The sequence below is a fragment of the Bufo gargarizans genome, chromosome 4 (assembly GCF_014858855.1).
Source record: "Bufo gargarizans isolate SCDJY-AF-19 chromosome 4, ASM1485885v1, whole genome shotgun sequence".
NCBI classification, from domain to species: domain Eukaryota; kingdom Metazoa; phylum Chordata; class Amphibia; order Anura; family Bufonidae; genus Bufo; species Bufo gargarizans.
The window spans coordinates 315,776,227-315,837,174 of record NC_058083.1 but is presented as its reverse complement, the minus strand read 5'-3'; the positions used below and the strand labels follow the sequence as shown (position 1 = coordinate 315,837,174).

The 60,948-nt window shown below is 41.7% G+C and overlaps 1 protein-coding gene and 1 long non-coding RNA gene across 3 annotated transcripts; one reads left to right on the top strand and one right to left on the bottom strand.

The window, feature by feature from the left end:
- The first annotated feature begins 1,346 nt into the window (after positions 1–1,346).
- On the top strand, positions 1,347–40,150 carry LOC122933764. 2 transcript variants are annotated; one of them, XR_006388553.1, is made up of 5 exons: positions 1,347–1,381; positions 1,469–1,536; positions 1,646–1,704; positions 1,795–1,865; positions 40,043–40,150. It is a non-coding gene; the product is annotated as an uncharacterized LOC122933764 (long non-coding RNA). The 2 variants fall into 2 exon arrangements; XR_006388552.1 differs by lacking the exon at positions 40,043–40,150 and adding an exon at positions 1,976–2,138.
- Positions 19,850–46,249, bottom strand: ARG1 (arginase 1). The gene is made up of 8 exons (XM_044288752.1): positions 46,079–46,249; positions 44,217–44,289; positions 40,085–40,259; positions 38,675–38,834; positions 36,695–36,789; positions 25,430–25,534; positions 24,066–24,202; positions 19,850–20,802 (listed from the first exon to the last, which is right to left on the bottom strand). The coding sequence occupies exons 1-8, from the start codon at positions 46,136–46,138 to the stop codon at positions 20,636–20,638; spliced, it is 972 nt and encodes a 323-aa protein (XP_044144687.1). The 5' UTR covers positions 46,139–46,249; the 3' UTR covers positions 19,850–20,635.
- Positions 46,250–60,948: the final 14,699 nt, after the last annotated feature.

The following is a 60,948-nucleotide window of genomic DNA, read 5'->3' as shown; positions in this document are numbered from 1 at the left end:
CTGTACACAGAAAAAATTATTGATTTTGAAGTAGTGCATCGAAGCCAGTGCAGTTCTTCAGTTGCTATGTAGAAGTTTGGTTTCAAAACTGTAATGGAAAGAGTAATTAACAACAGCTTTGACGTATGTGTCTTTTTGTCTCTGATCGACATGTCAGTATACAAAAGTTGATGCGCGAGTTGTACAATGAAAAATCATCAGTTTAACATTTGGCATTACTCAAAGTTTATTAAAAAGAATTGTTAAAGGCAAGTAACGGAATTGCTGGACAGGAACTGAGACCCTGGAATGATAAGATAGTGAACCACTTCTGGTGGAGTGTAAAAACATGTGACCACGATGAGGTTTTCTTCAGGGAACATTGGAATTCTGTTCTCTATCACAGACATGCACGAGTGGGAAAATGGAGAACACTGCAAAAAATGTTCCCATGAAGAATTAAATTAAAACCCTTCAGTATTATGGCTCAAAAAAGAGAGTACTGCTTTTCCTAGACTGGAGGAGATCATCCAAAATAAACAAATCGGCAGCGATGTTCCACACTTGATCAGAAATTGCCACACCGGACAGTTGAAGCCTTCCACAGTTTAGTATTAAAGTTTCGTACAAATAGAATACATTTTGGAATTGATGTCATGGAAGCCAGAACTATCAAGTTTAGCGCATAATAATCTGGGAAGACAACAAGCAGTTGTTCAAGTACCAACATCTGTCTTAGCACCCATAGGTACAAGACAAACAAAATTAATACTTCCAAAGGGAAAAAAACGCTGGATGGTGAAAAACGTTTATGAACCAATGAGCGTCGAACATGTTGAAAATTTTTTAGCCGAATGTTTGAAAATAGCTTTAGGAGAGATCACATCAGAATTAAATAGTCGGACACCGGATCTTTCACCAAACATTGCAAATGTTGAGCGGCCCAAAAAAAGAAGACGTTCTACGTCAACATTGGTCTCTGTTTGGCAAGTAATAATTATTGACAGGTTATTTATCCAAAAAAACAACAATTTAAGTTTTCAGTTCCATCCAAAATCTATTGTTTCTAAGCCGTTGCTTTCTTGTTTTTGATTGTTTGCTGGTTTTTATTTTTGTGAAAAATAGCTTTTTGTAAAGTGATTATCTGTTTGCAGATTGAAAGTTTTATATTTCCTGAGTGGAGGAGTACATCTCTGTAGCCGTGGCGTGCTATTGTTCAAAGAAACTCTACGGTAGGTTTAATGCCAATAGAAAATGTTTTTGAGCTAGAGTGTTTGTTTTTCTCTCCCCAGCCAGTGTTTTCACATACTTTCACTGACTAACAATTAACTTTGTACTCAGGCAGAGAACATGGATACCCCCTGGCTTGCCTTGACAGGACATAACAAAAATTGTACAACAGGTGAGAAAAGAGTAACGTGAATACAACCAAGCTTTCTGATTCAAAAGCGGTTGTATCATTTTCCCACCCTTTTTATTATTTTAACAGGTGGATTGACTGAGTGGAGGGGTGCATCTCTCTAGCCGTGGCGTGCGATTGTTCATATAAACTCTACGGTAGGTTTAATGCCAATAGAAAATGTTTTTGAGCTAGAGTGTTTGTTTTTCTTTCCACTGCCAGTGTTTTCACATACTTTCACTGACTAACAATTACCTTTGTACACAGGCGGAGAAAATGGATACCCCCTGGCTTGCCTTGAGGGGACAAAGCAAATTTTACAACAGGTGAGAAAAGAGTAACATGAACATAACCAAGCTTTCTGATTAAAAAGCTGTCGTATCAATTTTTCCACCCCTTTTTATTTTTTTTAACAGGTGGATTGATTGAGCGGAGGAGATCATCTCTTTAGCCTTGGCGTGCTTTTGTTTTTCACTGCGACTCTGCGGTAGGTGCATGCCAATAGAAAATGTTTTTGAGCTAGAGTGTTTATCTTTTTCTTTCTACAGCCAGTGTTTTCCTATACTTTTGCTGACTAACAATTACCTTTGTACACAGGCCGAGAACATGGAAACCCCCTGGCTTGCCTAGACAGGACAGAACACAGCGATGTATATAGCTGTTTATCAGAGAGCACGGCGCTTATAACCAACTCAACCCAATATAAAAATTGTATTAAGATTATGTTCAGAGTTGACATAAGTCATTCCCTTTTTATATTTTTGTCACGACTGTGACTGATCCAGACAGGTCTGGGAGGAGAAGGTCGCAGCGACTTGCTACTCGCGATAGCTTGTGAGTTTGCTCCGTGGTTCAGGGTATGTCATCCGGGTTTTGCCTTGTGAACCTTTTTGTCCTGACTGGGAGTTTGTAGGGATCCTTCTCAGGTGAGTCCTGTCTGCCACTCCCAGCTACTATATTAGTTTCAGTTTCACTTGCAGTGATTGCCAGATATAGTCCTTACTTCCAGTGCTATTCTGACCTTTGAAGGAGATCGTTTGACGGTATTGCTGTGGCGCTCTTGTCTGGCGTGGACTGTCGTTATTGAGATCACCTTCTCTGCTGGTGACTGGATAAGTCTATCTATGTTATAGATTGTTTGTTTGTTTGTTGCTGTCTTCCCCTGTTGTTCTCCTAGACATGAGTGATGGTGACTAGTGTTCCCATCTGCCTTTCCCCAGTCTAGTCTTGTTAGGGTGACTGAGGGTTTAGGCATCCTGCTCGCCGCACGGGTTCACACCCCGTCTAGGTGCCAGCTTAGGGTTAGTCAGGGGTGACTGTTCTATTTCCCATCCGTAGATAAGGGTCCCCCTTCCCCTCCGTCTGGTGCGACACGACTGCTGCTGGGATAGCGGTCGTGACAATTTTAAGTGACAAATCCTTAACTCTTGTTATATTTTTCAAAATGAAGTTTTATTTTTATTTTTTTTCCAAGAAAATTTTATTTTCCAAAGAAAGGACATACATAAAGTACAATTCCAAAGCATTGCATGTTTGTTACAGATCATTTTCAGGAAACATATATTGATGTCTATGTATACAGTAAAGACTCAAGACAATTTGCCCTCTACTTTAATTATTCTCAAAACCCTTCAATTAAAGGCCCCCCCCTCCCTAGATCTGAGAAAACCCAGTCACCCCTCCCCCCAACCCCAAAGCAAAACTAACCGTCGTCCTGCCAGAACATTCACCATACCTTTCGACAGACATGGGCTAGAAGTATGACCTCAACATACTAGTAACATCACAGGCTGTTATAAGAAGCCTGTTATTGTGCCAAGCGGCCTAGCGTCCCTTTCAACTGCTCCTCCAGATACCACTTTGTTAATGTGAAGGGTCTCATGACATGCTCAATTTCGGAGTCAGAGAAAAACTGTGTCAGAAAGCCTCTCCATTTCTTTAGAAATTTGCCTCCCTTCCCTTCCTTATGCTTTATAACATCCCCTCGCTCCAAAGTCAGTAACTCTTTAAGAGAAGCTAAAATGTCATCCCTAGAGGGAACCGAGGGCCGGAGCCAGTGTTGTAAAATGCTCCTTTTAGCTACCATACAGAGTGCATGGAAGAGGGTCGGTAGCCTACGTTCCAGAGGGACCCCATCCTTCAACTCCTCCCAATAATGAAAAAGAAAGGTCACAGGGCTTAGCGGGGCTGTCAGATTCCAACTATCCTTTGCTATCTGGGCCACCTGGTTCCATAGATCTTGTATTTGTGGGCAGGACCATAGACCATGGAATAGGTCAGTGTGCATTTCCTTACATTTTGGGCAGCTAGTGATCCTGTCCGGCTTATTGGGACCTGCCGGGAGATTAAAAGCATAAATGGCATTATGCATTATCCTGAAATGAGTGTCCCTCCAGGTTTCATTTATGACTGAGTTCCTCATTGCCCACCAGCCCTTTAAAATCTTCTCTCCTGCCTCACTGTCCTCTAATACACGGGCCCACGGGTGAAAAGCCAGGTGTGGCAGGCCGTCCCCCAAAATCTCCCGTAATTGGGAGTATAATAAAGAGATGGATTGTGGTCCTGTACCCCTCATTACTATCTTGTCAAATTCATTTGTCGTCCTTTCCTTGGAGACATCCCTCAACCTATCAGTTAAGAATTTATTAACCTGGGAGTATTGAATAGTTTGAAAAGGACTCAGGTGATAAACGTCCCTAACCTCTTGACATGATAGCCATCTATTCTCAGTCTTATGCAACAATTGCTGGGCCGTCAGTATTCCTTTCTGCTTCCATTCCTTAAACAGAGCATTCCTCCTTCCCTGCTCAAATTCCGGATGCCCCCACAAAGGTAAAAATTTTGAGACTTTCTGACAGAGTTGCAGATTCTTCCTAATAATTCTCCACGCTGCCCATGTGTGGCGGAAAATAATCGAGTTCCTCAGATGCATGGGTAGGGCTCTCAAGGCCGTGTGCAACAGAGTGCAAGGATCCCAAGGTGCGCAAAGTTCCCTCTCTAAAGTATAATCAGAGTGGAAACTTGTGTGACGCAGCCAATCAATAATGTGTCTGAGAAGACAATCATGGTTATACATCCTGACGTCTGGCATATTCATCCCCCCTTTCAGTTTAAGGGCCATCAGCTTCCTCAGACCTATTCGTGGTCTCTTTCCCTTCCAGATAAAGCATGTCACCTCACCATGAAACCTGCTGACGTCCACATGCTTAATCAGCAAGGGTAATGTCTGGAGAGGATAAAGAAGTCTGAATTCTGCCTAACAGGGGTAGGGGTAGGTTCTGCCACCTACGCAGCTCACTAGTCACCTTGCGTAATAAGGGGGTATAGTTCAGACCATACAGGGATTCTGCCCTAGGACCTATCTTGATTCCTAAGTATGTAATGTGGTCTTTAGCCACCGGTATCCCCTCTATAGTACTCCCAGGCCTCATTCTTGTTTCCCCCCTCCCTAGTTGTAGAAGAGCACACTTGGCTGTATTTATCGTAAATCCTGAGAACTGACCAAATTTTGCAATGCTGCTCAATACTGCCTGTAGCTCTGACATGGGGTTATCCATAAATAAGAGTATGTCATCTGCAAAAAAAATGGCTTTCAGTTCAGAGTTCCCTATTCTTATACCCTCAAAAATCCCACCCGAGTTTAGTAGACGAACCAGTGGCTCCACCGCCAGGTCAAACAATAAAGGGGATAAGGGACACCCCTGCCTGGTTCCCCTATGCAAGCTAAAAGGGTCAGAAAGAAAACCCTGCATGCCAATCCTGGCCATAGGTGTTGTGTAGAGCTGAGAAAGGTACTCCCTGAAAGATCCTCTCACCCCAAATTTGTCCAGCACCCTCCACAGCCACTCCCAGTGGACTTTATCGAAAGCTTTCTCAGCGTCCAGAGTGACTATGGAGGCCCCCGAACCCTCTCCCTCTCTCCGACCCACCTCATCTAAGACCGCCAATACTCGACGGATGTTGATGACCGCTGACCGGTTCCTAATGAAACCAACCTGTGATGGGCTGATCAGGCTCGGGAGGATGCATGCTAATCTATTGGCCATAAGCTTCGAGAGGATTTTAACATCCTGATTGATGAGGGATATAGGTCTGTATGACGCGGGGTCCTCTGCTGGCTTACCCTCCTCAGGGAGCATGCGTATGTGTGCCATGTTCATTTGAGCAGATAGCCTCCCCCCCTGCAAAAGAACATTTCCCAATTTAGATAGTACCGGCGACACTTGTACTTTAAGGGCTTTGTAGAAGTCACCCGAATAGCCATCTGGTCCCGGCGCCTTATTCCCAGGTAACTGTGCTATCGTCCTCAAAATTTCCTCTTCCATGATGGGCCTGTTAAGCTGATCCAGGTCCTCCTGTGCTACCACTCAGAGATTTAAGCCTTCCAATAAACTGGGGTCTAACACTACATTGTCAGGAGGTCTACTATACAGGTCAGAGTAGTAACTTCTAAAGATTTTCAATATGTCGGGGGGTTGGGACCTCAACTTTCCTGCAGAGTCGCGTAAATGGGTGATTGGGGCTGTTTGCCTACGCCCCATAGCCAAATTTGCCAGGAGCTTACTTGCCTTGTTACCGAACTTGTGCAGCTCCAATTCCCACCTAGCTGTGTGGAAGCTCTCCTTTCTCCTTGCCCAGAGCTCAAACTCCCCCCTAGCTGCAACCCATTTGTCTTTGTTCTCAGACGAAGGAGATTGCACAAAAGTCTTGTAACAACACTGGACTGCCTGACTACACTTAACAAATTGTGTCTTCGTAGCTTTCTTGAGACCTGTTATGTATGCTATCAGTCTGCCTCGTAGAACTGACTTGCCTGCTTCCCAAAAAAGAAGAGGGTCAGATTCATGTTCCTGGTTGGTAGTACTGTATTACAGCCACCAACCCTGAAGTAATTCTACAAAAGTCTCATCCTCAGCTAGGAAAGATGGAATTTCCAGATATATTCTGCCTCTCTCGGTTCCATATCCGCCAAAGTCAAAACCACTGGCGAATGGTCTGAGATCACCAGATTTTCGATAGCTACCTCGCTAACTCTCGGATAGAAGTTCTGACTTAGCAAACCAGTAGTCTATACGAGACCACGAGTTTTGCGCATGGGAGAAGTGGGTAAAGTCTTTCATCCGGATGTGACATCCGCCAGGTATCCACCATAGCAGTGTCCTCTGCAAGAGAAGACAAAACCCCACTCCTCCCATGGACTCTACTCTTCACCGACCCTGACTGCTTACGATCCTCGCTTTCCACCATTGTGGCATTAAAATCCCCTCCCACCAAGATGCTACCCACCTGATCTGCCAGTATCTTATCTCTCAGGCAGGCAAAAAAAAAGATCTTGCAATACATTGGGTGCATATACATTATATATGTTGAGATTTCTGCTCCCATCTTTCAATGTTAGTATCAACACCCTGCCCTCATCATCAGCAGCGTAGCCTTGTACCCTATGCAGTAAATTCCTGTGCACCAGAGTGATTACACCCACCTTGCCCTGTATAGCCGGAGATCCATAGACTTTGCCCACCCACAGCCTTGACATTCTTATAAAATCCGCCTCTAGGAGATGTGTTTCCTGCAGAACCGCAATATCGGCCCTCAAACGCTTGAGATGGCGCAGCACCATTATGCGTTTCTGCGGGGAGCGCAGGCCCTTGACGTTCCACGTTACAATCTTAATCATCATCCCACATTTTTAGAAGGTTCTTCCCCCCGCTGTCATTTGTATGAGACATAAAGATTGGCAGGACAAAACTAACCTAACTAAAACATGAAAAAAGAACATAGAAAAACATCCCTGAGTAGCCTGTAAAGGCAAGTGAACCAAACATTACATCCTGGGCCTTACTTTTTTCTGGTACCATCTTACAATCCCACACATTTCCCCCTGGTTAGCTTACAATGGAGGATTGAAAACACCAGATCCTTCAGCCCCCTCATTGACTTCTTGCATCCCCTTTTATGGCGGTGTATAGGTATAGAGCATAGCACCCCTCATTTTCGCTGCTTCCGCTGATTGCCAGACGAGAAGTGCAAGCCCTCATCCTTCCTTTGCGACTTGTCTCTGGAAGTCCCTTGCGATCCAGATTGTGGACTCTGTGATCCTCTTCTCCCCTTTTCCACCGGATCCTCAGCTTCTGTGAGATATGGGCCTTGTGAAAAAAAAGCTACAGCATCTGAGGCGTTATTAAAGTTCCTGTAGACTCCATCAGCGCACTTCACTTTTAAAACTGCCGGATACAGTAGCTGAAAACGGATCTTCCTCTGGAACAGTGACGTGCATATTTCACTGAAACCTCTCCTTTTCTTTGTGATCACTGCCGAGTAATCATTGAAAAGCATGATCTTTTGCCCCCTATAAGTTAGAGGCTCTTTTCGCGCCCTGAAAGCGCGTATAATGTCCTCCTTGTCAGAGAAATCAAGGTATTTTATTATAACCTGTCTGCCCCTCTGCGAACGGTTAGATACCTCCTTAGATCCCTCAGGAGGGTTCTGCAGTGACCCCAATCTATGCGCTCTTTCCACTTTGCGGGGAATCGACAGTCCCAACACTCTGGGGAGTTCTGACTCACAGATGTGTTTAAGCTCTGAGCCCGGTTTGTCCTCTGGGAGACCCACCAACCTGAGGTTACTGCGGCGTGAGCGGTTTTCAAGGTCATCAACCTTCTCTTTTAACTCATTCACCGTCTGCATCAGCACTTTCATTCGCGATTGTGTTCCTTGCATGTCTTCCTCCACGCATGACGTCCTCTGCTCAAGTTCATCTATGCGGTACCCCTGTTGATTGTAAGCTTCCTGCAGCTCTGTAAGGGATTCCTGTATCGTCGCTGCCAGCGTGGATTTAAGATCAGGTGCCAGGTGGGCCGCAACCTCTATCGCCAGCCTCTTCAGATCCGCAGCTGGTAGCGGGGTGGGCTGAAACAAGTCCTCCTGTGAGGATAGCAGGGGCAGATTCAATTCAACCACCCGCGGCGTGGTCTCAATCTCGGCCGCCATCTTGGCCTCTATATGCAGCCGCTCCGGCCGCGACTCTTCTCCGTCCTCCGGCTTCTTCCCGCTACGTAGCAGGTACCTCTCCATACACACTGCGCTGTCTGCCGACACTTACCACACTTCGTGTGGTTAATTGAGCCCGTAGGCGGTAATCGGAGGGTGAAGCTGTTCGGGAAGGTGGCGGAGCTCCGCTAAGCGCGTCTCCTCATACCAGCGCCGGAACCAGAAGCCCCAAAGTTTTATTTTTAAATTAACAAAATTTAGAAGTATTTCAAATATATATTTTTTTATTATACATTATTGAACAAAAAGCAACAAATTAACAACTTTACTCCATGGCAATATACTCCGCTGGCTCTTCTCTGAACATCAGAAATCCTCAATAGTCTTGGTCTGGGTCTGGAAATACTGTTCTTATTACAGAGACAGCAGAAGATGGAATTGGTCGTCTTTTGCCCACATCAAGATAGCCATGAATCCACGATAAGCTGTTTTTCTTAAAAGCCTGTAAAAAAAAATTATATTATTTAGTTGAAATACAAGTACTAATTGTATTCAATTTAGGCAACTTTCACAATAGCGTTTTTCTTTTCCGGCATAGAGTTATGTCCTAGGGGCTCTATGCCTGAAAAGAACTGATCAGTTTTAACCCCATGCATTCTGAATGGAGAGCAATTCATTCAGGATGCATCAGGATGTCTTCAGTTCAGTCTTTTTGAATGATCAAGACAGAGATAATACCGCAGCATGCTATGGTTTTATCTCCGGACAAAAAAATTGAAGACATGCCTGTATCCGGCAATCAAAATACCGCAATGCCAGATCCGTCCTTCCGGTGTGTGCATGCGCAGGCCTTTACAAATGTGAAAAAAAAAAATAATCTTTGCCTGATGACACCGGAAAAACTGATCCGGTATTGCAATGCATTTTTATGACTGATCAGGCATTTTTCATACCTGATCAGTCTGAAAAATGCCTGATCAGTCTGAAAAAATAACATGCGTTTGCATATAGTTTGACTGATCAGGCAGGCAGTTCAGGCAACGGATCTGCTTGCCGGATCAGTCAGCCACAAGTGTGAAAGTAGCCTTATCAAAAAGGAATTGAAAAAATATTTAGGAAGCATGTGTTGACATCAATACACTTATTATGGTAAACCGTAAGTGACATAAATTTGCTAACCTATTTAAATTTTTATCTGGAGGAGGATGCATTACTTGACCTATTGCACGCATTGAGACCTCCACCCTTCCTCGATCTTGACAAAATTGATGAAAGTAATCATGTTCAATTATACATCCCATTTCTTCAAGATATGGTTCAATATTTGAGACTTCTTTGCAACATATTGATTCTACAGCAGTCTGCATTGGTTCACAATTTGTACAAGTACACCATATGTTATTTCTATTTCTGTTTTCCGACTCTATTTCAATATTCTCCTCATTGATTGTAGAACGTGTGGGATTTTCAGGAAAACATGGTTCGGAATTATCAGGGTCACCATATTTTCCTTTTAAGACGCTTCTTCAGCCATTCCAACTAGACAGGACAATTACAAATGGTCAATCAACAGCCTTATAGTATTATTATTTGACCAAATAAAACCACAAAAATTGTTAAAAAAAATATTTTACTTTCTTCTTTCTTTTTTTTGGTACTTGCTCATTGACACCATCCATTTTTAGACCTGATAAAAATAATAAAAAATGTTTTTATGGTGGTTGGCATATTAATAAAAAAATTACATATTTACTAAGTTGGTGTGTGTTGCCACTAGAATTTAGTAACTGCAAGCGTGGTTGATCTCATCCGTATAGTCACCCACCATTGTAAAAAGAAGTGGTGTTATCCCTTTTGGTATATCTACTACTAAACCTCCCAAAGTCTTCTCTCAACTGTCCCCATAAAACCAGCAATAGGGGCTATTGGCATTGTGTTATTACTGTAATATGACAGTTGACATCAGTGCGTTTTCAAAATAATACTTGCATTGTTTCATAGCTAATTAGCACAGAAACAAAGAGTGTAGTAGAGGTAAAAAACTATAACAATGAGACGGTGGTTGCAGTGGAGCGTATATTTCAATATAGTGGTTAATCTCAAACATGGCTAGTTTGTATTTGGAACAATTACTTGCAGTGTTAAAAACGGAAGCAGCTGTAATGTAATAGTTGGTAAAGGGAGTATTATTAGCAGTTTTTCACAGCTGGCAGAGAAGAATACAGCGCGAGCCGGAGTACAAACAATCCTCCATAACCCCATTGTCCCACAAGCTCGCCTTTTGGGTGAAAACAATGTGTTATAATCGTTTGGGTCATCCGTGGCAGATTATGATAAAAGGGTGGGCCCCAATACCTTTTTTAAACCAAAATGCCCCCCCAAAAATGCCCCCCCCCCAAAAAAATTATAACCAGCCAAAGGTAAACCAACAGCTGTGGTCTGCCATTCTTAGGGTGAGAAGGTCCATGGTTTTTGGCTCCCTCTCAGCCTAGTAATAACAGCCCGCAGCCGCCCCAAGAGAGAAACCATCACATCAGATGGTTTCAGGCTTGACGGCACCACTGGGGCTTTGGGTACCAGGGTAATTAAGTTAAGGTTTACTGTCAGCACAGTTGTCACAATCAAAAACACTCTGGCCGACAATAAGACCCTGTCATAGTGATGGGAGCGTCTGTACAGAGGCACCCATTACTACCACTGCAAGTATTGAATAGCAAGATGACAAATAGCCATGTTTGTAACCACTTTATTGAAATAATTACTCCCCAACTCACGCCCTCGTTAACCATTTTAATAGGTAGTTTCCACTTTACTGTTTTGTGCTCTTCCACGATCTAGATGAAGTCCGAGATATAATTTACAAAAAAGAGGAACTGATATCAGTGGGGCATGAAAAAAAAAATACATTACTATACAAAGACAGATGGTTAGACATTGAGACAACTTGTTTGGACGAAAATGAATAAAATTATTTAGCCCTTAGCCATTAGTAAGCAGAGATGGTATAAATGGCTTCAGTAATATTGCCCACAGTGGACAACATATCTCCCTTGTTGAACATGATGAGTATAATAGTAAACTGTAATCAACAAAGCATGTTCAGAATACAAGGGAGTTGTTGTTCAAAGTAGTACCAGCATGGTTGCTGTCCAAGTTGGTTTTTGTTTTTTGTATAACCAACATGCTCGTTGCCATAGGGGGGCAGTTATGGGGTAGGCACTATAATCCCCATCATGCTCGTTGCCTTAGGGGGGCAAATATGGGGTAGGCACTATAACCCCCAACATGCTTGTTGCCTTAGGGGGCCAGTTAAGGGGTATGCTGTATAACCCCCAACATGCTCGTTGCCTTAGGGGGTCAGTAATGGGGTATGCTGTATAACCCCCAACATGCTCGTTGCCATAGGGGAGAAGTTATGGGGTAGGTACTATAACCCCCATCATGCTCGTTGCCTTAGGGGGGCAATTATGAGGTAGGCACTATTACCCCCAACATGCGCGTTGCCTTAGGGGGCCAGTTATGGGGGTATGCAGTATAACCCCCAACATACTCGTTGCCATAGGGGGGCAGTTATGGGGTAGGCACTATAACCCCCATCATGCTCGTTGCCTTAGGGGGCCAGTTATAGGGTATGCAGTATAACCCCAACATGCTTGTTGCCATAGGGGGGCAGTTATGGGGTAGGCACTATAACCCCCAACATGCTCGTTGCCTTAGGGGGGTAGTTATGGAGTCACATACTTATTAGCAAATGTCTGCTTGTTGCCTTAGGGGATTATGGGAGGTAAATAGACAATACAACCATCATGCTCGTTCGCCTAGGGGTGATTTTTACACTTACCCACAGGATGCTGCTGCTGCCACCGTCGTCTTCTTCGATGCTCTCCGCTGGGGACTCCAAGATAGCGCTCGGTCCGGATGTCTACAAGCTCGAGTTCTCGCAATTCTCGTGAGAACTTGAGCTCCTTCTCCCTGGCTAAGAGCGGGGCGCTGCGATTGGATGCGCTCGCTGCCAGGGAGAAGATAACCGCGCCCAGCAGAACTAAAATGTCAACGCCTACTATAACCAAGTCGCCTCATTTGCATATGAGGCAACGAAACAAACGGGGAGCAAAGTTTTCGGACATCAGTGGAAGCAGCCCGATAAGGTAGTATAAAAATTCCACACACTTTTTTCAGATGAAAGGTCCTCTTTAAAGGGTTTCTACCACCTAATTTGGACCTAATTAGCTGTCAGACTCTAGCGATCTGCTAGTGAGGCAACTTGGTTATAGTAGGCGTTGACATTTTAGTTCTGCTGGGCGCGGTTATCTTCTCCCTGGCAGCAAGCGTATCCAATCGCAGCGCCCCGCTCTTAGCCAGGGAGAGGGAGCTCAAGTTCTCAGAAGAATCGCGAGAACTTGAGCTTGTAGACATCCGGACCAAGCGCCATCTTGGAGTCCCCAGCGGAGAGTACCGAAGACGGCGGCGGCAGCAGCAGCATCCTGTGGGTAAGTGTAAAAATCACCCCTAGGCGAACGAGCATGATGGTTGTATTATCTATTTACCTATTTTGCTATTGGGGTGTCTTTTCAGCACCTAGAGGCTCCGTCTACTCACCCTGTATTCTGCCCCGCTCGTCCGTCAAGCCCGCCCATCTCCTCTAGATTGCCAGCCTCCATCTCATCCATCGGCCGAATTCTCGCGCCTGCGCCGTGTGCGTCTGTATTCGGTGCAGGCGCAGTGACTGTCTGACTGCCTGCGCCGAATACAGACGCACACGGCGCAGGCGCGAGAATTCGGCCGATGGATGAGATGGAGGCTGGCAATCTAGAGGAGATGGGCGGGCTTGACGGACGAGCGGGGCAGAATACAGGGTGAGTAGACGGAGCCTCTAGGTGCTGAAAAGATGCCCCCATAACACCTAGAGGCTCATTTGCATAGCAATAAAAGTAGTTTTTTTTTTGTTTAACGGCTGCACGCAAAGGTCTTAGAATAGCATGGTTAGGTAGAGCAGACACTAGCAGATTGCTAGTGTCTGACAGCTAATTAGGTCCAAATGAGGTGGTACTGGTAGAAACCCTTTACGCTCACCGAAGATTGCATAGACTGGGTAAAATTGTAGCAGACTGCTAATTGTAAGAAGTGTTAGGTCTGTGCATTTTGTGTAGTCGTTACATTACAATTTTTTCGCTGTGAGGCATATTGAGCTCACAATGTACTTTGGTTATTTTTATTTTTTTTATCATAAGGGCAGTAAGTTATTAAGTGGTTTATCCCACCAATAAATATTACAGAGAATGTCTGGCCTTGGAGAACCTGTCCATGTTCCTGCTGCTGCTCTGTTCCCGGCCGCTTCTCCTGCAGGATCGGGAGCTGGCTTGGACACATGAACGCTGTGGCCAATCACAGGCCTCAGCAGTCAACCTTTAACTTGCAGCTCTTCAAGTCTTACATATTTTGGTCAGTATTTTGTTTCAGCGAGAACCAGAGCTGGGTTCAAAGCACAGAAGAGGAACAGATCTTTCCATTATATTTCTTTCTTTGTGGGTTCCACTCCCATTTTTGGCTTATAAATACTGATGCAAAAATGAGAACTCCCGCAAAAAATGTTATTCTCTGACCTGCTAGAAAGGTACATGAAGTAATCTGTAGTGAACGTAATCTTCTCATCAGTAACTGTATTTGTGAGTTATAACCTCCCTTCTGCTTCTCAGCTGTGTCATGTGACCAGCAATCAGACTTTTAAACACAGCGTCTTATGTGCGGACAGGAAGTCAGTTTCTCTATGTATTCCTATGGGAGCCTCAGTCTCAGAGGAATGAATAGAGAAGTGACTGACTTCCTGTCCTGTGTCAGTTGGAGATCAGAGAGTTGGTCACATGATACAGCTAAGGATCAGAAGAGAGGGGATAACTCACAAATACAGTCACTACAGATTACATCATGCATCTTTCTAACAGGTCAGAGAATATTTTTTTTAGCTGGAGTTCTACTTTAAATAAGCACTCCGCAATTTTTTTTTTCCACCTATGTAATGCAGTATAGGACATTATTAAAGAGGTTGTCCAGGATTTACATTATTGATGACCTATCCTCAGATTAGATTATCAATGACTCCCGGCATCCCCGCCGATCAGCTGTTTGATGAGGCAGCAGCAGTCCCATGAGCTGCTCTTAGTTTACCAAGCACAGCGCCATACATTGTACTTGAGCTTGCAGCTCGGCCTCATTCACTTAAATGGGGTTGAGCTGCGCCTAGCCTATGGGACTAATGAACGTGACGTCACCTGGCCTAGAACAGGGACCGGCAACATTCGGCACTGCAGCTTTTGTCAAACTACAACTCAGCATGCACTTGTGTGGGAGTTTAAAAAACAGCCAAGCAAGTGTGCATGATGGGAGATGTAGTTTCACAACACCTGGAGTGCCGGAGGTTGCTGACCCCTGCCCTAGAAAGAGGCCTAAGCACTCATGGAGCACTTAAGCCTCTTCATACAGCTGATTGGGAGGAGTCGGACCCCTAGCTATCTTATATTGATGGCCTATCATAGGGACAGGTCATCAATATGTAAATCCCAGACAACCCCTTTAAAGCATATGATTACAGGCTCTTGTGTTTGCCTTGTGTATACTTGTTTTATTTGATGCACAGTTGTCTGCCATCTTGGTTCTTTCTTCCCCTCAGATATGATTTTGCTAATAAATCCTACACTTCCAATCATGTCTGACTTTGCAGAGACAGAGGCGGCAGCGTACCATCATACTGCTCTGGTCGGAATCCTATCTAAGCCATTGACTGACCTGCTGTCCCTTCACAATGCAGAGTCTCCTTCTTCTTTTTCATTTTCCATGTGACTATCACAATGGATTGATACATCTGTTCTTAAAGATCACTTTTCAGCAGTCATCTCATCAGGTGTACAATGAAAAGGAACACCTCTATATAGATGTATAGAAAAGGCGTGGCGCACTCGTCTGCTAGTGTGTAGGTGCGTGTTGTTATGGCCTCCCAGCCTAAATGGAATGGTAGGTTAAGGCTACTTTCACACTTGCGCTTGATCGGATCCGTTCTGAACGGATCCGATCATATTAATGCAGACGGAGGCTCCGTTCAGTACGGATCTGTCTGCATTAATAACTTAGAAAAATTTCTAAGTGCGAAAGTAGCCTGAGCGGATCCGTTCAGACTTTCAATGTAAAGTCAATGGGGGACGGATCCGCTTGAAGATTGAGCCATATGGTGTCATCTTCAAGCGGATCCGTTCCCATTGACTTACATTGTAAGTCTGGACGGATCCGCACGCCTCCGCACGGCCAGGCGGACAGCTGAACGCTGCAAGTCTGAGCGGATCCGCATCCATTCAGACTGCATCAGGGCTGGACGGAAGCGTTCTGCTCCTCTCGTGAGCCCCTTCAAACGGAGCTCACGAGCGGACCGACGAACGCTAGTGTGAAAGTAGCCTAAGACAACAGCACTCTTTTTAGATGCAGATTAGTAGTTTTATTCGTAAGGCAACTTTCACAACAAAGTGACGTTTTGGCCAAAACATGACCTTTTTCAAACACCGTGAAGACCATGTAGAAAATGCAGAATATTTAAATGACAACAAGTATGACATCAAGTATGAATACACTGCAACAAGACAATATGTTTGCATCAGGTCAATGACAAATTAACAAGCTTCACTGTCTCAGCTCTGGAGTCAGATCAAAAATTCATATTGGACTTATATCAATTTCATAATACACTTCAATACGGTGCGCTCCATTGCGCAGTCTACCCACTGAATTGAGCTACGTCTAAATCTTCTTCCGGTTGCGTTCCGCAATGGAACGCTCCCAACGTGCCAGGCTCATACCTGGCACGCCGGGTAGATGGAAGGTACTTTATATGTTCCTCTATATCTATGTGTCTGTATCTCTGTCTGGAGACTCTTGTTTTCAGCAAGTTTAATGATTATAGCCATCCCACATTATACCTAATCTCACTTCCGCCTTCGGCGACCATTTCCGTTGCCCGGGTATTTTAAAGGGAGTTGCTTACACTGAGGTGTGGACACACCATTCTTTAGCCTGCCATTCCCATAGATTTTCTTCATTTCATCTGTCTTTCTGGCAGCTAGGTGAGTCCAATCCCACATGAGGGCACCCGGTTCCTTCACACTGCGAGTTTCATCCCACCATTGGCTCTTTGTGCTTAACACTTAGTGTTTTGTTATTTGGTTCACCTCTCAGTATATTCCTTTTGGAGGCATAGGTTCTGCTAATTTACATCTATATCCTTAACTGTGATTATTAGATATGTGACTGTGCGTATATATATATTAAAATGCCGGGATAATTGCACCTGTTCATTTTATTGCACACTGGAGGCGACATGATGTTTTTCAATATCCTGTATATTTCTGATTGCCTTAATCCAGACGTTACCGTGGAATTTATATAAGTCCAATATGAATTTTTGATCTGAATCCAGAGCTGAGACAGCGAAGCTTGTTAATTTGTTATTGACCTGATGCAAACATATGGTTTTGTTGCAGTGTATTCATACTTAATGTCATACTTGTTGTCATTTAAATATTCTGTATTTTCTACATTGTCTTCAGTGTTAAAAAAAGGTCATGTTTTGACGGAAACATCACGTTGTTGTGATAGGTGCCTTATGAATAAAACTACTAATCTGCATCTAAAAAGAGTGCTGTTGTCTTAATCTACCTCTATATAGATAACACACGTGTATGCTGTTTACAGTAGGTGATTGACACGGCCATCTACTCCCCCTCCCTGCACACTGACCTCAGCACAGGTCACAGAGCATGCCCAGAACACTCTCCCATAGAAATCGATAAATGTCTCCAATCTATTGTGTCTATGGTCCATGCGGCTGTTGTAAAGCATATCTCTGAATGCTGTTAAAAAAAAACTGTTCAAGAAACATACAGAAATAGAATAGAATTATAAAATCTACACAAAATGAAAACATATTAGAAAAAGAATATCAGTATCTGATTTTAATTAGTAGAAAAATACAGGGGATACATTCCTTTTAAACAATATTGGTTCATTTTCACATTTTGATTAAATCTGCTACAACTGCTAAAACCTACTGGAAGGCATGTTATCTGGACTAATCCAGTGTATTCATTGTAAAACAGCTTTGCTGATGAAAATAATAACATTTCATAACTTTAGAAATAATTTTAAAAGTATATATTTTTATCTATATTAGCAAACACATAAACAACATTTAAACAGACATAGACAGGAAGGCTGGCCATACACATTAGGCTATGTTAACATCTCCGGCACCTAACTCACATAGTCTTTTCTGGCAGTTACTGTATCTGGCATAGCCAGCCACCGCCAGATCCCCATTTAATTAATTATAATGAGATCCGTCAGGTTTCCATCATCAATTCTGGCCCTCTGGTGGACAAATACCACTCCATGCAGTGGTATTTGCCTGGCGTAATGCTTTCATTTATGCTGGAAACCATCAGATGTCATTATAGAAAGGCCAGAAACCCGTCAGATCCCATTACAGTCAACAGGGGTGCGGCAGTGCCAGATGCGGTAACTCTAGTAGTCTGTTCCACTGCCAGAATAGACTGCCAGAGTTACGTGCTGCAGATGTGAACCTAACCTTAGCGCTGGATCACACGAGCGAGTCCATTGCGGGAATCGCACCCTGTGTGTGAACGTGATCCTCCGTTCTGGACTTGTAGTAGCGCATGGCATTATCAGGAATTATAATGCGGTGTGCCTCTGCATGACCTTACTTCTACAGGTTCATACTGACAGCTTTATGCCAGTATGATCCTGTACTAGTAAGGTCACACAGAGGCACACAGTGCGCTCCTGTAGTTCCAGAACGGGAGGATCACGCAAACACAGAGAGTGATTCCCACAATGGACTAGATCATGGGAAACAGCTGTCAGCGAAGCAGCTTTTTTTTCCCAACTTTCATGTGCCCTGAACAAAGAAAGGAAATAGCCGCTGCCAGACTCCTCTGGCAGAAGCTTGTCTCCTTGAGAACGAAAGGATTGAGCTGTTGAAATCCAACTGCCCGATCCTTCTTTCCCCCAAGTCAGGAGACCCTGATGGACATTAGATGGTTGGCCGACATTTATCTAATGTGAATGGTCAGCTTAAATGCTTATGATTTGAGCTACCTGAGAGTTAAAACACCAGTGTACATTCACCCTTGAACACATTACATATATACCTCTTCTACTAAAATATTTGAGTATCTCAGCTGTGTGTTACGTCACTTATCTTGTACTGATCGTGATTTACAGAATGTGTTCCAGTCCAAAGCTGCATTCACAATTCTTCAACATTCCTTGCTGTTCCAGTGTCTGTCTGTGCACGGTTTGTTCTGTTAGGTTGCTTCTTGCCAGAAGTGTCCTCTGAAAGCTGCATTTAGGCGCAGCGATGAGCAGCCGATTGTCGGGAAGGAAGCGTTCCTTCCCGCCAATCAGCTGCTTGTTAAGTGGAGGTAAAGCGCTGCTTTTACTCCCCGTCCCCTTACAAAATCATTGTTTCTGGGCAGCAGATGGCTGTTTAGACAGCACGATCTGCTGCCTGGGGACGATGATTGAGGTGTCTGCACCTCGGATCGTTTTACCCGATTATTGTGCAGCACCCTTGCAGGGGCCGATTATTGGGCCCAAAATCCCTAATGCATGCAAATTTTGCCACACATTTTACCCCACTGCATTGCAAACCTTCATTTAAATTGAGCCATAGATGCCTACCATCTCAGCAGATATTTGTGCTGTATATGAATGGGGATTACTGTGGATTTTCATGCAGATTAGGCACCCAATAAACAACCACAAAAATCTGTGACTGCTTCCTGAGGTCTCATGCACTTAGGACTCTTTCACACGAGTGGATGCCATGCGGGTAATCCGCTGCATCAAAGGCAGCCAAGCTCTGTTCCGGACTGCAGAGACGCAGAGCATTTTTATGATTGATAATGCTCCGTGCCTCTCTGTGACCTTTTTACTACATAATCACTGTGAGATAAAGTTGTCACCGTGATTTTGTAGTAAAAAGATCACAGAGAGGCACGGAGCATTATCAATCATGGTAATGCTCCGTGTCTCTGCTGTCCGGAACGGGGCTTGGCTGTCTTTCACGCAGCAGATGAAAGAGCCCTTAGCCAAATTGCAGGTCTCTGCAATCATCCTGTTGTATGGAGCTGTGATAGGACACCCTAACAAGGGTATGGTGTCCTACTATTCCTCCGTATGCCTCTCTTGCTCCATCAGTCTCTGTATTATGGTGTTATCACCCATAGAAGCACTGTAACAACTGTTTACATGCCAGTAATGAGCACCGGTGAACATATATAGCACGTCAGTCGGTGCTGTTTACTTCCAACAAATTTGGGAATAGGTTCGAGCAATCGCTTGTATGACCCTTCTTTGTAATACACTTAAAATGTTTTCTGACAGCATGCCCTTGTTTACACAAGGGGGACTGATGCCAAACAATGATGATTCTTTTATCTGCATAAAAAAAATTTAAAACACAAACAAGTTCATTAATTTTTCGTTTGATTGCCGGACATGTTTACACTGGGGAATGATCAGGAACCAACATTCTCAGGAGATCCTTACCCTATGTAAAGCCCTTTTAAAGGGGACCTGTCACCACAAAATGCAATGCAATCTGAAAGCACTATGTTGTAGAGCTGGAGCAGCTGAGCAGATTGATATATACTTTTATGGGAAAAGATTTAGTAAAACCTGTAATATATTTTATACATTTACATCTCTGCTTTTTTTCAGCCCTGTGAAGAGCTATCGGTACAGGGAGGAGGTGTTACCAGTGACTGACAGCTATCTATGTACACTTATACACACAGTGCTATCAATCACTGATGACACCTTCCTCTTGTACCGATAGCTGTTCACAGGAGGTTTTACTGGATCTTTTTCCTACAATTATATATCAATCTGCTCAGCTCCTCCTGCTCTATAACATGGTGCATTGCGTTTTGTCGTGACAGGTCCTCTTTAACTCGGCCTACATACAAGATAAGTAATGTAATGCATTTGCACAGTTACCATATGTATTCTTCCATTTTATGCAGTCAATTATGATAAATGAATATAAATGCTGAGGTGATATTAAAATGAGCCACGTCATTGTTTTACATCAACCTTTCGGATAAAGTCTATCGGTACGAAACAGTCTCTTTATAGATACCCCGTATTGATTTGCTAACAGAGAGCGATTAGAATATGGTATGGAAGTTTCAGACGGCTATAGGTTTAGCTGATATCTGGAAGATACAATGATGATGCATGAAATCCATCCCGAGCCTTTCCAAGGCTAGATAAGATCATATTGACAGCAGTGTTCACAGTCAGCTGAGTATCCCTTTCCGTTTCTCCACGCGATGGGTTGACTTCCATCATATCCATGGAAGACAATAAACCTGAATTGTACACAAAATTCCACATTAAGTTCAAAGTTAAATTAATTTCACTATACTCTATTTGAAACATCTTCAGCAATTATCTTTATTTATAGAGGTCAAAAGCTTCTGTCTAACCTCCAAATTACTTACATGGCTCTGTACTTAATGCTGATATTCTATATCAGGCATCCTCAAACTGCGGCCCACCAGCTGTTGCAAAACTACAACTCCCAGCATGCCCGAACAGCCTACAGGTATCAGCCTACAGCAGGGCATTGTGGGAGTTGTAGTCTTACAACAGCTGGAGGGCCACAGTTTGAGGATGCCTGTTCTATATTCACATGTTATCAACCCTATTCATTTGTAAAGTTAAATGGTTTTACTATTGTGTGTTTAGAAGTCATAAATCTGGTTTCTTTAGAGCAGGGATGTTCAATCTGCGGCCCTCCAGCTGTTGCAAAACTACAACTCCCAGCATGCTGTAATAGATGTAGGCTGTCCAGGCATACTGGCAGTTGTAGTTTTACAACAACTGGAGGGCTGCAGGTTGGGCATCCCTGCTTTAGAGGCCGATTATGATTACTGCCTCTACAATCTGTAAAGTTAACCCAGTGATATGACATATTAAAGAGGTTGTCCAGCATTTATTAGTGATGGCCTATCCTCAGGGGTCTGACATCCTCTCTGATCAGCTGTTCTGTGTAGCTCTATCGATGGAAGTCTGCACCGGGACTACTCTGTACTATCCACATTGTCGTGGACAGCTCTGCTGTGACGAGTGCTGTCCACTGTTGCTCTGGTGACAATTTCAGGCAACAACTTATCAATGGGGTGTGGGGCGTTGGACCCTGCCAATCAGCTGGTAATAGCCTATCGTTAGGATTGGTCATCACTTAAAAAAGGCTGGACAACCCCTTTAAGTATGCGTGTAGTTAAAAGTGACTTTTAGGGTATGTTAACATGATGGATTTTGAAATTCTTCCTACAAAATTCAGCCTGGAATCTGCAATGGGTGTTTACTTCAATACAAAACTGCATTTTCTATTTGTAGCTTTTGGTGCGGATCCATGGCAAAAACTGTGCACAAAACGCATGGACACATAAGCAATCAGAGTGGATTCCGCCCCAAGCTAGGGCATGCTGCTTTTTTCCACACGCTATTTCCAATCAAATGAATGCGTGAGGCAGTTTTGATGTGTTTTTTGGAGCTGTTTTTGAGGTAGAAACGCTCCAAAATCCTCTCTGTGAACTACCCTAATACTATTTAAATCCTCAATGCTAAGGTGAGTACATACCATAGAGCCAACATATGCAGCAGTTATCGGACAATTGAATAGAAGTGTCACAGCCCTGGTTGGACCTCTTTTGCTACTGGGTGTTAAGAACCTGTTTGACTCCTCTTTCTAAAGGAATTTCAAAGATAAGGGTAAAGAATTGCCACAAGGGCTATGGAGATAGCACAGTATGAGTCAGTAAATGTCAAGGAATGCTGGGAGAATAGGATTGCAATAGCTGATGCACCATAGGTTGGAGACCAAGGGGCAGATTTAGCATACCTTCATTCTAGAATTCTGGCTTCAAAAAGTTTTTTGCAGTTTTATACCACTTTGAAAAGTGGATGTGGTTAGCTATGTTAATGAGTTTCACTCCAGATTTATCATAGACACTTTTTAAAAAGTCACAAAAAAAAATTCAATCTCACTCCAGGAGGAGTAGGAAAACTGGAGTCACTTTTCTAGATAAAAGTGCTAGGTGTAAGGATAAGACAAACTTATCAAACAACATGAGACATTTGATAAATGTGACATAAGGAATGTCAACACAGACTCAAGGAAAACTGACTTCAAATTTTCTCCTCATGATAAATTTCCCCCCAAGTATTTTCTGGCGGCAAAAAGTTCAAACAGAGTAGACCCAAGGAAGCGATCACTTACACAGTAAATGTTAACAAACTAAGGCTATGCTTACACTGCCATCAGAGAAGCATACTTCAGAACGGGAACTCACACTGCCACACGCTGCAAGTTTCTGACACTGAACTCACTTGAACCGTTGTCACCGATCAATACCCTAGCCCAGTGATGGCTAACCTTGGCACTCCAGCTGTGGTGAAACTACGACTTCCAGCATGCTCCATTTATTTCTATAGAGTTCTAAGAGCAGCCAAGCAAGGAGGGCATCTTGGGAGTTTTAACACAGCTGGAGTGCCAAGGTTAGCCATCACTGCCCTAGCCTGTTTCCTATATTAGACCAGAATACCATAACTGTCTTCATTTTTTCACTTGCAGTCCTGCCCATAGGATTATTGACATTGCCCCATCAGTATGACACCACCAGTCACATCAAACACTAGGAGAATATTGATTTTAAAAGAGATCAAACACTAAAGCTCCCTTGACATGTTTTGCTGTGCAACCGGCGTCATCAGGGGTCAGGAGCTTAAAGGGGTTGTATTATTTTTTTGTTATATATCTAGATTACTTACAGGTTTTCTGTGCCTGCTTCTGTTATCTAAAGTATATTTACACTATGGTGTTTCTGGACCACATTGTTGGATGGGACTGCTGCTCCTGCATTGGCAGCGCTGGCCTCTCTAAATGACATAATTCAAAATGGTTCCAGTGCCAAACCTCGTCCTGCCGGCTGTGCGCGCTCCCCTTATGTGTTGTACTACTGTAGACTCCACATCCTGAGTGCTGCGTCTGAGCAGTAGCAAATCATGCCTTTAGTATTCTGTCCTTTCTGCTGCCTACAGACTAGAGCACGTGTACTGGCATTCTCCGCTCAGGTGGCAGTGCGCACACTCCAGTCTGCAGGCAGCAGCAAGGACAGAACACTAGAGGCATGGAAATTTGCTACTGCTCAGACGCAGCACTCAGGATGTGGAGTCTACGCAGTAGAACACACAAGGGGAGGGTGCACAGCCGGCAGGAAGGTTTTTTTTCGCACTGGAACTATTTTGAATGACTTTATTTAGAGGGGCCAACACCGCCATAAGTGTGCACAGGCACTGTATACAGGAGCAGCAGCCCCATCTAAAAACATGGCAGAAATAAGTACGCAAGATAACAGAAGCAGGCACAGAAAACCTATAAGTAATCTATAAATATAACAAAATTACCAACCCTTTTAAGCAAAAAGAACTTTCTGACACTGTAGTCCATACTACAGGATAAAAAGCATTAATCTTACAGGCTTAACCTCATGTATTGAAAAACGTATTAGGAAAAAATATATACTTTTTACCCTAGCAACCAATGAAAGTACAAAAGTTGTTTTACCTGTGTTGTAAATTTGTTCTGTAATGTACATGCCCTCTCTGTAAGTCAGTCCTCCAGGGACAGGTGTTCCAGTAGCTGGTGCCACACTGGGGTCCAGACCGTCTATATCAAAACTTAAATGGATTGGTCTCTTCTTCCTTTAAAAACGGAAAGTAAAACAGAAGATATTTTATTTGAGGAGGTGAACTAATTTGACTAAAGTTAGCGCAAGAAAACTTTTTTTTTTTTTAACGATACACATTCAAGTTGTTACTGAGTCACTTCTAGAAAATCATTATTGCGATTTCTTTTCTCTCCCCAAGCATCAGTTGTACAGTTACTGTAGTATTAATGACCCATCGATGTAAGGATCTGCAGGCCTGTTTTATTCATGCATAGTTTGCCATGGATTTAGTATTTCAGAAAGAATAAGTGGTGAGGCGTAGCTTAGTAGCTGCCAATATTCCTCAATGTGTAGTTGAGCTGTACTATGCCCACTACCTTTAGGATACGTCGACACAAATGCATGTCATAGTCCGGGTGTTACAGATTTCGCAGCAGATTTCAACCTATGCATTGCAAAAGGTGAACTATACAGTAATAAATATATTTTTTTTTTACTGCGCAGCATGTAATTTACAAATCTCATCCATTTTGCTGTCACTTTGATATGGTACAGATTTGCTGCCCTCATATCCAGATAGAAAAATGACAGCATATCCACCACATGTACCGTAAATAATACTCTTAGGGCGAAATTTATCAAACTGGTGTAAAGTAAACTGGCTTAGTTGCCCATAGCAACCAAGAGTTGAAAAAATGCAAAGAGATAAATGTGTAAATCATTAATTTTACTGAAACTTTTTCCACCAAAAATATATATCAATCAGCCCAGCTCCTCCTGCTCTATAACATGGTGCTGCATTGGTGACAGGTCCTCTTTAATCTGTGACATCAGAAGATTACACAGCAAGATTTTACAAGTCCTGTAATACCACTCTCTTAGTGGTCTTAGTTACAACGTTTAGAGATAATGATACGCTATTCTGATAATTATAGTTCTTTATTCATTGGACATGATGTGACATGTTTTCTTACCACACCACTTATCGCTGCACACGTTTGCCACAATCTCACCACTAAAGTCACTTTTACAGGGCTAAAGCTGGTACCGCACCCTAACTTTTCTCTGTGGCAATATGCACGGTCTTTAAGCCAAAAAACATCCAAAGTGGATGTCTGTCTACAATATGAAACATCCCTATGATTATTTATTTCACGTTAGACCACTTTGTTGGAGTTACGTAGGCCGTGACTTATAGTGAAGTGACATTGCTATCTTCTGAATGTACTATTTGTCACATATCTGCTGTTTGCATACTTACTTTCCCACTAAGTATTCAATGGTTTCTTCCATCACTTTGTTAATTGTCAGTCTGTCCACATCCGACATTGAGTAAGACTTTATTCCCAGTGTCTTCAGAATCAAACTGAAAAAAGGTGACATAAGTATTCAGCATATGTATACTAGTGTTATTTAGGGTCCATTCACACGTCCGTTGTTTCTTTCCTGATCTGTTCTGTTTTTTGCGGAACAGATCTGGACCAGATCTGTACCCATTCATTTTCAATGGGTCCTGAAAAAAATCGGACAGCACAATGTCCAATTTTTTTTCAGGACCCATTGAAAATGAATGGGTACAGATCTGGTCCAGATCTGTTCCGCAAAAAACGGAACAGATCAGGAAAGAAACAACGGAAGTGTGAATGGACCCTTAATGTCATTGTTTATCCAATGCACGAAGTTGGTAATTTTTTCTGATTATTATGATTTCCATATTCTTTTAACAGCTTGTGGTATTTTTTCTCACTGCACTAGGGTTTAACTGAAAGTAAATGTATGCTAAAACTGAAGTTGATTCTTACATGTGGTACCTCGCAAAAAAACTCCTTCACAGAAAAATTTGTTTGTATTGCAACATATGGTGTAAATTTTATATATACAGGATAGATAGATGTCCCTCAAGATACAGCGGGGCAAAAAAAGTATTTAGATAGCCACCAATTGTGCAAGTTCTCCCACTTAAAAAGATGAGTGATGCCTGTAATTTTTATCATAGGTATACCTATGATAGACATAATGAGAAGAAAAAAATCCAGAAAATCACATTGTCATATTTTTTTTAAAGAATTTATTTGCTAATTATGGTGGAAAATAAGTATTTGGTCAATAACAAAAGTTCATCTTAATACTTTGTTATATACCCTTTGTTGGCAATGACAGAGGTCAAACGTTTTCTTTAAGTCTTCACAAGGTTTTCACACACTGTTGCTGGTATTTTGGCCCATTCCTCCATGCAGATCTCCTCTACAGCAGTAATGTTTTGGGGCTGTCGCTGGGCAACACAGACTTTAAACTCCTTCCAAAGGTTTTCTATGGGGTTGAGATCTGGAGACTGGCTAGGCCACTCTAGGACCTTGAAATTCTTCTTACGAAGCCACTCCTTCGTTGCCCGGGCGGTGTGTTTGGGATCATTGTCATGCTGAAAGACCCAGCCACGTTTCACCTTCAATGCCTTTGCTGATTGAAGGAGGTTTTCACTCAAAATCTCACAATACATGGCCCTATTCATTCTTTCCTTTAACCAGGCATTCTCAAACTGCGGCCCTCCAGCTGTTGTAAAACTACAACTCCCACAGTGCCCTGCTGTAGGCTGATACCTGTAGACTGTTTAGGCATGCTGGGAGTTGTAGTTTTGCAACAGCTGGAGGGCCGCAGTTTGAGGATGCCTGCTTTACACGGATCAGTCATCCTGGTCCCTTTGCAGAAAAACAGCCCTAAAGCATGATGTTTCCACCCCCATGTTTCACAGTAGGTATGGTGTTCTTTGGATGCAACTCAGCATTCTTTCTCCTCCAAACATGACTAGTTGAGTTTTTACCAAAAAGTTTTACTTTTGTTTCATCTGACCATATGACATTTTCCCAATCCTCTTCTAGATCATCCAAATGCTCTTTAGCAAACTTCAGACATGCCCGGACATGTACTGGCTTAAGCAGGGGGACATGTCTGGCACTTCAGGATTTGAGTCCCCGGTGACGCATTGTGTTACTGATGGTAGCTTTTGTTACTTTGGTCCAAGCTCTCTGCAGGTCATTCACTAGGTCCCCCCGTGTGGTTCTGGGAATTTTGCTCACCGTTCTTGTGATCATTTTGACCACACAGGGTGAGATCTTGCGTGGAGCCCAGATCGAGGGAGATTATCAGTGGTCTTGTATGTCTTCCATTTTCTAATAATTGCTCCCACAATTGATTTCTTCACACCAAGCTGCTTGCCTATTGCATATTCAGTCTACCCAGCCTGGTGCAGGTCTACAATTTTGTTTCTGGTGTCCTTCGACAGTTCTTTGGTCTTGGCCATAGTGGAGTTTGGAGTGTGACTGTTTTAGGTTACGGACAGGTTACGTTGTGCCGTTTTCCGTTTTTTTTCATGGACCGATTGACTTCCAATGGGTCCGTGGAAAAATCGGAAAATGCACAGTTTTGCAGCCGAGACCGTGATCCGTGTATCCTGTCCGTCAAAAAAATAGGACCTGTCCTATTTTTTTGACGGACAACGCTTCACGGACCCATTAAAGTCAATGGGTCCGTGAAAGAACACGGATGCACACAAGATTTGCATCCGTGTCCGTAGGTTACTTTCATACAGACGGATCCGAAGATCCATCTGCATAAAAGCTTTTTCAGATCTAAATTTTCACTTCGTGAAAACTCATATCCGACAGTATATTCTAACACAGAGGCGTTCCCATGGTGATGGGGACGCTTCTAGTTAGAATACACTACAAACTGTGTACAAGACTGCCCCCTGCTGCCTGGCAGCACCCTATCTCTTACAGGGGGCCGTGATCAGCACAATTAACCCCTCAGGTGCCGCACCTGAAGGGGTTAATTGTACTATCATATCCCCCTGTAAGAGATCAGGGCTGCCAGGCAGCAGGGGGCAGACCCCCCCCCCCTCCCCAGTTTGAATATAATTGGTGGCCAGTGCGGCCCCCCCCCCTCCCTCCCTCTATTGTAATAATTTGTTGGTGGCACAGTGTGCGCCCCCCCCCCCTTCCTCCCTCTATTGTAATAATTTGTTGGTGGCACAGTGTGCGCCCCCCATCGGCCCCCCCCTTCCTCCCTCTATTGTAATAATTCGTTGGTGGCACAGTGTGCGTCCCCCATCGGCCCCCCTCCCTCTATAGCATTAACAACATTGGTGGCCAGTGTGCGGCCTCCCATCTCCCCCCCCCCCCATCATTGGTGGCAGCGGAGTTCCGATCGGAGTCCCAGTTTAATCGCTGGGGCTACGATCGGTAACCATGGCAACCAGGACGCTACTGCAGTGCTGGTTGCCATGGTTACTTAGCAATAGTACAATAGTAGAAGATTCATAGTTACCTGCTGGCTGCTGCGATGTTCGTGTCCAGCCGGGAGCTCCACCTACTGGTAAGTGCATTGCTAAATGAACTGTCACTTACCAGTAGGAGGAGCTCCCGGCCGGACACCGGCTGTACTATTGCTAAGTAACCATGGCAACCAGGGCTGCAGTAGCTTCCTGGTTGCCATGGTTACCGATCGGAGCCCCAGCGATTAAACTGGGACTCCGATCGGAACTCCGCTGCCACCAATGATCGGGGGGGGGGGGGGAGATGGGAGGCAGCACACTGGCCACCAATGTTGTTAATGCTATAGAGGGAGGGGGGCCGATGTGGGGCGCACACTGTGCCACCAACGAATGATTACAATAGAGGGAGGAAGGGGGGGTGCACACTGTGCCACCAACTAATTATTACAATAGAGGGAGGGGGGGGTCTGCCCCCTGCTGCCTGGCAGCCCTGATCTCTTACAGGGGCATATGATAGTACAATTCACCCCTTCAGGTGCGGCACCTGAGGGGTTAATTGTGCTGATCGCGGCCCCCTGTAAGAGATCGGGTGCTGCCAGGCAGCAGGGGGCAGTCTTGTACACAGTTTGTAGTATATTCTAACTAGAAGCGTCCCCATCACCATGGGAACACCTCTGTGTTAGAATATACTGTCGGAAATGAGTTTTCACGATCTAACTCATATCCGACAGTATATTCTAACATAGAGGCGTTCCCACGGTGATGGGGACGCTTCAAGTTAAAATATACCATCGGATTGGAGAAAACTCCAATCTGATGGTATAGAAGGGACTCCAGACTTTACATTGAAAGTCAATGGGGACGGATCCGTTTGCAATTGCACCATATTGTGTCAACGTCAAACGGATCCGTCCCCATTGACTTGCATTGTAATTCAGGACGGATCCGTTTGGCTCCGCACGGCCAGGCGGACACCAAAACGACTTTTTTTTTCATGTCCGTGGATCCTCCAAAAATCAAGGAAGTCCCACGGACGAAAAAACGGTCATGGATCACGGACCTACGGATCCCGTTTTTGCGGACCGTGAAAAAATACTGTCGTGGGCATGAGGCCTTATACTGATAAGTTCAAACAGGTGCCATTAATACAGGTAACGAGTGGAGGACAGAGGAGCTTCTTAACCCCTTCCCGACCGCAATCTGTATATATACGTGATAGCTGCACATACCCCGTGCAGCTACCATGTATATATACGTTCTGGCAGCTCTTTAATCCAAGCGCTGCAAAGCGCTTGGATTAAAGCTTCTGCCCCTGCCCTGCTGCTGTCACGGACAGCATACAGTGCAGTAATGCCGGCAAGGGACCAATCAGAGTGGCCCCTTGCCGGCAATCGATCCGATTGGTTAGTCTGTGCAGACTAACCAATCGGATCGCGGCAGTGTTAAAATGCCGGTTTCAGGCTCTGATCTGCGCTCTGCAGATCAGAGCCTGAAATCAGTGTCCTTGCAGCCCCCCATCTGTGCAGCCCCCCGCCCCCGATCTGTGCCTGCAGACACTTACCCCCCTGCCCCGATCTGTGCAGGCCCATCTGTGCCCCCTCCGTCTGTTCCTAGTGCTGCGGCACTGCCCCCTCCTTGAGTCCGCCCCCTGCTGCCTTGTCATACCTTCCTCCCCGTTCCAGCGCTGACCCCCGTCTGCCCCCCTGCTGTTTGATGGCGGCGGCTCCATTCCTGAGCCGCCGCCATCATCAGAGTGTCAGCTCTATGCTGACACTCTGCTGTAAATTCTGTGACACGATAGATGCTGCGGCAGCGGCATCTATGGGGTTAATAGAGGGAGGGGGCTCCCTCTCTCCACCATCGGGGCTGCTGCGCTGCGATGGCAGCCCCGATGGTTGCCCTGGCAACCGGACGCTTTGCAAAAGCGTCCGCTGTTGCCACCTACAGGGCATCTGAATGTATTACACTTTGCAATGCAAGAGCATTGCAAAGTATAGTACAGCCATCAGCCCCACTGGATCTTCATGATCCAAGAGGGACTTGATAAAAAAAAGTGAAAAAAAATTTAAAGTAAAAATTATTAAATAAAAATGTAAAATTCAAAAAAATAACATTTTCCTATAAAAAATTAAAAATGAAAAAACTACACATATTAGGTATCACCGCGTCCGTAACGACCGTCTCTATAAAGATATCACATGATAGACCCTGTCCGATAAACACCATAAAAATTAAAAAATAAAAACTGTGTAAAAAAAAGCCATTTTTGTCACCTTACATCACAAAAGTGCAACAGCAAGCGATCAAAAAGGCGTTTGACCGCCAAAATAGTATCAATCAAACCGTCACCTCGTCCCGCAAAAAATGATACCCTATTTAAGACAATCGCCCAAAAAATAAAAAAGCTATGGCTCTCAGACTATAGAGACACTAAAACATCATTTTTTTTGGTTTCAGAAAAGCTATTATTGTGTAAAACTTAAATAAATAAGAAAAAGTATACATATTAGGTATTGACACGTCCGTAACGATCTTCTCTATAAAACTATCACATGACCTAACTCCTCAGATGAACGCTGTAAAAATAAATAAATGAAAACTGTTCCAAAACAGCCAATTTTTGGGTCACCTTGCCCCATAAAGTGTAATAATGAATGATCAAAAAATCCTATGTACCCAAAAATGGTACCAATATAAACCGCCACACTTTCTGCAAAAAACGAGCCCCTGCACAAGACGATGGGCAGAAAAATAAAAAACATATGGCGTTCAGAAAACCAATCCAGCACAATCTGCCTTCCAAAAACTGTATGGCATTCCTTTCCTTCTGCGCCCTGCCGTGTGCCCGTACAGTAGTTTACGACCACATGTGGGGTGTTTATGTAAACCGCGGAATCAGGGTAATAAGTATTGAGTTTTGTTTGGCTGTTAACTCTCAATGTGTTAAAGAAAAAAAAATTATAAAATGGAAAATCTGCCAAAAAAGTGCAATTTAGAAATTTAATCTCCATTTTCCTTTAATTCTTGTGGAACGCCTAAAGGGTTAACAAAGTTTGTAAAATCAGTTTTGCGTAACATGAGGGGTGTAGTTTCTACAATGGGGTCATTTATGGGGGGTTTCCACTATGTAAGCCCCACAAAGTGACTTCAGACCTGAACTGGTCCTTAAAAAGTGGGTTTTGGAAATTTTCTTAAAAATTGTAAGAATTGCTTCTAAACTTCTAAGCCTTGTAACGTCCTAAAATAATAAAATTACATTTCAAAAATGATGCCAACATAAAGTAGACATATGGGGAATGTTAAGTAATGAATATTTTATTAGGTATGACTTTCTGTTTTAGAAGCAGAGAAATTGAAATTTGGAAAATTGTGAATTTTTCCAAATTTTTGGTAAATTTGGGATTTTTTCATAAATAAAGGTGAAATATATTGACTCAAATATATGACTATCATGAAGTACAATGTGTCACGAGAAAACAATCTCAGAATGGTGTGGATAAGTAAAAGTGTTCCAAAGATATTACCACATAAAGTGACGCATGTCAGATTTGTAAATTTTGACTTGGACACTGGGGCATCAATGACCCTTGGTCATGAAAGGGTTAAAGAAGAAGTTACAGGTCTGTGAGAGCCAGAAATCCTGCTTGTTTGTAGGTGACCAAATACTTATTTTTATTGAGGAATTTACCAATTAATTCATTAGAAATCCTACAATGTGATTTCCGGTATTCTTCCCCCCCCCCCATTCTGTCTCTCGTAGTTGAAGTGTACCTACTATGAAAATTACAGGCCTCCCTCATATTTTTAAGTGGGAGAACTTGCACAATTGGCGGCTGACTAAATACTTTTTTTTGCCACACTGTACAATGGCCTCAGGATACAATATTTTCACCATACAATGGTCTTTTCCGGCCCCCCTCGTAAGTTGAAACTAGACTCAACATACAATGCCTTACACTCAGATCCAACCAATGAAGGCCACTTCTCTGGTAAAATAGTTGTATTAGTTGCTATGTAGCTTTTTCTGACTGTTATATGTAAGGACTTGTTTGATCGGTCTTAGCTATCTGCTTATTATTTTTTTTTAGCTTAAACATTCATTTTATCTTATGTTGGATTACATTTTGAGGCTTTGGAACCAATTACTCAAGTTACCATCGTTTCAACATACAATGGTCGTCCTGGAACCAATTAATATTGTAACTTGAGGGACCACTGTACTGTGTGTGTGTATGTCTCTATATATATATATATATATATATATACACACCCTGCTTCTACTATTAAATGAGTATTCCAGTTACTTTAAATATAACTTATGTTTTAGACTAATTCATCATCAATAATTACCTAATATAATGTAAATGTCACATATTTACCGTTCAGTAGTTATAAAAATAGTTTTCTTCCTCTGCTACCCACTGTATTTCCTCGTAAATTACCATGGCATCGACCGGTAGTCCTGAGCCTTTGTTAGGTCGAGCATGCTCAGTGTGTTGCTATCAATTCTCTAGCCCTGTGATGGCTAACCTCCGACAAGATGCACAATTGCTTGGCTGTTCTCAGAACTCCACAGAAATGAATGGAGCATGCCGGGAGTCATAGTTTCACCACAGCTGGAGTGCCCGAGGTTAGCCATCACTAGCTAAATGTCTTGTGAAACAAAGGGCGTGTTAGTGTGCTGGTGATTACTGAGAAGAGGGGGCGTGACCGGACTGTATATCAGGCAGCCAATCAATAAACATCAACACTCAGCAGGAAAGCTAGCGATTGTGGGGATTATAGTGTTTGAAGATTTGTGAGGGAAGATCAGGCGCCATGATGCTCTCAATGTGTTGCAGGATCACATAGGAGCTAGACAAATGGATTGCAAGGTAAATTGGTTATATGTATAGGTATGGGTTCTGGTTGGGCCACAGCTTGCAGCCTTAAAGGGTTTCTACCACTTGAATATCACATATTTGGTGTTCAGACACTAGCGATTCGCTAGTGTCTGTTCTTGCCTACAAGCTAATTATCACATTAATCCGGGCTGCCGATACCTCAAAAAAAGCACTTATATCTTTATGCAAATGAGCCTCTAGGTGCTATGCAGGCGTTTTTCTAAGCACCTAGAGGCTCCGTCTACCTTGCATTTTGCCGCCCTGCGCCTCGCTCCAGCACGCCCATCTCTCACTGTAATCGATCCTCCCCCTGCTTCAGCCTTCCGAAATCCCGCGCCTGCGCCGTCCGTCGCGGCATTCGGAGGCATTCGGCGCAGTCAATGTCTGACCGCTCCCTGCTCAGACATTTCAACTGCGCCTGCGCCGATGACGTCACAGAGCTCCGTGGGACAGACGAAGCCCAGCAGCAAGCGGTCAGACATTGACTGCGCCTGCGCCGAATGCCTCCGAATGCCGCGACGGACGGCGCAGGCGCGGGATTTCGGAAGGCTGAAGCAGGGGGAGGATCGATTACAGTGAGAGATGGGCGTGCTGGAGCGAGGCGCAGGGCGGCAAAATGCAAGGTAGACGGAGCCTCTAGGTGCTTAGAAAAACGCCTGCATAGCACCTAGAGGCTCATTTGCATAAAGATATAAGTGCTTTTTTTGAGGTATCGGCAGCCCGGATTAATGTGATAATTAGCTTGTAGGCAAGAACAGACACTAGCGAATCGCTAGTGTCTGAACACCAAATATGTGATATTCAAGTGGTAGAAACCCTTTAATGGAGTTTTTCAAAAAGTAAGTTACCTTACTACAATATCCCTTTAAAGGTGTTGTGCCACTAACATTAATAACAGTTATTCCCCCATACACAGGACAGAGAGTGTTTGATTAATGGGACCCCCAGCAATCACAAGAACAGGGCATTGGAAAGGAGTGGTGGTGCGCATGTGTCCACCACTCCATTCAGTTCTATAGGACTGCAGTGCTCACAGCAGTCCTATAGAAGGAGCAGTGGACACGCATGCGCTAACTGTTATCATGACCCCTATAGGTAGGTCCCAGAGGTCAGTCTCTCAATGATCAAAGACTTCTCCCCTGTCCTGTGCGTAGGGGATATGTTTTTAGTGGCACCACTCCTTTAAGAGGAATCTGTCCCCAAGATCGTGGACTATAACCTACAGTAATAAATGAGTAGTCCTGCAAGTAATCTGTCCAGATCACCATTTTTCTATTTTCCTACTGCCCCCTTTTGCTGCCACTGTCAGTGTTTAAAGCTGTGCTGAAATACATTGTCAGGACTGCATGCCCAAAGGAGTCCCTTCCATTATGTTAGCACAGCCTGGCAATCCGGACTGTGTATTTCAGTGCAGCTTTGAATGGAGATCTGGACTCCTTATCTGCAGTACTGCACATGTATTACTTCAGATAATAGTCCAAAATCATGGTGACAGATTCTTAAAAGGTTTTTGCAGCTCGGATATTTATGACATATCCACAAAGTATGCCATAACTCCCCATTAGCTATAAGCCCAACCCTGCCACACCCGCTTATAAGTAGAAAGGTTGTCCACGTAGACCAGCCTCATTCAGCTGCAGACTGAGAGGTGTGGACCCACATCATGTGGCATGTGGGCTACATGCCAAAAATGTCAGAAATGTTACAGCACTATGATCTACACTTTATATCATCTATTTGAATTAGACTAAATTTAATTTTGACATAATATCCTTTATTGCTCACTTAACTCACTTAAAGGGGTTGGCCACATTCTGGCTACTCTTGATCAATGTGTATATGAAATTACTATATGGCACTTACTAATATAGCCTTTGTTGATATTCTGCACCATTTTCTATATTTCATAGGGTATATCCCCTAGTTGGCCAAGTCTTTTGTGCTGTCCACATGGAGGTCCTGTCCATAAAATGGCTGCTGATGGAGGGTCATATGACCAGGTCAGACCATGTCACTCAGTCTCCTCCATTCAAATACACTGCATTTACCATCTGCACTTGTACTGCTGGGAGTTCAGAGCAGTTGCTGTGTTAGAATGGAAGAGTCTGAGTGATGTGTCAGGTCATATGACCCTCCATCCAACTTATGGATCCCTATGCGGACTGTACAGAAGACTTAACCAACAAGGGGACATGGCTTATAATTGAATTATTAATTTAATTCATAACTGGTGCAATAATGTTAATAATGCTTGCACTTGGGTGGCTTTGATGGCATCAAAGGACTTGAACTCTGTTCACATTAATATTTGAGGCTACCTCAAAGATATAACTTGGGAGGATCTCCAAATATGCTATATGACTTGACGGAAGCTTCTGCATATCTTTGTATGAAACAGCATAGTATATTATTCTATACTGCAAAAAAAACGTATTCGACCGTCCGGTGAATAGGCTGAGAGGGAGGAGGGGCCGGGGGGCGGTTTCTGTAATAGCGGGGCCCGGTGCAGTCACTGTACTCTACTACACCGGGCCCCGCTCTCTGTAGTATACGGTAATCATATCAACTAACTTCTTGGCAGTCAGGAGGCCAGACGGACCCTCATATCGCAGGTCACTGTGCCTGCGCCACCCGCTTCATTCTTAAAGTGGGCGACGCAGTGAGTGTAGTGAGCTACACTACGAGCGCCTGCCCGTCCAGCCTCCTGACTGCCAAGAAGTTAGTTGTAGGTAGTACAGCGCTAGATTTAAGATTATTGGAATACTTTAACAATACCCACAAGTTAGATATGATTACCGTATACTACAGAGAGCGGGGCCCGGTGTAGTAGAATACAGTGACTGCACTGGGCCCCGCTGCCATTACAGAAACAGATGCCGGCCCCCATTCACTACACAGGGACACTGTTATGGGGGATCTGTGGATGACACATAAGATACTATATATGTGTCATCCACAGATGCCCCCATAACAGTGCCATCCACAGATGCCCCCACAATGATCCCCCATAACAGTGCCATCCACATATGCCCCCATAACAGTGCCATCTACAGATGCCCCCAAAACAGTGCCATCCACAGATCCCCCGTAATTTTCTTATTTTCCTCCTCAAAAACCCAGGTGCGTCTTATGGGCAGGTGCGTCTTATAGGGCGAAAAATACGGTAACCTGTCTCAATATTTACAGCCTTTTGGCCTCCGTCCAGTGAATCGAGGTTAAAAGAATGGCTTGCGTTTCCTCTTTTAAAAGAACAATACCCCTAGGGCAGAAATTACATGATTTTGCATACGTTTGTAAGGTGTTTCTAAGTGTTTGAAATTACTATGTACAAAGAGACTTTCAAGAAAGTATTCTGACTTCAAAATCAACTTACTGTTCTCCGGGGTCCACATCTCTCAGACCTATGTAGACTATGTCTTTAGCAGACAGGCATGGCCTCACCCACGAGAATCCTGGGATGTCTGGCACCTAGGAGACAATTGTCTTGTAAGTTGTTGTATCAAACTGGCATAGAAATGCAAGATATTGGATCTTTCTATAACGGGATGCTGACCATTGAGCAGAAAAGATACACAAACATCATTTTAAATCTCTGTATTTTAAACGTAACCCTTAGAGGACCTTGAGATTTTCCCTTTTTTTTTTTCTTTCTTGCTTTTCACTCCTCACCTTCTTAGAGCGATAACTTTTTTTTTATTTTTTTCCATTCACATAGCCTTAAAAGGGCTTTTCTGCTGCAGGACAAGTTGTACTTTCTAATGGCACTATTTGTGGTAATATTGCATATGATATAGTGGAGAGCTGGAATTTTTTTTCCAATTGGGGTAGAATTGGAAAAGAAAAATGCAATTCTGCCACAGTTTTTTTTTTCTTTGTATGGGGTTCCCTATGTGGTAAACGTGACCTGTTACCTGCCTTGTCCAGGTCAGTATGATTACAACGATTTCACACTTGTATAGTTTTTCTTGCATTTTAATCATCATATTCTAACTCCTATAACTTTTTTTTTTTTTTTTAGTTAGGTGTATGTAGCTATATGAGGGCTCATTTTCTGCAGGCAGTCTGTACTTTTCAGCGATACCATTTTGAAGTGTGTGCAACTTTTTGATCACTTTTTATTCCATTTTTTGGGGGGAGCTGAAGAGACAAAAAATTGTGAATTGGCCGTTTTTATTTAAAAAAAATTCGTTATACCGTTCATGTTATAGGATAAATATTGTTATATGTTTTCGCACATGACAATGCCCATGATGTGTATTGTTTTATTGGTTATGTATTTTTTTTTTAAGTCACCCTGGGTGACTATAACTGCCAATCATTAGATTGTGCATTGTGTTCTGTGATGGCTAACTTACAACATACCAATACAGTGCTGCCACCTGCTGGTCTGTATTGGTATAAACTAGTAATAGGTACCAAAGCCTGCCTGAGGCTTCAGGATATTACTATACTGTAACAGGTTGCCCATTCTCAGCCGGGGAACGCTGTTAAGGGCACAGGAGCATGCGTCGACCTCTTAAGGACTACTTATATGTCTTGGTGGCATCTGGCAGGTTACATGTATGCGATTAGCCATAGTGCTGATCGCATACATCTGCCATGGGTATCTGCTGTTTGAAACGGCAGAAACCTGGCGGCTATGGCGCCCGATGCCCGCACAAGCGAGGGTCATCTTTAAGGGGGTTAAACCAAAGCAATGGGAAATGAGTGTCATATCCATTATGGTTTACATTCTTATGCTATGGCATACATCTGGCATACATTTGTCTTAATTCTTTCTTGCTCCCTTGAGTGCCCTTGAAATAGGACAAAACAATCCTAAGTGACGAAAGTGGACATGTATCTAGAACGAAAAACTACAGAGGTGTGAAAAGAAAGAAAACTAGATAGTCTCACACAGTAACGTAGACTGAGTAAAGTGGCAATATAAATTAGATAGAAGTTGGTTGATGGTTGAACAGCCATTAAACAGTCATCTAGTGAACATTCATTTCACAGACATGACCATACACGTGGTCATATTGGCCATTAGAGTTGTTCAAACTGTCCATATACGTTCAATGAAACTGGGTGATGGATGAAAGATCTTTGTGGAAATATTCTTTCAAATAAACCTCTTTCATTCACGAACGATCTTTCTTTGAACGGAAGATGTTGGACGAAAATATTAAACATTGCCGACTTCCCAAACGATATTGATTGGTCATCAGTTGACGAAAACAAATGTTTGTTGTTAAATTTCAACAGAGGAACTTTTGATTTGGTTAAAATGGTCAGTTTTGATTAACTTTAGACGTGTATGGCCACCTTAAGACAGTCAGGACATAGTGATAACACATTAGTTATTGCTTACCTTGTTTTCCAGTTCTTTTATTAAGAAAGAGACAGGCTGTCCATGAAGGTTGCCACTGGGTGATGTCGATGGAGTGTTGATATCAGCGTGGGCATCCACCCAAATTACACACAGATCAGGGTGAACCTTAGCATGACCTGCGATTGTCCCAACTGCCAGGCTGTATCAGCACAAACAAAAGGGAGATGAGTAAACAAGTAGAAGGTCACAGTATATTCACTTGGGACATTTAGTCCATTTGTCTCTAAAGTTCTCCAGTTGGAACATCATGTGATAGGTTGCTCTTCAATATGCCAAATAACTGAAAATGTTCCTTTTTTACAGGACATCAAGGACAGCCAACAAAAAACACTAACAATTAGCACTTTGTTTTAAAGAGGACCTGTCACCTCTTCTAAAATGTCTGTTTTAGCATGCAATAACTTTATGTAGTTCCATTCCCCTACTATTCCCACTAGACCTGTACGAATAAAGATACAACTGAGTGTTACTAGTTGGAGTTGTGTTCTTGCACAGACTGGCACCACTAATTGGACAGTCTCAGACTGTGAAGGGACACACCCTAACTGGTGTACCATTATTAATAAAATTCAAGTAGAAATAATAAAGCAATGGCGCAACATAGAGTCATAAGATCAGATGTTCCAGAATTGTTATTACATTGGGTAGTTACTAAAACAGACAGGGGTGGTGACATGTCCTCTTAAAGGGAACCTGTCATCTGGATTTTGTGTATAGAGCTCAGGACATGGGTTGCTAGATGGCCACTAGCACATCCGCAATACCCAGTCCCCATAGCTCTGTGTGCTTTTATTGTGTAAAAAACCCGATTTGATATATATGCAAATTAACCTGAGATGAGTCAGAGCTTGATAATATGACTCTTCTCTGGTCACACAAGTAAGATATGACTCTTTTATGGTAATTTGCATAAAAGGTGGGAAGTACAAAAATGCATAATACTTATTGAATTCGTCTGCAAATGAAATTAAAAGTGTAATTTATATGTTTAGGGTAACACAATGAACATTTAGAAACGCTCAGTGAGGGTAGCATAGTAGAGGTGACAGGTTCTTGCTTTATTATATTTGATACCATTGCTATTACTATGTTGTTATTTTTAGGTAGAAATTTGCATCTACTGCAGCAGTCAGATGTAGAGTTTGGTGGAGCGGGAATATAGAGGTACATTAGTACATGCTGATTTAATGTGCCATTGTGTCCTAATAGCTGCACTTTCCAGTTATGTTTCTTCTTGGTCTGTATTGTGCAGACTATAGGGCATCAGAGGATTGTTGTTGTATTTTCCGACTAAGCCATAAAGTTACCCTCAAGGTGAATAATACAGTTTATTTTTAATTCCTATAGGTTCAACCACTTAAACTCATTAAAAATCAAACAAAGCCAGACCTGTGATCGCCTCCGAGGGTCAGGCATACTCTGCCACTCTTCTTGACTTCCGCAACTGTGTTAGCAACCTTTTCAGCAGCTTTACCAACAGTCCGTGGATTCTTCACATTTTGAAATGGTTCATCAGTGGGTAAATCAGGAAAATGCAGATCACCAAAGTCCTTCACGTCATACTCTGTGACAAAACAAAGGAACTCTTTATACTGGGGAATAGTCTGGGGCATGGCTAAGGGGCTTTTCTAAAATCTAAGGAACATAGCTGCATCTGCTGGACAGATTACATCTAAATACTAGGAACACGGTCTGAAACCCATAGCAGTATGGACATTGACTGCTTGTGATGGTAAAAAGTCAAGTTGTGTTCCGCAGTTTTGCGGACCAATACCTGTATCAGGACAATCATGTATTTCTTTTCAATAGCCTTATGTATAGGAATTAATCACATGTATATATATTTTTTACTAATAAACAAAAGCTTTTTTTCAATCAGAAAATGCAATCACAGAGGCAGATATCTTGTCTGAGCTCAGTCACGTAGACCATAGGAGATGTTCATTGATATCTATGGAAGAGTGTTCTAGACCTGCTCAGTGACCTGTACAGAGGTGATTGAGAATGGAGGTGGAGTAGATAAGCTGTGGCCATTTCCTACTGTGAATGGTATGATTCTGTGTTATCTTTATATAGGTGTTACCATCCATTGTAATTCAGCCTCTGATGTTAATGAGATTGCTGAGAGGTGATCTCTACAGAGCTGGAAGTGTCAGTCTATTATGATATTATGTGATGACACTCAAAACGGCAGCATTTCAGTTTTTTGTCTTTTTTTTTTCAATATGAATATTAAAACACGGACTAAAAATATCACCCAAAACTCTTTTAAAATAGTTAAACATAAAAATGTCGTTTACACAATAGGTCATTCCACGATGACACATAAGAGTAAGCTTGATGTATAGTAAATATGTTACAGAATGTACTGTATATGATACCAATTAACGTATTATAAGAATACCACACTCACTCGCCTATCAACATTTTTCTGGTTCAGGCTAGTTTGCTTTATTTAAGCAGCTTCAGCTTATGTGTGCACAAATTTAGGTGTGCCCTGTGTTCTAGAATATAAATCAAGCAGAACAAAAAGTAGGAGGGACACATCTGTAATGAACAATTATGAAGGTTTTATTATGTAAATCATGGATTGCAGCACCTTTTTATCATTGTCATATTTATAATTAATTTTTAATATGTATTATGTGTGTGGTTATATCACTTCTTGATGCACTTTAAGTATTTGAGTTTTTTTAAAATTAAATAATATTTGATGGCTTTATATGCAATTCACGCGTCTGGATATATATATATATATATATATATATATATATATATATATATATAGATAGATATATATATATATATATATATATATATATATAGATATATAGTAATGTCCTTGTATAGGCTGTAATGTTCAGCTGAAGCGTCACAATCACTTTGGGAGAATAAAATACCTTTTTGAATTTTTTTCATCAGAAAATGCCTTTTGCTGATTAATATATATATATATATATATATATATATATATATATATATATAGTTATTAGTATATTTGGTTATTTTATGTTTTTTTTTGTTAAAGGTTATGTTTTATTAGAGGGTTTTTCCTATATTGCTGTGATATGATTTAGTGACTTTTTTTTTTGCTGTGGAATTTGCACAATAATGGGTGTCATGCCTGTCTAGATAGAAAAAATAGCATTGCCGTGAATCACTACAGTGTAAATCTGCACGTATCACAGCATGAGGTAAGCATTAAAATGCAGGAAGTTTCATCATTTAGATTTACTGGACATTGTGTTGAGTCAGAATAAAAAAATAATAATCAGGATCTCATTTGTGCAAATGAATGACTGTGCAAGATGTTCTGAGTCATCATTTGTGTAAAATAAAATTTCAAATATGGATTTTTAAAAAAAAATTTTTTATCACAAAATAATTTCATCCAATATGGAGCCCCCTGAAATAAGGGGGCAGCCAGTTGGGCATGAGTGTGCCGCTCCATTTATTTCTGTCGGAGTTCTGGAGATATACAATACAGCACTCCTATACTGCTATAGAAATCTCCTGAACTCCTATAGAAATCAATGGAGTACCAGCAAGCATGCCCATCCAGCTGCTCCATTTTTTTTACGGGGGCTCCATGGGGTTCGGGACCACCGCTCTCATGATCGGTGGGGGTCATACCTCTGGGAATTGCGTGGTCCTCACTGGAGTGAAATTGCGCATTGTTTTTGGACTTTTTTGTGACTTTTTAAATAGTCCCAATAGTAAATCTGTCTAGAGATTAATTTACATAAGAAAACACGCCCACTTTCCGAAAACTGGCAAGCATAGTGCAGAGCAGAAAAAAGTCGAACATGTCCTATTCTTGTCCGGAATTGCAGACAAGATTAGGCATTTTCTATTATAGTGCCGGCGATGTGTGGTCAGCAAATTGTGTAATGCACATTGCCGGTGTCCGTGTTTTGCGGATCCGCAAAACACTTACGGACGTGTGAATGGACCCTCATAGTAAAATTATTAAAGGTTACGTTTTATCTTCATGTATATTCTAACGGATTGCCTTCCTTGTACAATGTTATAATATACTTTCTATGTTAGAAAGTATATTATAGTGCATTTGTATTGTGCGGCAGTTGTGTGCGGTTCTGCTGCGATACTGCAGGTATATAGAGGGACAGGCGTTATTGGAACAAATAATTTCTACTGGTGGGATATACCAGTCGCCCCCCAAAAAATACTGATTGAAGCAGGGTGTTATATATCAATATACTTCTTTTATAGTGCATTTGGGTACTGTATAGTGCATTTGCGCATGCGCGTACGCAAAAATTATATTGCCGATATTTTGCATTGAAAAAAAATAATGAATGGAGATTCGCAAATTCGAATAATACATCTGGTATGTCACTGTCCATGTTGTGGGACTATTTGTGCACTTCTAGTAATCATTTCTTGGCTGCAAATATGAGCTGAAGGTTTTTCAGGTTCGCCTGCCATTAAAATGAATGGGACCTGCCGCAAACTTGTGGTTCAAGAACATTTGATCGCGTTCGCGAACCGTCCCGGCAGATGTTCGTCTGGCACTAGTTACTAGTTAAGAAAGAATACACACCCTGAGCTGTGACATAGAGGGAGCTGCACCAGAAAGGACATACCACCTAAACTGCCAGCTGGAAGAGAAAATCGAGCAAAACCAATGATTGCGGTGATCTCTGGACCTATGTGAGCTACAAGGTTGGATCTAGTAGTGTTAGAAAAAGATTATGTACTGTATGATGTGTGATTTTCATTTTTTACATTCATCATGGGATAACCCCTAGTCCGCGTGTATCTTAGCACCTGCAAGTTTTTTGATAAGCAATGTATCCTGCATGGATCATGAGATGAAAGTATAGAATATTTGTCCATGGCAACAAGTCTCTTTCAGATGGGTCCCTACATTAGCATGTTATCGATATTGCCATACATTTACTTAAAAAAAAAAAAAAGTATTTTTATTTACGAATGTCTGCCTGGCAAAGCACCGCCACCACAACTAACATGGTTGGCAACTTTCTACTTATTTTTGATTATGTTATTACCAGAGCAGTGCCAATGTCCTCATTTCTAAAATGATGCCTCCTCGACGAGTACAGTCTAAAACGTAGCACAGCGCTCTGGTCTCTACATGGCCACTGCTGGAGGGGCACGTGACAGACCCATCCATCAGCCACCTCATTGAATAATATTGTACAAATGCAGTAGTTTCCAATGCCGTGCATGTCATTATGCAGTGGGGGCTGCTTATGGGATAATTCTGGTAACCATCATCTGCCATGTTGGGACCAGGGCATCTTGGTGACAGTGCAGTTTTTGCAGTCTGCTTTTTGCAGATTTTTTACAAATTTTATCTGTAAAAACCACGGCTCTATGAGTTCACGTTGTAAACTGCTCTATTTTACAGTAAAACCGCATGCTACTTCAGTCTTTGGCCTCACCATAGTCGCTTATGTGTTGCCTCGCCCTCCTGTAATTGTCATTTGTCTAGCTGAATCCAGCTAATCAAGACCAGATATTCTTAATATCTCACCAAGCTCTTTCAGTTTTTCCAGTAGCCCAGCTCTTCTGATATGTATTGGACCTTCTTCCACACCGCCTCTTGGCTAAAGAAAAAACATTGTGAGGGTGAAATTATATCAAGTTGCATACTTTATTTTAAGGGTTATGTTCTGTACAACGTTAACACTTTAAATAGGTAGCTGAAGGTCTTATAGGGTCATCAGCAGCAATAGAGAGCCACATGGAACAGTTGTATTCTTGTAACTTGCAGTCCTAATCGCAGCTAGCATTTACAAAATTTTTTTTTGCATATTACTGAGTACATACACACCATTAAAACATAGTCAACTTCGCTTTTCAGTGCATTTGGGACTGTGGGATCATGATATATTTACTTGCCAAATGGAAACTCAGTTGGCTATTGGGCTTTGTATGGCATATTATTTGATTTTCACTGCTAGTGTCTAACAGGCAGCCCAGACGTGGTGTGAATTATACTTCTTATTACATTACGCATTATACTTCATATTACATTACGCAGTCATGATAATTGCTGTAGGTCTATCAGTTAGTTTAATAACTAGATCTCATGAATGTCCCCATGATTTTTATTTTTTCAAATTACTTTGCCATTAATTCAATTAGATTGGCTGTGCCTCTTTGAAGAGTTTCACTATCAGTGTTCACATTATTCCAAATGACATCTCCAGACTAGACTAGTTATATCTCAGAGTAACATAGTTTGTAAGGCAAAAAAAAGTAAACTGTCCACCCAGTTCAGCCTGTTATCCTGCAAGTTGATCTAGAGGAAGACAAAAACAAGCAAATTTCCTACAAATGTCCTCAGCATTTGTGTTCGGTTTTACAAATGTTCTGAATTGATCATTATTACTACAAAGTAATGTGTCAATGATTATCCTGGGAGGGACATCTCACCATGAGGAATGGCAGGGAAATCTTTTTATGATGGGAACATCTCCAAATGTTTATGCTGGTAAATGAACCCAAAGTCTCCTCCTAGCAATTAGTGTAGGACCCACAGCTCAAGTGTAGCACATGTGTAGTCGCTCCCTGTAGTGAGCACGTCTTAAGACTTACACAAAATACTCAAAATATATCCTAGACTGAAAACCAAATAACTTGGTAAATCTTGATGGCAACATCAAAAACTTCAGCAGAAAAATGAATATAATGATCAGATTTTTTTATAATGATGCTGTGTAACAAAATAAAATAAAACTAATCAGCCATAGATGTCACCATCAGAGGCAAAATCTGTTTAGTAACATTATACACCGCCTATTTCTGAGTTAGCTAATGGTGGTAATTTCACTCAGAATGCTGTGATATCTGTTTGCTCTTCAGTTGCACAAGAAGAAGTCCACTGATTCACTTGAGCTTAAATCCTATTAAAACAGGATAAAATGTAATTATACATTAAAAATCTCTGGATAAATTTCCAAATAAGGATCAGACCTGAGCTTCTCATGAGAATCAGAAGTGATTGCTGCTAACAATATGATGTTCTTAACACTGATCCTGTTTTGCTATCTCACTATTTGTCCATTGACTACACTGAATTGACCCTACTCTTTTTTTTTTTTTTTTCAGTCAGAATCATCGGGGTCAGGTAGACTACTTAGCAGTGTCTGTGAAGACATGGACATATTCCATACTGTGTCAGTCATGGCAGAGTCAGAAATTCCTCCTCACTCTCCTGAGAAGCTCAGGTTTGATCATTATTTGGGACTTTATCCAGAGATTTTTAAAGCATATCAATAAAGTATTATATTTTATCCCATTTAGTGTTCGAGCTCATGTGAACTATCAGTGACGTTCTAGCTTAAGGTGGTGACATGCACAATTAAGTATGCCTTGTAGGAATGCACTTACCTGGCCCTTGGAGAAAGGTGCTCCGACAAGTCCCACTGATCTTTTAGCTCTTCCACTCATTGTGCTGCTTTCTCTTTTGTGTATGTCTGACTGCTAACATTCTCCTTTTGTACACTTCCACTGTGCATTACTAGGAGGTCTAGAGGTGTGACATCTCCACCCAGGAGCAAAAATTATGCAACATGTTTCTTTCATAAAGCATCAGCTGCTGAAATCCTGTATTTGCCCAGTGATGTAGTCATTAAAAAGCAGACAGTTAGTGGACCACTTCCTCCACATAACTAATCTGCGTCTGCTTATTTTTATGTGATTTATATCAAGTGAAGTTTAAATGCAGCATCTAATTTTACATTTTAAGTTATTTTATATGCAAATTCAGCTTTCTACACAAAGAGTATTTCCCTCTAAAATTAATAAAAATCACTACTGGTGAATAAATTTGGTCCTAATAATGATTATTAATTGTTTTCTAAGCTAGCCATACACAAATATAGCTGCCTGCTGAATATTTAGCTATCTCCCTCTACTTTCCCCTAAACATGCATTATAGTTCCTTCAGTAAGGTCCTGATGGCAGCATTTAGAACGATCCATTGGGCATGTTGAACTCCAATATCTGCCATCAGGAGAAAGTTGAGATGCACTCAACTTAGGAGTCCAGTGGGTTGTCCTTTTTACTGAGTGACGCTCACTCTCATATGTCTCTTAGCTGTCAGTCACTAAGTGGGCCCTGTCTACATGTAGCAAATGCCCACTCAGCCAATTACTGGGCGTAGCCATGACCAACCTCAGCCATTGATTAACAAAGCAGGTTTTTCCTGCTTGTTGAGAGACACCATCATTAAAGAGACCAGCAGGAGCCTGGAGAAGTGTCAGAACGGCAGTAGTGAGAGATTGATCAGATGAATGTGTTTTAAAAAAAATGTACACCATTCTGAAGATTTAGAACATAACTTGTATCAAACCCTCAACTTCATTAATACATTAACCTCATGCATACAGGTTATACCAAACACTTTTTCACAAAAAAATTGTATATATCAATCTGCATGGGTCATTCTGCCCACAAAGAGGAATACACGTGCAGCATGACAGACTTCCTTTAAAGGTAATATGTCACCCCAATTTTGGACCATTATCTAAAGTAATACATGGGTACTACTGCAGATAAGGAGTACAGGTAATAATTTTTTTATTTTCCTACTGCCCCCGGGTCCCAACACTCAAAGCTGCACTGAAATACACAGCCCAGAATGTTTCAACACAATGAAGAGGACTCATGAGCGCAAGGCCAGCAATCCTAGCAATGTATTTCAATTACGCTTTGAGTGCTGACAGCAAAGGAACGAGGGGCAGTGAGAAAGTAAAAAGTAGTCATCTGCACTCCATATCTGCAGTGCAGATATACTACGCATGTATTATTGTAGATAATAGTCTCAAATCAGGGTGACAGATTTCCCTTAAGTTACAGCTAAGTTTAGTCAAGTATGATGACAATTAGAATGGCAGCCACTGCATTTTTTACAGGGGGCATCACTCAGGTCCCCTAAACTCCCACATGACAAATCTACTGTTGATAGTATTGAGGAAAGAAACAATGATCTAAAAGTGGTCATATTAATTGTTATTCGAATATAACCATAACTCTCTTTACTTAATCATACATTATTGTATAACAAATACACTTTAAAGTTTTTTGTGCCGTCAGTTTTCAGAAACCATAACATTTAAATTTTTCTGTCGACTGAGCTGTATAAGAGATTGTTTTACATGGGATGACTTGTAGTCGTCATTTGAGGTGCGTGCAGTAGTACTCCAATAGAAGGCAGCACTCCATAGATTAAATATGCTAAAATGTTCATTTATTAATCCAGCCAGGATTATATGCAATTTTTCAGGCATATATTAGAAGCCCTTTCTCAAGCCAGACCCTGTGCACACTTGCCTGTCAGCGTGGAGTGGCATTTGAGGTGTATACGATTTTAATGACCAAATTACTTTTTATTCTGTTTTTAAATGGGCAGGATGGAGAACAAACAGCTATCCCAAATGTATGTAACTGTTCCAAATTTTACTGTTTTTATACAATAAAAAATACCTGCTACTGATGCAGCAGGAGCATGTTTTTCTCCATAAGAAAACATTTTGTAAGGGGAAAATGATTTTGTCAAGAACACTTTGTTAAACAGTTTTCACACTATTTATTAGTCCAACAAATGGACTTGAAGATGGAATCCAATTATGTAATACAGGGTATTGTGCCTGTCCAGTATAAAACTGACAAGCATATGATTAGGGCCTATTGGGAGTACTGAGGGGAGTCTGTCACCAACAGCCTCCCTGTCCAACAATTTGAGTAGACAGGAAGATGTGATTCACATAAACTACTTCCATGGGTAAATAAATAAAAAAATTCACCACAATTCACAACATGAACCTTTATAATGGGACAGAAAAAAAACATTTGTGTGTGTGTGTGCTTCTTTAGGCTACTTTCACATCTCTGTAGTGAATTCGGAAAGACTGGCACCAGATCTGGTGCTCAAGGATACAAACGGAATGCCCGCCAAGTATAATTAAGTATAATGGGGTCTGGCGAAGGTCCATACGCTGTTCCAGCAGACAAGCAGAGAGTTGGCGGGAGACTGCCTCCAGTCTCATCATTGGTTCCATCTACTGCTCTCTCCCTTGTCCTGGCTGCTGTATAAACACCAGTCTATTACGGCCAACTCTCTGCTTTTCTGCTGGAACAGCGTACAGATCTCTGACGGTCCCCATTGCATTCTGTTTGTATCCGCCAGCACTAGATCTGGTGCTGGCCTGCCAGAATTCACTACGAAGATGTGAAAGTAGCCCAAAGAAGCACACCCCCAAATGTTTTTTGCTCTGTCTCATTATAAAGGTTGATGTTGTGACTTGTGGTGATTTTTTTTTTTTTTACTATGGATGTAGTTGTGAGTAATTTACTTTGTCCTGGTCCAGCTGTGTCATGTGCCCGACACTGACATTGAGCACACTGATTATCCCTCTAGGACACTTGGAAGTCATCCTCCTGATGTGGTGCGCAGTGTAGAGAATAAGAGTCTCTGTGCACTAATTTATAGGATTGCTCCTCTGTTTGTCTGCATGACACTTGGACAATGGGAAGGACTCATGTAGAGAACAGGGCCTCAGCAGAGGACCACTATGGGGAGGGTCATGGCCATCAATGAACTTGTGCCAATGGACAGGTCAGCCTCAGACTGGAACTTCTTCCAGAGCAAAATAAATCTTCCTGAGAACTAGAGTTGTATTCCATGTCATAGGAGGGTGGAACTTCTTTCTAGGGAACTAATGATTGTGGTCTACAAAGAGGCACACCCTCTATTCGGCATTTAGCGAGAGGCATCTCCCAGACTTGCTTTTTCTTCATTTTTTTTTAAATATATAGTTAGCATATTATTCTTTTTTTTTCTTATCCAGCAACAGTGAAAAAGGTCCAGGAGGCCCAAAATACTATTGTCACTGTCCTTGTCTAAAGTTATCTGACCACTGGACTTTACACTCTGAAATGCAATAAAATTTCACCAAATGGGAGTAAATTTGCCCTTGATAGAATCACACCCCCTCTCCTAAACCATGTACCACTTATGCTCATCCTACCGAAGTCATCTCATCTGAATTATAGCAAGAGCCTAACGATAAAGGTGGAATTATGTTGGTAGAGGAATTGGAATACTCAGATGATCCTTCTTATATACTGAAAAAAGCCTCTAATAAGAATAAGAAAAAGTTTTCTCTTGGAATCCAGATTTTTTTTCAGCAGAGGATATCCTTTATTAAAACAGGATAAAATGTAATTATACATTAAAAATCTCTGGATAAATTTCCAAATAAGGATCAGACCTGAGCTTCTCATGAGAATCAGAAGTGATTGCTGCTAACAATATGATGTTCTTAACACTGATCCTGTTTTGCTATCTCACTATTTGTCCATTGACTACACTGAATTGACCCTACTCTTTTTTTTTTTTTTTTTTCAGTCAGAATCATCGGGGTCAGGTAGACTACTTAGCAGTGTCTGTGAAGACATGGACATATTCCATACTGTGTCAGTCATGGCAGAGTCAGAAATTCCTCCTCACTCTCCTGAGAAGCTCAGGTTTGATCATTATTTGGGACTTTATCCAGAGATTTTTAAAGCATATCAATAAAGTATTATATTTTATCCCATTTAGTGTTCGAGCTCATGTGAACTATCAGTGACGTTCTAGCTTAAGGTGGTGACATGCACAATTAAGTATGCCTTGTAGGAATGCACTTACCTGGCCCTTGGAGAAAGGTGCTCCGACAAGTCCCACTGATCTTTTAGCTCTTCCACTCATTGTGCTGCTTTCTCTTTTGTGTATGTCTGACTGCTAACATTCTCCTTTTGTACACTTCCACTGTGCATTACTAGGAGGTCTAGAGGTGTGACATCTCCACCCAGGAGCAAAAATTATGCAACATGTTTCTTTCATAAAGCATCAGCTGCTGAAATCCTGTATTTGCCCAGTGATGTAGTCATTAAAAAGCAGACAGTTAGTGGACCACTTCCTCCACATAACTAATCTGCGTCTGCTTATTTTTATGTGATTTATATCAAGTGAAGTTTAAATGCAGCATCTAATTTTACATTTTAAGTTATTTTATATGCAAATTCAGCTTTCTACACAAAGAGTATTTCCCTCTAAAATTAATAAAAATCACTACTGGTGAATAAATTTGGTCCTAATAATGATTATTAATTGTTTTCTAAGCTAGCCATACACAAATATAGCTGCCTGCTGAATATTTAGCTATCTCCCTCTACTTTCCCCTAAACATGCATTATAGTTCCTTCAGTAAGGTCCTGATGGCAGCATTTAGAACGATCCATTGGGCATGTTGAACTCCAATATCTGCCATCAGGAGAAAGTTGAGATGCACTCAACTTAGGAGTCCAGTGGGTTGTCCTTTTTACTGAGTGACGCTCACTCTCATATGTCTCTTAGCTGTCAGTCACTAAGTGGGCCCTGTCTACATGTAGCAAATGCCCACTCAGCCAATTACTGGGCGTAGCCATGACCAACCTCAGCCATTGATTAACAAAGCAGGTTTTTCCTGCTTGTTGAGAGACACCATCATTAAAGAGACCAGCAGGAGCCTGGAGAAGTGTCAGAACGGCAGTAGTGAGAGATTGATCAGATGAATGTGTTTTAAAAAAAATGTACACCATTCTGAAGATTTAGAACATAACTTGTATCAAACCCTCAACTTCATTAATACATTAACCTCATGCATACAGGTTATACCAAACACTTTTTCACAAAAAAATTGTATATATCAATCTGCATGGGTCATTCTGCCCACAAAGAGGAATACACGTGCAGCATGACAGACTTCCTTTAAAGGTAATATGTCACCCCAATTTTGGACCATTATCTAAAGTAATACATGGGTACTACTGCAGATAAGGAGTACAGGTAATAATTTTTTTATTTTCCTACTGCCCCCGGGTCCCAACACTCAAAGCTGCACTGAAATACACAGCCCAGAATGTTTCAACACAATGAAGAGGACTCATGAGCGCAAGGCCAGCAATCCTAGCAATGTATTTCAATTACGCTTTGAGTGCTGACAGCAAAGGAACGAGGGGCAGTGAGAAAGTAAAAAGTAGTCATCTGCACTCCATATCTGCAGTGCAGATATACTACGCATGTATTATTGTAGATAATAGTCTCAAATCAGGGTGACAGATTTCCCTTAAGTTACAGCTAAGTTTAGTCAAGTATGATGACAATTAGAATGGCAGCCACTGCATTTTTTACAGGGGGCATCACTCAGGTCCCCTAAACTCCCACATGACAAATCTACTGTTGATAGTATTGAGGAAAGAAACAATGATCTAAAAGTGGTCATATTAATTGTTATTCGAATATAACCATAACTCTCTTTACTTAATCATACATTATTGTATAACAAATACACTTTAAAGTTTTTTGTGCCGTCAGTTTTCAGAAACCATAACATTTAAATTTTTCTGTCGACTGAGCTGTATAAGAGATTGTTTTACATGGGATGACTTGTAGTCGTCATTTGAGGTGCGTGCAGTAGTACTCCAATAGAAGGCAGCACTCCATAGATTAAATATGCTAAAATGTTCATTTATTAATCCAGCCAGGATTATATGCAATTTTTCAGGCATATATTAGAAGCCCTTTCTCAAGCCAGACCCTGTGCACACTTGCCTGTCAGCGTGGAGTGGCATTTGAGGTGTATACGATTTTAATGACCAAATTACTTTTTATTCTGTTTTTAAATGGGCAGGATGGAGAACAAACAGCTATCCCAAATGTATGTAACTGTTCCAAATTTTACTGTTTTTATACAATAAAAAATACCTGCTACTGATGCAGCAGGAGCATGTTTTTCTCCATAAGAAAACATTTTGTAAGGGGAAAATGATTTTGTCAAGAACACTTTGTTAAACAGTTTTCACACTATTTATTAGTCCAACAAATGGACTTGAAGATGGAATCCAATTATGTAATACAGGGTATTGTGCCTGTCCAGTATAAAACTGACAAGCATATGATTAGGGCCTATTGGGAGTACTGAGGGGAGTCTGTCACCAACAGCCTCCCTGTCCAACAATTTGAGTAGACAGGAAGATGTGATTCACATAAACTACTTCCATGGGTAAATAAATAAAAAAATTCACCACAATTCACAACATGAACCTTTATAATGGGACAGAAAAAAAACATTTGTGTGTGTGTGTGCTTCTTTAGGCTACTTTCACATCTCTGTAGTGAATTCGGAAAGACTGGCACCAGATCTGGTGCTCAAGGATACAAACGGAATGCCCGCCAAGTATAATTAAGTATAATGGGGTCTGGCGAAGGTCCATACGCTGTTCCAGCAGACAAGCAGAGAGTTGGCGGGAGACTGCCTCCAGTCTCATCATTGGTTCCATCTACTGCTCTCTCCCTTGTCCTGGCTGCTGTATAAACACCAGTCTATTACGGCCAACTCTCTGCTTTTCTGCTGGAACAGCGTACAGATCTCTGACGGTCCCCATTGCATTCTGTTTGTATCCGCCAGCACTAGATCTGGTGCTGGCCTGCCAGAATTCACTACGAAGATGTGAAAGTAGCCCAAAGAAGCACACCCCCAAATGTTTTTTGCTCTGTCTCATTATAAAGGTTGATGTTGTGACTTGTGGTGATTTTTTTTTTTTTTACTATGGATGTAGTTGTGAGTAATTTACTTTGTCCTGGTCCAGCTGTGTCATGTGCCCGACACTGACATTGAGCACACTGATTATCCCTCTAGGACACTTGGAAGTCATCCTCCTGATGTGGTGCGCAGTGTAGAGAATAAGAGTCTCTGTGCACTAATTTATAGGATTGCTCCTCTGTTTGTCTGCATGACACTTGGACAATGGGAAGGACTCATGTAGAGAACAGGGCCTCAGCAGAGGACCACTATGGGGAGGGTCATGGCCATCAATGAACTTGTGCCAATGGACAGGTCAGCCTCAGACTGGAACTTCTTCCAGAGCAAAATAAATCTTCCTGAGAACTAGAGTTGTATTCCATGTCATAGGAGGGTGGAACTTCTTTCTAGGGAACTAATGATTGTGGTCTACAAAGAGGCACACCCTCTATTCGGCATTTAGCGAGAGGCATCTCCCAGACTTGCTTTTTCTTCATTTTTTTTTAAATATATAGTTAGCATATTATTCTTTTTTTTTCTTATCCAGCAACAGTGAAAAAGGTCCAGGAGGCCCAAAATACTATTGTCACTGTCCTTGTCTAAAGTTATCTGACCACTGGACTTTACACTCTGAAATGCAATAAAATTTCACCAAATGGGAGTAAATTTGCCCTTGATAGAATCACACCCCCTCTCCTAAACCATGTACCACTTATGCTCATCCTACCGAAGTCATCTCATCTGAATTATAGCAAGAGCCTAACGATAAAGGTGGAATTATGTTGGTAGAGGAATTGGAATACTCAGATGATCCTTCTTATATACCGAAAAAAGCCTCTAATAAGAATAAGAAAAAGTTTTCTCTTGGAATCCAGATTTTTTTTCAGCAGAGGATATCCTTTTGCAATTCAAAGAGAACCAGCCAAATGATTCTTACAACTTCTGGCATGCTTCAAAGAAACTGAAAGTAAAGGTTTCATCCTTAACACCAATTCTCATGACAACGTCAGGTTCACCCAATCATGCCATGCTTCTAGTATATTTCCAAGATTAGTTAGTGATACCGTACCTGCCTCCACATGTATAGCGGACAATAAGAAAGGGATCCTCTAGTATTGTCATCGATGATCACAAAGGCTGTGGCCCAGCAGTTTTGTAAAAAAAAAAAAAATAGGCACTCCTCCTTTTGAAAAAGGTTCTTGTTCCAGTACCACATTCCATACAAGTTACGGTTTCTATTCACCATTGTTCCTAGTGAACATTCCCAATGGAAGCTTTAGGGAAAGCTTCACTGAGACCATTTCTATCACTATAACACTCCTTAAGAAAGACTATTTAAAGGCATTCCTGCATCTCCAGGATGCTCATTACCATGTCCCAATCCAGAAACATGGTAACATAGTTTATAAGGCTGAGAAAAGACATCTGTCCATCCAGTTAACCTTATCCTGTTAGGGTCCATTCAAACATCCGTAACAGCGGCACCGGCAATGTGCGTTTCAGCATTTTGCGGACACTTAATAGAAAATGCCTATTCTTGTCTGCATTTGTGGACAAGTATAGGACATGTTCTATTTTTTTTTCCGGGATCGGAATTGCGGACCCGGAAGTGCGGGTCCGCATTTCCGGATCCGGGCCGCACATCATGCGGCCCCATAGAAATGAATGGGTCCGCAATTCCGTACCGCAAAATGCGGAACGGAATTGCGGACATGTGAATGGAGCACAATATGCAAGAAAATAAATACATGAGGTGGAAGCCAATTTAGCTCATTTCAGGGGGAAAAAAAATTCTCCCAAACTCCAATCAGACCTAGGCCTCATGCACACAGCTGTGTTCTGCGGCCGGGTTTCCACGGTCCGCTCTTGGCCGCGGAACATGGCCGTGTGCATGAGGCCTAAGGCTGAGTTCACACGGGCGTGACGGATTAGGTCCGGATGCTTCAGGGTGCGTTCAGTGAAACTCGCACTATTTTGCAAGCAAGTTAAGGCAGTTTTGTCTGCGATTGCGTTCAGTTGTTCAGTTTTTCCACGCGGGTGCAATGCGTTTTGATGCGTTTTTCACGCGCGTGATAAAAAAACTGAAAGTTTACAAACAATATCTCTTAGCAATCATCAGTGAAAAAACGCATCGCACCTGCACTTGCTTGCGGATGCAATGCATTTTTCACGCAGCCCCATTCACTTCTATGGGGCCAGGGCTGCGTAAAAAATGCAGAATATAGAACATGCTGTGATTTTCATGCAGCGCAGAACTGATGCGTGAAAAACAACGCTCATTTACACAGCCCCATTGAAATAAATGGGTCAGGATACAGTTAGGGTGCAATGCGTTCACCTCCCGCATTGCACCCGCGCGGAAATCTCACCCGTGTGAACTCAGCCTAACTCCCTCGATCAACGACCCATTTCTAGTAACTATAACCTGTAAAATTATTACATTCCAAAAATACACCCAAGCCTCCTTTTGTATACTATACGTTAGACTGCTGAGGATCTGCGATCGTGGCTTGGCTGTTGCATTCCAGTGTGGTCATAACATCCGCGAGTGCTGCTCTACAACCGTTGTTTACATTGTAACTGAATTGGTCCTTTACAAAGTCGGTTTTGGAAATTGTCTTTTAAAATTGGATCTAAAATTGTACTCCATCTAACATTAAAAAAATTATTTACAAAATGATGCCAACGTGCGGCCCCATAGAAATAAATGGGTCTGCAATTCCGTTCCGCAAAATGCGGAACAGAATTGCATACGTGTGAATGGAGCCTTATCCTGCAAGTTGATCCAAAGGAAGGAAAAAAAATGAGGTGAAAGCCAATTTAGCTAATTTTAGAGGGGGAAAAAATGTCTCCCCCAACTCCAATCGGGCAATTAGAATAACTCCCTCAATCAACGACCCCTTCTCTAGTACCTATAACCTGTAATATTATTACACTCCAAAAATATATCCAGACCCCTCTTGAACTCTTTTAGTGAACTCGCCATCACCACATCCTCAAACAAAGAGTGCCATAGTCTCACTGCTCTTACAGTAAAGAATACTCTTCTATGTTTGTGTATAAACCTTCTTTCCTCCAAACACAGAGGATGTCCCCTCGTCACAGTCCTGGGGATAAATAGAAGACAGAGATCTCTGTACTGACCCCTGATATATTCATACATTGTTATTAGATCTCCCCTCAGTCGTCTTTTTTCTAAAGTGAATAACCCTAATGTTGATAATATTTCAGGGTACTGTAGTTGCCCCATTCCAGTTATTACTTTAGTTCCTCTCCTCTGTACCCTCTCCAGCTCTGCTATGTCTGCTTTGTCCACAGGAGCCCAGAACTGTACACAGTACTCCATGTGTGGTCTGACTAGTGATTTGTTAAGTGGTAAGACTATGTTCTCATCACGGGCATCTATGCCCCTTTTGATTTAACCCATTATCTTATTTGCCTTGGCAGCAGCCGCCTGACACTAATTTCTACCGCTTAGTTTGCTGTTCACTAACATTCCTAAGTCCTTTTCCATGTCAGTGTTACCCAATGTTTTACCATTTAGCACTTTCCAAACTCAGAATTGCAGTTTTTTTAAATTCAGAATCTTCCATTTTTAATTTCAAGCTCTGCTCTTAGAATGAGTTTACTAATAATTACTTAAAGGATTTCCTGGTAGGCAGTTTTGGTTAATCTATAGACAGTGTTAAAACAGTACAATACAGCACGCAATACAGCACGTGTATCGACCAGCTCTATAAAAAGTTGTACCCCCTCAGGTGAACATCATAAAAAAAATAAAAACTGTGCCAAAATAGCAATTTTTGGGTGTAATATTGAAAGATCAAAAAATCGTATGTAGCGAAAAATTGTAGCAATAAACACTTCAACTCTTCCCATAAAAAATGAGCCCCAACACAGGATGATTGGCAGAAAAAAAAATATGACTTTCAAAAAAGGGAGACACAAAGTAATAAAAAAAAATGCTTTATTATGTAAAACTGAAACAAAAAATTTAAAATAGACATATTTGGTATTGTCGCGTCCATAACGGCCTGCTCTTTAAAAATAACACATGATCTGTCCTGTCAGGTGAACGGCATAAAAACAAAAAATAAAAATGGTGACAGAACATCCATTTTTTGGTTACTTTGTCTCACAAAAAGTGTAATATCGATCAAAAATCATATGTATCCCAAAATAAATTGGGTCACTTTTTGAGAGTTTCTACTGTAGGGGTGCATCAAGGGGTTTTCAAATGCGACATGGCAACTTAAATTATCCCAATGAAATCTGCCCTCCAAAATCCATATGTTGCTCCTTCCCTTCTACATCCTGCCATGTGCCCATACAGCAGTTTACAACCACATATGGTGTGTTGCTGTAAACTGTAGAACTGTAAACTGTAGAATAAATTTGAGTTTTGTTTGGATGTTAATTCTTGCTGCCTTATAGGAAAAGAAGTGACATTGTGAAATCTCTCCTCTATTTTCCATGAATTCTTGTGGAACACATAAAGGGTAAACAACATTTGTAAAATCATATTTGAATAACTTGAGGGGTGTAGTTTCTAAAATGATCTGTTATGGGTGGTTTCTGTTATGTAAGCCTCCATAAAGTGAATTGTATACATCAGGAGGCCACGACAGCATCTTTAGTGAGTTATTTATTGGACAAGCTTCATAGAATGTGTGCCAAAAAAACAGACAGCAACGTGAAGTAGACATATGGGAAATCTAAAGTAACAACAATTTTATGAGGTATCACTATCCGTCTTAACCCCTTAACCCCTTAAGGACACAGCCTTTTTACACCTTAGGACCAGGCCATTTTTTGCAAATCTGACCAGTGTCACTTTAAGTGCTGATAACTTTAAAACGCTTTGACTTATCCAGGCCGTTCTGAGATTGTTTTTTCGTCACATATTGTACTTCATGACACTGGTGAAATGAAGTCCAAAAAATATTTTTTTTTGCACCAAAAAATACCTAATTTAACAAATTTTTGGAAAAATTAGCAAATTTCAAAGTTTCAGTTTCTCTACTTCTGTAATACATAGTAATACCCCAAAAAATTGTGATGACTTTACATTCCCCATATGTCTACTTTATGTTTGAATTGTTTTGGGAATGATATTTAATTTTTTGGGGATGTTATAAGGCTTAGAAGTTTAGAAGCAAATCTTGAAATTTTTCAGCAATTTACAAAAACTACATTTTTAGGGACCAGTTCAGGTCTGAAGTCACTTTGCGAGGCTTACATAATATAAACCACCCAAAAATGACCCCATCTAAGAAACTACACCCCTCAAGGTATTCAAAACTGATTTTTACATACGTTGTTAACCCTTTAGGTGTTGCACAAGAGTTATTGGCAAATGGGGATGAAATTTGAGAATTTCTTTTTTTTGTCAAATTTTTTATTTTAACCCATTTTTTCCACTAACAAAGCAAGGGTTAACAGCCAAACAAGACTGTATCTTTATTGCCCTGACTCTGACGCTTACAGAAACACCCAATATGTGGCCGTAAACTACTGTACGGCCACACAGCGGGGCATAGAGTGAAAGGTGCGCCGTTTGGTTTTTGGAGGGCTGATTTTTATGGACTGGTTTATTTACACCATGTCCCATTTGAAGACCCCTGATGCACCCCTAGAGTAGAAACTCCCTAAAAGTGACCCCATCTAAGAAACTACACCCCTCAAGGTATTCAAAACTGATTTTACATACGTCGTTAACCCTTTAGGTGTTGCGCAAGAGTTATTGGCAAATGGGGATGAAATTAGCAAATTTCATTTTTTTGTCTAATTTTCCATTTTAACCCATTTTTTCCACTAACAAATCAAGGGTTAACAGCCAAACAAGACTGTATCTTTATTGCCCTGACTCTGCCGTTTACAGAAACACCCAATATGTGGCCGTAAACTACTGTACGGCCACACAGCGGGGCGTAGAGGGAAAGGTGCGCCGTTTGGTTTTTGGAGGGCTGATTTTTATGGACTGGTTTATTTACACCATGTCCCATTTGAAGCCCCCTGATGCACCCCTAGAGTAGAAACTCCCTAAAAGTGACCGCATTTTGGAAACTACGGGATAAGGTGGCATTTTTTTGGGGACTATTTTTAGGGTAAATATGATTTTTGGTTGCTCTATATTACATTTTTGTGACGCAAGGTTACCAAAAATTGAAATTCGGAAATTTCATCTCCATTTGCCATTAACTGTTGAGGAACACCTAAAGGGTTAATGAAGTTTGTATAATCAGTTTTGAATACCTTGAGGGGTGTAGTTTCTTAGATGGGGTCAGTTTTGGGGAGTTTTTACTCTAGGGTGCATCAGGGGGGCTTCAAAAGGGACATGGTGTCAATAAAAAAGGCCATCAAAATCGGCCTTCCAGAAACCATGTCGGTCCTTTCCTTTTGCGGCCTCCCTTTTACTGATACAGCAGTTTACGACCACAAATGTGGTGTTTCTGTAAACTGCAGTATCAGGGTAATAAATATTAAGTTTTGTTTGGTTGTTAACCCTTGTTTTGTTACCGGAAAAAACGGATTGAAATGGAAAAGTGCCAAAAATAGCGGTTTTGGCACAGTTTTTTTTTTTTTTTTTAACTGTGTTAATCTGGGGGGTTAGGTAATGGGATATTTTTATAGAGGAGATTCTTACGGACGCGGCAATACCTAATAAGTCAACTTTTTTTTACAATTATTTAGGTTTTTGACTAGATTATCTTTTTTGATACAAATCTTTTTTTGGGTATCTCTAAAGTCTAAGGGTCATTTTTTTTTTTTTATCCAATTATCTCATGTGGGGACTCATTTTTTGCGGGATGAGCGGACGGTTTTATTGGCACTATTTTGGGGGCTATATGACTTTTTTATCGCTTGCTATTAAACTTTTTGTTATGTAAGGTGACAAAAAAATTCTTTTTTTGCACCTATTTTTTATTTATTTTTTGACCGTGTTAATCTGGGGGGTTGGGTCATGGGGTATTTTTATGGAGGAGATTCTTACGGACGCGGCAATACCTGATAAGTCAACTTTTTTTACAATTATTTTGGTTTTAGACTATATTATCTTTTTTGATTCAATTTTTTTTGGGGGTATCTCTAAAGTCTAAGGGTCATTTTTGTAAAAAAAAAATTATCCAATTATCTCATGTGGGGGCTCATTTTTTGTGGGATGAGCGGACGGCTTTATTGGCACTTTTTGGGGGGCTACATGACTTTTTGATCGCTTGCTATTAAACTTTTTATTATGTAAGGTGACAAAAAAAAAAACTTTTTTTGCACCTTTTTTTTTTTTTTTCCTTGACCGTGTTAATCTGGGGCGTTAGGTCATGGGGTAGTTTTATAGAGGAGATTATTACCGACGCGGCGATACCTAATATGTCTACTTTTAATAAATTATTTTAGTTTTTTTTGGGTGTCTCAAGTCTGAGAACCAGTTTTTTTTTTTCCGATGTCAGTGCTAAATTGGGATATAAATTTAGTACTCCATGGAAGTGTGATACTCCCTGAAGCAACCGTCAATGCAGAGGCCCGGATGATCGGGGCAAGTGTCGCACTGAGTAGTCGTGTCCTTCCGTATCCCCCTCCTGCGACACACTCTGCACTTTTTTGGGGTTCGTCCCTTCTTTCCAGTATGGGGGACCACACCTGGAAAGTGTTGGC

Excerpts from the sequence above, each read along its gene's own strand:
- ARG1 (XM_044288752.1), bottom strand. The coding sequence starts at position 46,138 with ATGAGTGGAAGAGCTAAAAGATCAGTGGGACTTGTCGGAGCACCTTTC. Across the intron at positions 38,835-40,084 it reads ACCCTCGGAGGCGATCACAG|CCTGGCAGTTGGGACAATCG; the intron begins GTCTGGCTTTGT and ends GTGCTGATACAG. Across the intron at positions 25,535-36,694 it reads GATGTGGACCCCGGAGAACA|TTTGATTCTGAAGACACTGG; the intron begins GTAAGTTGATTT and ends ACCTTTTTTCAG.